The following is a 72,089-nucleotide window of genomic DNA, read 5'->3' on the forward strand; positions in this document are numbered from 1 at the left end:
GAATGGCTAATTTAGATCTAGGGGCTTGAGCCATAGGACCCTTTAAATCGGAAATCCAAACCCTCTGCCTAGAATCTCATAGAAACCATTCGTCAAGAAAGTTCGAAGATCTATGCATCTCTAATACATATCCCAAAATGTTTTTATGTTACAATATAAGTAGTAGGTTATAGGTGCTAGTAATAGTAATAATGTATACATGTTATTTATTTTATTTTTAATTGCATATAATTTATAACATTATTTACATATTTCGGTAAAAATAATAACCGAAGTAAAAAGTAAAAAGTAAAAAGTAAAAAGTAAAAAAATAAAAAAATAAAAAGTAAGAAAAGAATACTTACTAGTATTAATTCTTCAAAGAGAGAATGAGAGAAATTTTGGTGTGAGTTTGAATGAGAAATGAGGGGTATTTATACTTGAAAAAATTAGGTAAAAAGAATAAAATAATTAAAAAAAAGAAATATTTAATTCTTAATGGGATTTTAAAATTAAAAAGTATTAAATGTTAGGTCATGGGATAATGCACAAAATAAAATAATAAAAGTAGTTTTTCCATTAAAATTTTTAATTAAAAAGTAATTTATTTATTTATTTATTTATTTATTTATTATTTATTTTAAGGATTTTTTTTATGTAAATAAACAAATTTTTTTAATGTTTTTCCAAGAATATTTGGCAATAATATTTTATTTTATTTTTATTTATTTTATTTTATTTAATTAATAAATACAAATTTTGCATAAAAATAATAAATAATTCAGTATTTTGTATTTTTAATAATAATTATGATTTTAATTATTAAACTATAGCTTTAGTAAGTTTGTAAATATTATTACATTTATATATAATTGGATTTATTATATAGTTAAATATATAATACATTAACTAAATAATAAAAGTGATACAAAGTTTATATACTTAGTTAAATTATTTCAAATTATATAAATTAATAATATATTATTTATTTAAGCGTACATTATTGACTAAAAATTACTATTCGGTCAATATTTAATTGTATATAACAACCCTTAATACATATAGTCAGACATATAACCCTAGGGTTAATTAAGTAATTTAGAAGTCGAAAAGTGAGGGTTGTTACAGTACCTCCCCGTTAATAAAAACTTCATCCCAAAGTTTTAGGTAGACTTCTCGGATGCATCAGCGGTTGAGAAGAGATGAGGATATTTCTGTTTCATTTGGTCTTCACGTTCCCAGGTATACTCGGGGCCACGTCGTGAATTCCAACGGATCTTAACAATAGGTATGGAGCTTTGTTTTAAGCGTTTAGCAGATCGGTCCATGACTTCTACGGGTTCCTCTATGAAGTGCATTTTATCATCAATGCGAATGTCATCAGCGAGACACTTTTTAAGATTCGAGACATGAAATACGTTGTGTACACTGCTAAGTTCAGCAGGTAATTCTAATCGATAAGCCACGGGTCCGATCCTTTCAGTAATCTTGAAGGGTCCAACAAAACACGGACTTAGTTTGCTTCGTTTACCAAAACAAATGACGCCTTTCCAAGGGGATACTTTTAACATGACTTTGTCAGCAACTTGGAATTCCAAATCTTTCCGACCTTTATTAGCATAGCTCTTCTGTCGGCTGCGGGTAGTTTCTATTCGTTTCTTAATCTGAACTATCTTTTCGGTTGTCTCGTGTATGATTTCAGGACCAGTTAACTGTCTGTCCTCTAATTCATCCCAGCACAGTGGGGATCTACATTTTCGTCCGTATAAGGCCTCAAAAGGTGCAGCCTTAATACTTGAGTGGTAACTATTATTGTAAGAGAATTCAACTAAAGGCAAATGTCTATCCCAGCCTTTGCCGAAGTCGATAACACAAGCACGAAGCATATCTTCCAATGTTTGAATGGTTCGTTCACTTTAACCATCGGTTTGCGGATGATAAGAAGTACTCATGTCGAGTTGAGTTCCAAGAGCAGATTGTAAGGATTTCCAGAATCTGGAAGTGAATCTACTGTCGCGATCGGATATTATTGATATAGGAACACCATGACGAGAGACAATTTCTTTGATATACAGTTGTGACAATCTCTCCATCTTGTCGGTCTCCTTGATCGGTAAGAAATGAGCATATTTAGTAAGACGATCTACTATGACCCATATAGTATCATTGCCACTAGAAGTCTTGGGTAATTTAGTAATATAGTCCATAGCGATACATTCCTACTTCCACTGCGGAATATCGGGTTGTGTCAACAGACCAGAAGGCTTTTGATGTTCAGCCTTGACTTTCAAACAAGTGAGACACTTACTAACATAAGTAGCAATGTCGGCTTTCATATTAGGCCACCAGTAGAATTCCTTCACATCGTGGTACATCTTACTGGAACCCGGATGAATAGAATACCTAGTCTTATGCACTTCATCCAAGACTAGTTCACGGAGATTACCGAAGCGAAAAACCCAAAATCTGTTGCCAAAGTACCGTATACCATTAGCTTTCACTTGGAGTTGGTTCTAGAAACCGATAGGTCCTTCACCTTCGATAAGTGTTGGTTTAATAGCTTCCAGTTGAGCTTCGCAGATTCGTGATATAAGATTTGATTTGATTTTCAGGTTTAAGGCACGAACACGTTTAACATCGTCTTTTCGAGTAAGGGCATCAGCAACTACATTTGCCTTGCCAGGATGATATTCCATCTTACAGTCATAATCGTTCAATAACTCGAGCCATCGGCTTTGCCTCATATTCAGCTGTTTTTGATCAAAGATGTGTCAAAGACTTTTATGGTCAGTGTACACCGTAAACTGGGTACCATATAGATAATGTCTCCATATCTTTAATGCAAATACCACGGCACCTAACTCAAGGTCGTGTGTGGTATAGTTCTCCTCATGTTTCTTCAACTGTCTAGATGCGTAGGCAATAACCTTTTCATGTTGCATTAAAACACAACCAAAGCCTTGCTTTGAGACATCGCATTAAACAACAAAATCGTCAGTACCTTCAGGTAAAGATAGAATCGGGGATGTGGTCAACTTCTCTTTCAGAATCTTGAAAGCAGATTCCTGTTCTTCGGACCATTCAAACTTTTTCCCTTTTTGAGTTAGCTTCGTAAGAGGTTTGGAAAGAAGGGAAAAATCCTTTATGAATCTCCGATAATAACCGGCAAGTCCCAAAAATTGACGAATATGCTTCGCAGTCTTTGGTATCTCCCAGTTCTGGATAGCGGTAATCTTAGCTGGATCGACATGTATTCCATTACTATCAACAACGTGTCCGAGGAATTGTACGGTTTTGAGCCAAAACTCGCACTTAGAAAACTTAGCGTAGAGTTGTTCCTTTCGTAAGAGTTCAAGAATCACACGCAGATGTTGCTCATGTTCCTTCTCACTCTTGGAGTAGATCAAAATGTCATCAATGAAAACAATGACAAATTTATCGAGATAAGGTTTGCAGACACGGTTTATGAGATCCATGAAAACAGCAGGAGCATTGGTCAAACCAAAAGGCATGACACAGAATTCATAGTGCCCATAATGAGTGCGAAAAGCAGTCTTAGGAATATCAGATTCCTTGACTCAAAGTTGGTGATATCCGGACCTCAAATCAATCTTTGAATACACAATTGACCCTTGAAGTTGGTCGAATAGATCATCAATACGTGGCAACGGATAACGGTTCTTGATAGTAAGCTTGTTAAGTTCGCGGTAATCAATGCACATCCTTAACGTACCATCCTTCTTTTTAACAAATAGAATAGGAGCTCCCCATGGGGACGAGCTTGGACGAATGAAACCTTTATCCAATAGTTCTTGGAGCTGGTTGGAAAGTTCCTTCATTTCGGAAGGTGCTAAACGGTATGGTGCTTTAGCAATAGGAGCAGCACCGGGAGCTAAATCAATTTGAAATTCAACTTGTCGAGGAGGTGGAAGACCTGGAAGATCTTCGGGAAACACATCGGGAAAGTCTTTAACCACTGGTACATCTTTAATACACTTCTCTTTCGATTCGATCATCTTAATGTGGGCTAGAATAGCTGGATAACCTTTCATAAGATGTTTGCGGGTTTTAATACAGGAGATAATATTGAGATTGGAACCACTCTTTTCACCTTGGATGATAAGAGTCTCTCCATTTCCCAATGAAACATGAATGGTTTTATCGTAACACATGATGGCAGCTTTCAATGGACATAACCAGTCCATTCCAACTATGACGTCAAAACTTCCGAGCTCGACCGGCAAAAGGTCTATCTTAAATTCTTTATCGGCTAAGATTAGGTTGCAGTTTTTATAGACTTTATCGACTTGCATGACCTTTCCATTGGCTACTTCTACTAATCTTTTAGTTTCTAAGGGTTGAGGCTTTTCAACAAATAGGGTACAAAAATCACTAGACACGTAACTTCTGTCGGCACCAGTATCGAATAAAATAGTTGCATAGAAATTATTGACAAGATACGTACCCGTGATAACTTCATCTTCATCTCGGGCTTCAGCAGCAGTAATAACAAACGCACGACCCTTCGCAGCAGTAGCATTAGCTCCAGTAGCGGGATTATCTTTCTTCTTAGGACAATTCGGACTAATGTGTCCCTTCTCTCCACAAGTATAGCATGTAGGAGGAGCTTTGGCTGGAACAATAGCCTTATCCTTCGGAGGAGTCTTACACGTCTTAGAAACGTGTCCCACTTTCTTACACAACGCACAAACCGCAGTACACTTCCCCGGGTGATACCTTTCACAACGAATACAGAAAGGATAAGTACCCTTAGAATTCGACCTTGAACCATCCGCATGCTTCTTATTATAATTCTGAGCCGAACCTTGAGATGGCTCAAACTTCCTCTTACCATCATTACCCTTAGTTTCAACTTTCTTAATGGTCGACGCCCTTCTTCTCTTGGCCAACATGAGATTTTGTGCCATGAGAATCACAGCATCTAAAGTAACCTTCTCAGCAGCAATAACATTCCCTTGAACATCCTCGGGAAGACCTTCAATATACCGCTCAATTCTTCTAGATTCAGTAGGAAACATTTCAGGACATAGAGTAGATAGCTCCAGATAACGATTGGTATAGTTCTCAATGTCAGTACCCTTGACCTTGAGTTCCCAGAACTCAGCTTCAAGTTTCTGAACTTGACTTCGAGGACAGAATTTGTTGACCATCATGCTTTTGAGTTCATCCCATGGAATTGCATTAGCATTATCAATTCCTATGGACTTGGCATGAGCAGTCCACCAAGTTAAAGCATTGCCACCTAATGAGCTAGTGGCATACTTTACTCGATCGTTATCACCACAGTTGCAAATATGAAAAATAGATTCCATCTTCTCGAACCAACGGACTAGTTCGACAGCTTTTTCAGTCCCCTTAAATGCAGAAGGATGACATTTTGAAAAATCCTTGTAGGAACAAGGTTTTGGTTGAGTATTAGCATGATTAGCTTGGGCGTTGCCTTGGGCGGCAGCGAGTAACTGTTGGAATTGTTCAGTAGTTAACACAACGTTGTTAACGGTAGGTGCAGCTGAACGAACCATGATGTCACTACATAAAAGTGAACATATGTTTGATAAGTTTAACAAGTTATAAGTTTGAGCAATCACAAGTATGAATAAAATAAAGTATTGATATCGCATGATATTAATAAAACACTTTATATTATTAGAACGAGGCATTAAATAAGCCTTTATTACACGATTCGAAAATAGAAATAGTTTAAGGCATAGCCTTTACATAGACAAGGAATTGGAAAAATAATCTAGGAAATATTAAGATTGAAGTAATCTTCATATTTCTTCTTCTCATCCTCCACCTTCTTCATAAACTCATCAACTTTCTCGTTCCTTGCCTTTTGTTTCTCATGCAGGAACTAGAGATTATCATAAAGGTTAGAAACTTCATTGCTGATTACATGGTACTTGTGGTCCCTTATAGAAAGTTGATTATTCACGCGATTTTCCTCCATCTTCAATCTAAGGTCAACATCTTCTCTTAGGCAAGAGAGAGATTACTTCCCCCATCGGGTATTTCTATCACCTTCATACTTCACCAACTTTATCTCTTTCTTTAGTTCAGCATTTTCCTCCATGAGCTTATTGATCGCTAGGTCTTTTTCCTTCATTTGAAAATCGATCCTTGCAATATGGCGAATTAGGTCATCGGTAGTTTTTCGCAGATTCATGAGCTCGTACTTGGCATCAACTTCATCGTAGAAAGGAGATCGGGATCTTTTCTTTGACGGCCCAGTTTCTTCAAAACATTTCCTCTTGTCTTTATTCCTCGGGTTGGATAGTATTCAGGAGACCCATGTAACTTTAGAGTAGTATTTGGGCTATAATTTGGTGAGGCAGGACCACCAAAGCCATAAGGTGGACTTTGGACTGGTCTTTCTGTGGAAGACCTTTCGGTAAGGATATTTTGATTAGAATCTTTACGTCAAGTTTATTAAAGCATAATCGTTAAGATTATGGGTCAATCCTAAGTACTTTAATTCTAAGGCAGGAAAGGTTATAGTTTCCTAGATTGCTAAGGCACCCTAGCTAACAAGTAAGGCACACATAAAAATGCAATCCTGGTTCTCTATAACAGCCTGGTTATGCTCTGATACCAATCTGTAACATCCTCCCAATAGGGTCTGGAAGGAATGTTACTATTATCAAAACATACCAACATATTATAATAAACGAGAACAATACTAAATGATGAATTTAACTTTAATGAGTACGCAGCGGAAAATGAAATGTCATTACAATGACAGGAATAACAATATCGTAAATGTTCACATGCAGAAGTAATAAATGCGATATCTCTTGATCCTATGTCCAAGTAGCATCACATAAGCAGTAAGTATAAGAGCTTGAATCAAACAGCACCTAAGACAAAACATGCTAAAGTGTCAACCAAAAAGGTTGAGTGAAGTTCATAGGTTTAATAAAAAGTTTGTCGTTGTTTTAGACCACAAGATTTAGTTTGTAAAGTTGATCTCCCGCAGGATCAAAAAGTTATGCCAATGCGTGATATTTAGACTAAACGTTCAAGTTTGCCCCATGACAAGTTGTTTCTGTCCTTGTCGGTTTAATTTCATTATTAAGTAATACAATGACTTGGTCAAATGTATCGGGGACGTTACTCCCGATAGGCCTACCCCCAATAATTAAGCATGCCGCAGCAATTAAAAATATCACTGTAGGGACTTAGTCGGACATAGCCGGGTATAGCATAGTTTAACAGTTTGGTACTTGTGTCTAAAGTGTAAAATTAAAAACAGCATGTGTCTCACCCCAAGTAAAAGTAAGTAAGTTTGCTAGCAATTAAAGAGGGGCTATGAATTCACCTTAGTAAGTAGAGAGAGAGTTATTCCTCGGAATAAAGAGTTGAACGAGTGAGCAGGAAAGTCAACCTATTGACATTTAAGAGTAGTTAAGTGTTTTGCCCATGTTTAAGTTTAAGTATAGTTTGTTTTACTAAGTTTCTATTACTAGTAAGTTACTATTTTTATAAAGTTTCCATTTTTAGAAAGTTTCTTATTTTACTAAGTTCCTATGACTAGAGAGTTTCTACTTTTATCAGTGTTTTCCATTTTAGGATACTTGCCGTATTAGATAAGCTTCCAATCACCCATTTCCCTTCGAATGGCTAATTTAGATCTAGGGGCTTGAGCCATAGGACCCTTTAAATCGGAAATCCAAACCCTCTGCCTAGAATCTCATAGAAACCATTCATCAAGAAAGTTTGAAGATCTATACATCTCTAATACATATCCCAAAATGTTTTTATGTTACAATATAAGTAGTAGGTTATAGGTGCTAGTAATAGGAATAATGTATACATGTTATTTATTTTATTTTTAATTGCATATAATTTATAACATTATTTACATATTTCGGTAAAAATAATAACCGAAGTAAAAAGTAAAAAGTAAAAAGTAAAAAGTAAAAAGTAAAAAAAATAAAAAGTAAGAAAAGAATACTTACTAGTATTAATTCTTCAAAGAGAGAATGAGAGAAATTTTAGTGTGAGTTTGAATGAGAAATGAGGGGTATTTATACTTGAAAAAATTAGGTAAAAAGAATAAAATAATTAAAAAAAAGAAATATTTAATTCTTAATGGGATTTTAAAATTAAAAAGTATTAAATGTTAGGTCATGGGATAATGTACAAAATAAAATAATAAAAGTAGTTTTTCCATTAAAATTTTTAATTAAAAAGTAATTTATTTATTTATTTATTATTTATTTTAAGGTTTTTTTTTATGTAAATAAACAAATTTATTTAATGTTTTTTCAAGAATATTTGTCAATAATATTTTATTTTATTTTTATTTTATTTTTTTATTTAATTAAAATTCGGTATTTTGTATTTTTAATAATAATTATGATTTTAATTATTAAACTATAGCTTTAGTAAATTTGTAAATATTATTACATTTATATATAATTGGATTTATTATATAGTTAAATATATAATACATTAACTAAATAATAAAAGTGATACAAAGTTTATATACTTAGTTAAATTATTTAAAATTATATAAATTAATAATATATTATTTATTTAAGCGTACATTGTTGACTAAAAATTACAATTCGGTCAATATTTAATTGTATATAACAACCCTTAATACATATAGTCAGACATATAACTCTAGGGTTAATTCAGTAATTTAGAAGTCGAAAAGTGAGGGTTGTTACAGAATACATGCAATTTTATAAATGTTTTACGAAAAAGACACAAGTAAATGAAACTACATTATATGGGTGAATGATCGAAGCAGAATATGCCCCTTTTGCTTGGTAGCCTAAGAATTAGTAAACCGATCTACTAATTGACGCGAATCCTAAAGATAGATCTATTAGACCTAACGAACCCCATCCAAAGTACCGGATGCTTTAGTACTTCAAATTCGTTTTTATCATGTCCGAAGGATTTATCGGAATGATAGGGGATATTCTTATATGCATGTTGTTAATGTTGGTTACCAGGTGTTCACCATATGAATGTTTTTTATCTCTATGTATGGGATGTATATTGAAATATGAAATCTTGTGGTCTATTATTATGATTTGATAATATATAGGTTAAACCTATAACTCACCAACATTTTTGTTGACGTTTTAAGCATGTTTATTCTCAGGTAATTATTAAGAGCTTCCGATGTTGCATACAAAAATAAGGACAAGATTTGGAGTCCATGCATGTATGATATTATGTAAAAACTGCATTCAAGAAACTTATTTTTGATATAATATATTCTTATTGTAAACCATTATGTAATGGTCGTGTGTAAATGGTATATTTTAGATTATCATTATTTGATAATCTACGTAATGCTTTTTAAACCTTTATAGATTAAATAAAGGTTATGGTTGTTTTAAAAATGAATGCAGTCTTTGAAAAATGTCTCAAATAGAGGTCAAAACCTCGCAACAAAATCAATTAATATGGAACGTTTATAATCAATATGAACAAGACATTTCAGTTGGTATCCGAGTGTTGGTCTTAGAGAACCAGACATTTGCATTAGTGTGTCTTATCGAGTTTGTTAGGATACATTAGTGAGTCTGGACTTCGACCGTGTTTTCTTTAAAAATGATTGCTTAACACTTTTGTTGGAAACTATGTATTATTAACATGTAAATATTATGTGATATATTAACCTCTTAATGTGTTTGATATTGTGTGATAGATGTCTACCTCTAGTACAAATCCCATTGATTCACCTAATAATAATGAAGAGTCGAATATATTTTGGGAAGATTCACAAATTCCCGAAGAGGAACCGGAAGAGGAGGAACCGGAAGAGGAGGAATCGGAAGAAGAGGAACCAGAAGAGGAGGAATCGGAAGAGGATGAACCAGAAGAAGAGGTTCCGGAGGAAGAAATATTGATACCTATAGTAAATCGATTAAATAAAAGAAAATCCTCTGCCGAGGAAGCAAAATATTGGGAAGATTACCAATTTTCCGATGAATCGGATCCCGATGAGGATTCCGATGATGTTATAGAAATTACCTCGACCCAATTTAATAAAGTGAAAGAAAATAATAAGGGAAACCGATTCCAACCCCGATGAACTTTATATGTATCGGCAACATCCGTATTTCCTAAAATGTAACAATGACCCGAGAACCTCTAAACCAACAGGTTTCTCTAAACCATTGTGGAAAACGACGGCTCGTATTAGAGGAACACCATATATTCCTAGAAAATTAGGAAAACGAACCAAATCCAAAGAAGAAGAAACTAGTGATTCAGATTAGAGGGTTGTAATCATGTTGTGTATTATATGTATTGTAGTGTGCTTGCACTTTTATGTTCTATGTAAAAATTGCTTGTATTGTTTGTTAATTATCTTTTACGAATCTCATCCTTGTCTATTTTACAGTATAAAAACAAAATGGACGTTAAGGGTAGACAACCGAATATTTTAGAAGACCTACCAGAGGATATGATTGAGAAAATCTTGTCTAGAGTCGGTCAGAATTCATCAGCACATTTAGTTATGGCAAAATTAACTTGTCAAACATTTGAAAGACTTTCCAGAAATGCCTTAGTTTATAAAAGGCTTTCATTTGATAGGTGGGGTATATCACATTGGGGAGACCATAAGTTATGCCGTGTTTTCTTTAAAGCATTAAATGCGGGGAAGCCAAATGCAATTTTACGCTACAGGTTAAGAACCTATTTTGACTCAACATATCCCAACATACGATTTCGTGAATTAGAAAGAGCTTCTAACATGCAACATAAAGAAGCATGTTATGCTTACGGGTTAGTAATGTTCGCTTCTTACTAAAGTGAGAAACAGAACATAGGATTGCAGCTTTTAAATAAGACCTTCCCACAAGTGACGGATTCAGTAGTTAGGGTGAGAAACAAGATTTTTAGATTATTACGGGGCTGTTGGACATTACGAAACCCTCGTCCTTTTGACGATATTACAACATGCTGCCTAGCTAATGGTCATAATGGTTATTTTACACAAGACCAAGGATGGGAAGTCGTCTTAGTAAAACCAGAATGCATGACTTGTTTCTAGACTTATGAATTACGTGTCTTTATTTCCTTTGCTGAACAACTTGCGTATTAACTAGATTTATCTTCAAAACTGTCCTGTATCATAGTGTACGATATTTCATGTTATATGTAATATAGCGAAGTTGTAAGTTTGAAGAATATTTGTATGTGATATATTATTATAATCAGTTTTTCATATGGATTTGTAGTAGTTGAATTGTATATTAGCTACTAAGTATGAACTTAACGGGTAGGTAGTACCCAAATTTAAACTTATAAAACGCTAATATGAAGAAAAAGCTTTTATAAATGAGTTCATATTATGCTACGAAATACTATTGACTACTCTTAATATTCTGTATGATTAACTCGATTCAGTTGGCTATTTTGAAGGAAATGGCACCGACTACTCGACACACCATGAATATGAGTGAAGAGGAATTTCGTACCTTTCTTGCTGCAAACATAGCCGCAGTACAGGCTGCGCTACATACCAACAATAACTCTGAATCTAGCAATGCAGCTAACGGCGCAAGAAATCGTGTAGGATGCTCCTACAAAGAATTCACTGCCTGCAAACCTTTGGAATTTGATGGAACCGAAGGACCAATTGGATTGAAACGGTGGACCGAGAAATTCGAATCGGTGTTTGCCATAAGTAAGTGTACTGAAGAAGATAAAGTTAAGTACGCTACGCATACCTTCACAGGTACTGCGTTAACGTGGTGGAACACCTATCTTGAACAGGTAGGACAAAATGATACTTACGCACTATCGTGGTCGGCATTCAAGCAATTGATGAACGAGCAGTACCGTCCTAGAAACGAAGTCAATAAACTCAAGGCAGAACTTAGACAGTTACGAACACAAGGCTTCGACATTACCACATATGAACGGCGATTCACAGAGTTGTGCCTATTATGTTCGGGAGCATTCGAAGATGGAGAAGAGAAGATCAACGCGTTTGTAAAAGGGTTACCAGTAAGGATTTAAGAAGATGTGAGTTCACATGATCCCACTTCTATACAGAAGGCAAGTCGAATGGCTCATAAACTCATAAATTAGATTGAGGGAAGAATTAAAGAGCAGGCAGTCGAAGAAGCCAACATGAAACAACTCAAGAGGAAGTGGGAGGAAAACGGTGACAAGAGTCACCAGTACAACGACAACAACAACAACAATTACAACCACAATCGCAACAACTATCCCAACAACCGCAACAACAATCGCAACAATAACCGCAATCCTAACAATAACTACAAAAAATGTCCCAACAACAACAACAACTACAACAACCGTTTCAACAACAATAACAATCCCAACAACAACCTCAATAACAACAATGGCAACAAAAACCAAAAACAACCATGTCATAGGTGTGAAGAAAATCATCAGGGGTTTTGCACGATATTTTGAAACAGGTGTAAAAGAAATGGTCATAGCGCGACAAAGTGTGAGATCTACGGACCAAAATTTAACAGAACTAATGGAACAAATAATGTCAGAACAAGTAATGCCGAAACGAATAGTGTCGGAGCAAGTAATACCAACGCTATTTGTTATAAATGTGGAAAACCGGGCCACATTATAAGAAATTGCCCAAATCATGGGAATACTAATGGGCAGGGCTGTGGAAGATTTTTCAATATTAATGCAGCAGAAGCACAGGAAGACCCGGAGCTTGTTACGGGTACGTTTCTTATTGAAGATAAATCTGCTTATGTTTTATTTGATTCGGGTGCAGATAGAAGCTATATGAGTAGAGAATTTTGTGCTAAATTAAGTTGCCCATTGACGCCTTTGGATAGTAAATTTTTACTCGAATTAGCAAACGGTAAATTAATTTCAACAGATAATATATGTCGGGAGAGAGAAATTAAACCGGGGGATGAAATGTTTAAAATTGATTTAATACCAGTCGAGTTAGGGAGTTTTGATGTAATAATTGGCATGGACTGGTTCAAAAAGGTGAGAGCATATGTCGTTTGTTACAAAAATGCGATTCGCATTATCCGTGAAAAAGGAAAACCTTTAATGGTGTACGGAGAAAAGAACAACGTGAAATTAAATCTTATTAGTAGTTTGAAGGCGCAAAAACTAATAAGAAAAGGTTCTTACGTCATTCTAGCACACATCGAGGAAGTTAAACCTGAAGAAAAGAACATCAGTGATGTTCCCGTCGCAAAAGAATTTCCTGATGTATTTTCGAAAGAATTACCGGGATTACCCCCACATCGATCTGTTGAATTTCAAATAGACCTTGTACCAGGAGCTACACCAATAGCTCGTGCTTCATACAGACTCGCACCCAGCGAAATGAAAAAATTACAAAGTCAGTTACAGGAACTTTTAGAGCGTGGTTTCATTCGACCAAGTACATCACCATGAAGATCTCCTGTTTTGTTTGTCAAGAAGAAATATGGTACATTCAGGTTGTGTATCGACTACCGAGAGTTGAACAAACTTACCATCAAGAACCGCTACCCACTACCGAGAATCGACGACTTATTTGATCAACTACAAGGCTCGTCTATTTATTCGAAGATCGATTTACGTTCTGGATATCATCAAATGCGGGTGAAGGAGGATGATATTCCAAAGACTGCTTTTAGGACGCGTTACGGTCATTACGAGTTTATGGTTATGCCTATTTGTAACGACCCGGAAATTTCCGACCAAATTTAAACCTTAACCTTTATATGTTTCCGACACGATAAGCAAAATCTGTAATTTTGAGTCTAGAAAGTTCGAAATTCTATATTTGGATAATTAGTTACCCTCTGACTAGGCTCGACGATTCACGAACCATTTAATCGTAAATAGAAATGTATAATGTTATACTTTGGGTTTAATTGTTTTAACTACTACATTCATTTATGTAATAAGACTGGATATGTAAAATATAATTACATATAGTAATTAGAACATGTTTATGATGTATAAACATAAATATTATTACATGTATATCGATAAAATGTATAAATACTAAATATATGTTATTATATAAGTATTAAATAATGCATAATATGTAATAGTAATATATCAGAATATAAATGTTACACTAATACTATTATTATTACTACTTTCACTATTATCATTATTAATATCTGTATTATTAATATTATTAATTATAGTATAAAAATATAGATATGAAATTTGATACAAATAACATGATATATCTTAACTATTATTTATATAATTATCAGATATTATCATTACCTTTATCATTAATGTTAATATTATCATTTTTTTTTTGTTATTAATAGTATTATCATTTATTATTATCAGTATTATTTTATTTGTTTGTATTTTTATATCATTATTATTAATATTATTAATATTAATATTTCTATTACTATTATTATTATTAGTAAAAATAATCACAGAATATATTATTAACATAATTAAATCTATAAATTAGTATTGCTAATCACTAAATCAGATATATATATATATATATATATATATATATATATATATATATATATATATATATATATATATATATATATATATATATATATATATATATATATATATATATATATATATATATATATATACTTATGCAAAATACAGTTATGTATCTAATGAATACATATACATGTATATTTATATAAAAATAGTATATACTTATATAAATGCAGTAGGATACGTATTCTGGTTAACATCCACATCAATCTCTATTTCCTTTTGTATATATCTGTTTAATTGTTTCCTTTAAATCGAATTTTTCCAAATTCTGTAATAGATAATAGCGACGTTTATTTTTTTTATTTGTCCTGGTTGTCTACTTAAGTTGAAAAATTCGGATACCAGTGCAACACAAACTAAATGTAATTCTCTGTTAAACCATTCAAATTCGTTTTCACTATCAGTATCAAATTATAACTATCTGTGATGGATTTTATCCATTATTTTTTTTTAACAGATTCGATACCCCTGTTCTGGATTTATATTATCAAAACTCGATTTCGACTCATATTCCAAAAAGTAAAAATGCAATTCTATTAGGAATATAATACCTAATCTTTCTGCAAAGGTTGAAGATTCAATTCGTAGTATTGAATCTCAATTTTTGAATTAAAGTTGTTTGAAACCAAAGTCAAAACTGTCTGTTTTTGTTAAATTCGAAAAGCCTGTTGCGTTTTAAGTTTAATTAACGAATCAGATAGTTGTTAGGAAAGATTTAAAAACCATTTCATGTTATAAATTTTACCTGAAACGAATTAGAATTCAAAAGTTGAATTTGAGTTCTTATTTTAATTTTTTTTTTCGAACAGAAACTGTTTTTTTTATATAACTTTTATATAAATTTTTTTCGTGTATGATGAATTAAGGATTTCCATTTACTAGTCGTTTTCTGTTTCAAAATTAGAATTCAGTCGATTGCTTTGTTGATTGATTAATTATGAGGACCGATTGATTTATATCATGAAGAAGAAGAAGAAAGGTCACAAAGACGGGTTAAAAGCATTTAGGATAGTATAAATCAAGAAAAACAAGGAACAGTCGAGTGGTGTGGGTGTTAGGGTGTGAACGAGAGGTCACGGGTTCGAGTCTCGTCATGGGCAAATTATTCCTTTTAATGTTTTTTTTAAGGTATTAATTAAAATTTTAATTATTATTATTATTATTATTATTATTATTATTATTATTATTATTATTATTATTAATGTTATTATTAAAAGTATAACTATTATTGTTAACAAAGGTATTTTTATTAATGTTATTATTAATAAAATTGATATAATAGTTTTTAAAAATCAAAAGTTAATATTTTCAGAATCATTATTATTAAATTAGTTTCTTAATAACAACTATTGAATTATAAATTTAATTCTAATTATATTAACATTTTTAACAAAATAGGTGTTTTAATATATATATTGCTTTAGTTATATAAATATTAATCATTTTAAATAAATACATAAATTATATATATAAATACATAATTTAAGATATTATATGTAAATCTGTTCGAATTCGATTATATGTGTTAATATATATACAAATGATATAGGTTCGTGAATCCGAGGCCAACCTTATATGTGATTAATGGTGTTATATGTATTTTTACTACAAAATACATTAGGTGAGTATATAGTCCCTTTTAAACTTTAAATATTTTGGGCTGAGAATACATGCGCTGCTTTTATAAATGATTTACGTTATGGACACAAGTGATTAAAAATGATATTCTGCGGATTGATGTGCTAGTGGGCGGATGTTTAGTACTTCGAGGATTATCCATCTTTGCGAAGATGACTAATTATATTATTGTTAAGGTTGGTTACTGAGGCCTCAACATAAGCAGAATGATTTTATACACTTGCGAGTGTATTATATTTTTATATATGAAATCTTGTGGTCCATAGTTATAACGCTGCTAGCATCAAACCTATATATCTCACCAACATTATGTTGACTTTTTAAAGCATGTTATTCTCAGGTATGAATTAAGTCTTCCGCTGTGCATTAACTCATACTAAAGACATTACTTGGAGTGGATCATCGCAATGGGACCAACTGTTGAGGATTTCGTCCGGGAGGATTAGTTTGCGATCCTTTCAGTTGGTATCAGAGCGTTGGTCTCAGTGAACCAGGCCTTGCATTAGTGTGTCTGACTAGTGGTTATTAGGATACATTAGTGAGTCTGGACTTTGACCGTGTCTACATGTCAAAAAGTTTTGCTTATCATTTCTAGTCGGAAACCATCTGCTTATCATCCTTAGGGAATTGCCTACTTATCATTCATAAGTCTAGACACGTCTTACTGCATTTAGTACATCGATAGTGTATAGACAAAAATTCATATCCTAGCGCATTTGTAGACTTGCCTGACATATGCCGTAAATTCCTCTGTAGTTTACAAAATCTTTGGTATTATACATAGATATTCTATATAGCTAGAATATCATTCGACGTCCGAAAAATCATTTCACATCGAAGATCTCTTCTCATTCACCAAATTGCCCTCTTGGCGATGAACCTGAAAACACTTACCGGCGAACATGTTCGAGAAACCATTTACCCTCTCATTTTTAGAATATCCCGTCACGATTATATAATATCCTATATTTCGAATCTTACTCACCCGCTTGTTTCAAACGTCAATCATCCCGAAATATAAGAAGTTAACGAACTACATGCTCGAGTAATGGCTTTGGAGAATCTGGTGCAGAGGTTATAAAAACCAGCAGCAGCACCAGCAGCATAATCCGTACCACCATCATCAACGTCGATAATACTCATATCACCCCAACCACAACCACGTCGTAAATCTCAACATCACAATCTGTACCTCAGATACCAGCATCACACACCTCAATATCACCATCTGTACTTCGAGTATGAACTTCGTTCTACACATCGATCTACATCGGCTATCTTCGCTTTACGTATCATTCTACCTCATTTTTCCTCGTTCGACATGGTGAATATATAATTTCTAAAGTTTTAAAGATTATGTAATCTAGTATTAACGGTAAATCAGATGAGTTTTTGACTCATTAAATCCATGATTACATCCGATGAAAATATATATGCAAGTATATTTTCATAAAGATTGTAATTAAAAATTTCTTTTGTACAAACTATTAATGATGAAAATATTTTAACGGGTGGGTAGTACCCGAGGAATATTTAGAATTCACATTAATAAGTTACACTGTACATTCTTCGAATCTGATTCAACGATCATTTACTATCCTACTTACAACTACCGATATACGTATCCGTTCACCACAGAATAACCATTTCTATTCAAATTTCATATTTGGATTTTGACCTATCAGAATCCAACAAGTGGCATAACGAAGAAAACATTGGACAAAAATAAAAAGTGTTAGAAACAAACGAATTAATTAATTGGAATTGTGATAGGATTTCACGCTAACTGTTCCGGCTAACTTTCCCAGCTAACTGATTAACATTTAATTTATCGCAATTTACATTCTCGCAATTTTATTTATCGTCATTTAAGTTCTGTTATTTATTTTTACGCACTTTAAATGACGGGACACGTATGCAAGGTTTCGACTTATCATATCGACCCATCTATATATATATTTCGGAACAACCGTAGACACTCTATATGTGAAGGTGGGAGTTAGCTATACAGGGTCGGAGTTGATTCCAAAATATATATATACTTTGAGTTGTGATCGACACCGAGACCGGTACACGGGTCACGATACGTATTATTTAATTCGAATATTATATATTAAATTATATATGAATCATTGAACCATCGGACTATTGGACTGCTAACTTTGGACAATTAAAATGAATTAAATTAAAATATTGATTATAACATATGAAACTAAATAATTCTTCAAGCTTGCCACTTGATTTCATCTTAAATCTCATTTGTATCTCGACAATTACAATGCGTGTTCAAATCTTTCATGATTCTTGAAAACCCCTCAATCGAGAGGATGAACCAACCGCGTTTCATCTACGGAAGAAAAGACTTATGCTCCTGTAAGACTCTCGGAGACTGAGTCAACGTTTAACACGCAGCAGTGTTAATTTCTTTAGTGTTATTATTACCCAAAATAACTTTTCAAACCCTTTTCAAATTAGCCAATTTTGTCACAGCTCCAGCAAGTTAACCTCGACTTCTCAGAAAGGTTAGTTTCGATATATATACACGTTATTCTTTCGCTGTCGTTACCGGAGAATCTTTTATATTCCATCATCAGCGTTTAACCATCTAAAAACACAATTCTCCTGAAACCACCTCAGTTTGATAACCGTTGACCCAGATCCGTTAACTTTGAGAATGCTGACGAAGCAGCATGTTGTAGATGATCTTAATAGCCAAAAGTTGATGATAAAGAACGGAGTATTGGAAACATTCAATAGAAAATTTAGTACCAAAAAGCGGATTATGCGAAACTATGAAGTAAGCCGTGGACAAATCACAAAGAATAAGTTTGACTTCAAAGAATTTAAAAGATTCAGTGCCTGCTTAAATCCTTAGTACATACCCTACTCCTTACTCTAAAACCTTTGCTGACACTATTCTTCATTATCATCCTACGGCATTAGAAGTTCCAAGATATTATCATATCTTTCATTATAAATATCCTCAATGTTTCTGAAGATATTTTTATAACTATTCTTATCGGAAATCATCTATCTTCTCGCGCTATCTGCATCACATCATAAAAGAAACTGTGTTAGTTTCTAAATTCTGAAACCTCCAAATTTAAAATATGAATGTTTTGAAGTAGTGTTAGGAACTGATGCATGAATTAGTATAATATAATGAAACTTGATCAACTTCATTATATTACAGTAAGTCATGTTAAGTTTCTAATGGAATATGATGATTCACAGTACCATCATCATGTGCCATGTTACACGGCTCTTACATTCTATCCAATCCCCAAATGTATTAGGAACATATCATCTTGATAGTTCTATCTTTTTCAGGGTATTCTAGTAATTTAACAAATCAAAATCGTGCCAATACCCTTTCTTTCTTAGAGCATTAGCTATGTTCATTCCGAATTTCATACCTACGAATTCCGGACCAATACTCGCTTGACTCGAAGTAAGGAAGGGAAGGAGGTGGATTTATAGTGAAATATCCGACAGAGAAATCGAAACTGATTGCTGCATTAAATCAAAGAAGATCCTGATCGCCGAAAAACCAAATCTTATTACAAAGATTTTCTCTAAATCCCATGAATTCCGGAAATCAATCATAACCACGTCATCGGTTAAAACGATTCCCTATTTACTCACTTCACTCTTTTGCGATAGCTTCAATTATATTCTTCGTGTAATCGAATCGTTTTATCTATATTACCCAATGATGATAAAACTCTATTATCACCTCATATTCGTCATGAAAACATTCTTATTGTTAGCCAGGACGACCTCACTCAAATTTCGGGGACGAAATTTCTTTAACGGGTGGGTACTGTAACGACCCGGAAATTTTCGACCAAATTTAAACCTTAACCTTTATATGTTTCCGACACGATAAGCAAAATCTGTAATTTTGAGTCTAGAAAGTTCGAAATTCTATATTTGGATAATTAGTTACCCTCTGACTAGGCTCGACGATTCACGAACCATTTAATCGAAAATAGAAATGTATAATGTTATACTTTGGGTTTAATTATTTTAACTACTACATTCATTTATGTAATAAGACTGGATATGTAAAATATAATTACATATAGTAATTAGAACATGTTTATGATGTATAAACATAAATATTATTACATGTATATCGATAAAATGTATAAATACTAAATATATGTTATTATATAAGTATTAAATAATGCATAATATGTAATAGTAATATATCAGAATATAAATGTTACACTAATACTATTATTATTACTACTTTCACTATTATCATTATTAATATCTGTATTATTAATATTATTAATTATAGTATAAAAATATAGATATGAAATTTGATACAAATAACATGATATATCTTAACTATTATTTATATAATTATCAGATATTATCATTACCTTTATCATTAATGTTAATATTATCATTTTTTTTTGTTATTAATAGTATTATCATTTATTATTATTAGTATTATTTTATTTGTTTGTATTTTTATATCATTATTATTAATATTATTAATATTAATATTTCTATTACTATTATTATTATTAGTAAAAATAATCACAGAATATATTATTAACATAATTAAATCTATAAATTAGTATTGCTAATCACTAAATCAGATATATATATATATATATATATATATATATATATATATATATATATATATATATATATATATATATATACTTATGCAAAATACAGTTATGTATCTAATGAATACATATACATGTATATTTATATAAAAATAGTATATACTTATATAAATGCAGTAGGATACGTATTCTGGTTAACATCCACATCAATCTCTATTTCCTTTTGTATATATCTGTTTAATTGTTTCCTTTAAATCGAATTTTTCCAAATTCTGTAATAGATAATAGCGACGTTTATTTTTTTTATTTGTCCTGGTTGTCTACTTAAGTTGAAAAATTCGGATACCAGTGCAACACAAACTAAATGTAATTCTCTGTTAAACCATTCAAATTCGTTTTCACTATCAGTATCAAATTATAACTATCTGTGATGGATTTTATCCATTATTTTTTTTTAACAGATTCGATACCCCTGTTCTGGATTTATATTATCAAAACTCGATTTCGACTCATATTCCAAAAAGTAAAAATGCAATTCTATTAGGAATATAATACCTAATCTTTCTGCAAAGGTTGAAGATTCAATTCGTAGTATTGAATCTCAATTTTTGAATTAAAGTTGTTTGAAACCAAAGTCAAAACTGTCTGTTTTTGTTAAATTCGAAAAGCCTGTTGCGTTTTAAGTTTAATTAACGAATCAGATAGTTGTTAGGAAAGATTTAAAAACCATTTCATGTTATAAATTTTACCTGAAACGAATTAGAATTCAAAAGTTGAATTTGAGTTCTTATTTTAATTTTTTTTTTCGAACAGAAACTGTTTTTTTTATATAACTTTTATATAAATTTTTTTCGTGTATGATGAATTAAGGATTTCCATTTACTAGTCGTTTTCTGTTTCAAAATTAGAATTCAGTCGATTGCTTTGTTGATTGATTAATTATGAGGACCGATTGATTTATATCATGAAGAAGAAGAAGAAAGGTCACAAAGACGGGTTAAAAGCATTTAGGATAGTATAAATCAAGAAAAACAAGGAACAGTCGAGTGGTGTGGGTGTTAGGGTGTGAACGAGAGGTCACGGGTTCGAGTCCCGTCATGGGCAAATTATTCCTTTTAATGTTTTTTTTTAAGGTATTAATTAAAATTTTAATTATTATTATTATTATTATTATTATTATTATTATTATTATTATTAATATTAATGTTATTATTAAAAGTATAACTATTATTGTTAACAAAGGTATTTTTATTAATGTTATTATTAATAAAATTGATATAATAGTTTTTAAAAATCAAAAGTTAATATTTTCAGAATCATTATTATTAAATTAGTTTCTTAATAACAACTATTGAATTATAAATTTAATTCTAATTATATTAACATTTTTAACAAAATAGGTGTTTTAATATATATATTGCTTTAGTTATATAAATATTAATCATTTTAAATAAATACATAAATTATATATATAAATACATAATTTAAGATATTATATGTAAATCTGTTCGAATTCGATTATATGTGTTAATATATATACAAATGATATAGGTTCGTGAATCCGAGGCCAACCTTATATGTGATTAATGGTGTTATATGTATTTTTACTACAAAATACATTAGGTGAGTATATAGTCCCTTTTAAACTTTAAATATTTTGGGCTGAGAATACATGCGCTGCTTTTATAAATGATTTACGTTATGGACACAAGTGATTAAAAATGATATTCTGCGGATTGATGTGCTAGGTAATTTAGTTATATGTTATAATAGCATGTAAGCGCGAATCCTAAAGATAGATCTATCGGGTTTAACACCCCCATCCAGTAGGCTGCACTAGACATAAGAACTAGTGGGCGGATGTTTAGTACTTCGAGGATTATCCATCTTTGCGAAGATGACTTATTATATTATTGTTAAGGTTGGTTACTGAGGCCTCAACATAAGCAGAATGATTTTATACACTTGCGAGTGTATTATATTTTTATATATGAAATCTTGTGGTCCATAGTTATAACGCTGCTAGCATCAAACCTATATATCTCACCAACATTATGTTGACTTTTTAAAGCATGTTATTCTCAGGTATGAATTAAGTCTTCCGCTGTGCATTAACTCATACTAAAGACATTACTTGGAGTGGATCATCGCAATGGGACCAACTGTTGAGGATTTCGTCCGGGAGGATTAGTTTGCGATCCTTTGACTATTGGATTGACTAACACACCAGTTGTGTTCATGGACCTCATGAACCGAGTGTGTGTGCCATATCTTGACAAGTTTATCATTGTTTTCATCGATGACATACTTATTTACTCGAAGAATAATCAAGAGCACCAAGAACATTTGAGAAAAGTGCTAGAGTTGCTGAGAAAAGAAAAACTGTACGCTAAGTTTTCAAAGTGTGCATTTTGGTTGGAAGAAGTTCAATTCCTCAGTCATATAGTGAACAAAGAAGGTATTCAAGTGGATCCAGCAAAGATTGAAACCGTTGAAAAGTGGGAAACCCCGAAAACTCCAAAACACATACGCCAGTTTTTAGGACTAGCTGGTTACTACAGAAGGTTCATCCAAGACTTTTCCAGAATAGCAAACCCTTGACTGCATTAACGCATAAAGGGAATAAATTTGAATGGAAGGATGAACAAGAGAAAGCATTTTAGTTATTGAAGAAAAAGTTAACTACGGCACCTATATTGTCATTACCTGAAGGGAATGATGATTTTGTGATATATTGTGACGCCTCAAAGAAAGGTCTCGGTTGTGTATTAATGCAACGAACGAAAGTAATTGCTTATGCGTCTAGACAATTGAAGATTCACGAACAGAATTATATGATGCATGATTTGGAATTAGGAGCGGTTGTTTTTGCATTAAAGACTTGGAGGCACTACTTATATGCGGTCAAAAGTATTATATATACCGACCACAAAAGTCTTCAACACATATTTAATCAGAAACAACTGAATATGAGGAAACGTAGGTGGATTGAATTGTTAAATGATTACGACTTTGAGATTCGTTACCACCCGGGGAAGGCAAATGTGGTAGCCGATGCCTTGAGCAGAAAGGACAGAGAACCCATTCGAGTAAAAGCTATGAATATAATGATTCACACTAACCTTACTACTCAAATAAAGGAGGCGCAACAAGGAGTTTTAAAAGATGGAAATTTAAAGGATGAAATACCCAAAGGATCGGAGAAGCATCTTAATATTCAGAAAGACGGAACCCGGTATAGGGCTGAAAGAATTTGGGTACCAAAATTTGGAGATATGAGAGAAATGGTACTTAGAGAAGCTCATAAAACGAGATACTCAATACATCCTGGAATGGGGAAGATGTACAAGGATCTCAAGAAACATTTTTGGTGGCCAGGTATGAAAGCCGATGATGCTAAATACGTAGTGGAATGTTTGACGTGTTCTAAGGTCAAAGCGGAGCATCAGAAACCATCAGGTCTACTTCAACAACCCGAAATCCCAAAATGGAAATGGGAAAACATTACCATGGATTTCATCACTAGATTGCTAAGGACTGCAAGTGGTTTTGATACTATTTGGGTAATAGTTGATCGTCTCACCAAATCAGCACACTTCCTGCCAATAAGAGAAGACGACAAGATGGAGAAGTTAGTACGACTGTATTTGAAGGAAGTCGTCTCCAGACATGGAATACCAATCTCTATTATCTCTGATAGGGATGGCAGATTTATTTCAAGATTCTGGCAGACATTACAGCAAGCATTAGGAACTCGTCTAGACATGAGTACTGCCTATCATCCACAAACTGATGGGCAGAGTGAAAGGACGATACAAACACTTGAAGACATGCTACGAGCATGTGTTATTGATTTTGGAAATAGTTGGGATCGACATCTACCGTTAGCAGAATTTTCCTACAACAACAGCTACCATTCAAGCATTGAGATGGTGTCGTTTGAAGCACTTTATGATAGAAAGTGTAGGTCTCCGATTTTTTGGAGTGAAGTGGGGGATAGACAGATTACGGGTCCGGAGATAATAAAAGAAACTACCGAGAAGATCATCCAAATTCAACAACGATTGAAAACCGCCCAAAGTCGACAAAAGAGCTACGCTGACATTAAAAGAAAATATATAGAATTTGAAATTGGCGAGATGGTCGTGCTTAAAGTTTCACCTTGGAAAGGCGTTGTTCGATTTGGTAAACGAGGGAAACTAAATCCAAGGTATATTGGACCATTCAAGATTATTGAACGTGTCGGACCAGTAGCTTACCGACTTGAGTTACCCCAACAACTTGCAGATGTACATAACACTTTTCACGTCTCGAATTTGAAGAAATGTTTTGCTAAAGAAGATCTCACTATTCCGTTAAATGAAATTCAAATCAACGAAAAACTTCAATTCATTGAAGAACCCGTCGAAATAATGGATCGTGAGGTTAAAAGACTTAAGCAAAACAAGATACCAATTGTTAAGGTTCAATGGAATTCTCGTAGAGGATCCAAGTTCACCTGGGAGCTTGAAGATTAGATGAAGAAGAAATACCCGCACCTATTTCCAGAAGATTCGTCAACACCTTCTACAACTTAAAATTTCGGGACGAAATTTATTTAATGGGTAGGTACTGTAGTGACCCGAATTTTTCCATGATTATATATTAAATTAAAACTATATTTTCATGATTAAATGTTTCCAACATGTTAAGCAATCAAACTTGTTAAGACTTGATTAATTGAAATAGGTTTTATATAGACAATTGACCACCCAAGTTGACCGGTGATTCACGAACGTTAAAACTTGTAAAAACTTTATGATGATATATATATGGATATATATAGTTAACTTGATATTATGATAAGTAAGTATCTCATTAGGTATTTTAACAATGAGTTATATACATAAAATTGAGTTTATTGAATTAAGAAACTCGAAATGATATATATATAATGATTATCGTTATAACAACGTCTTACTAAATACATATGAATCATATTAAGATATTGATACACTATGTTTAATCATGATAAATGATAATTGAACATGTCATTAAGTGTATTAACAATGAACTACATATGTAATAACAAGACTACTAACTTAATGATTTTGAAACGAGACATATATGTAACGATTATCGTTGTAACAACATTTAACTGTATATATATCATACTAAGATATATTAATATATCATAATATCATGATAATGTAATAATTTAACATCTCTTTAGATATAATAAACAGGGTTAACAACATTTAACAAGATCGTTAACCTAAAGGTTTCAAAACAACATTTACATGTAACGACTAACGAGGACTTAACGACTCAGTTAAAATGTATATACATGTAGTGTTTTAATATGTATTCATACACTTTTGAAAGACTTCAAGACACTTATCAAAATACTTCTACTTGAAAAAAATGCTTACAATTACATCCTCGTTCAGTTTCATCAACAATTCTACTCGTATGCACCCGTATTCGTACTCGTACAATACACAGCTTTTAGATGTATGTACTATTAGTATATACACTCCAATGATCAGCTCTTAGCAGACCATGTGAGTCACCTAACACATGTGGGAACCATTATTTGGAAACTAGCATGAAATATCTCATAAAATTACAAAAATATTAGTAATCATTCATGACTTATTTACATGTAAACAAAATTACACATCCTTTATATCTAATCCATATACCAATGACCAAAAACACCTACAAACACTTTCATTCTTCAATTTTCTTCATCTAATTGATCTCTCTCAAGTTCAATCTTCAAGTTCTAAGTGTTCTTCATAAATTCTATAAGTTCTAGTTTCATAAAATCAAGAATACTTCCAAGTTTGCTAGCTTACTTCCAATCTTGTAAAGTGATCTTCCAACCTCAAGAAATCTTTCTTATTTACTGTAAGATATCTTTCTAATTCAAGGTAATACTCATATTCAAACTTTGGTTCAATTTCTATAACTATAACTATCTTATATCGAGTGATGATCTTACTTGAACTTGTTTTCGTGTCATGATTCTGCTTCAAGAACTTTCAAGCCATCCAAGGATCCTTTGAAGCTAGATCCATTTGTCTCTTTTCCAGTAGGTTTATCCACAAAACTTGAGGTAGTAATGATGTTCATAACATCATTCGATTCATACATATAAAGCTATCTTATTCGAAGGTTTAAACTTGAAATCACTAGAACATAGTTTAGTTAATTCTAAAGTTGTTCGAATAAACAAAAGTTAATCCTTCTAACTTGACTATTAAAATCAACTAAACACATGTCCTATATCTATATGATATGCTAACTTAATGATCTAAAACCTGGAAACACGAAAAATACCGTAAAACCGGACATACGCCGTCGTAGTAACACTGCGGGCTGTTTTGGGTTTGATAATTAAAAACTATGATAAACTTTGATTTAAAAGTTTTTCTTCTGGGAAAATGATTTTTCTTATGATCATGAAACTATATCCAAAAATCATGGTTAAATTCAAAGTGAAAGTATGTTTTTCAAAATGGTCATCAGGACGTCGTTCTTTCGACTGAAATGACTACCTCTTACAAAAATAACTTGTAACTTACATTTTCGACTATAAACCTATACTTTTTCTGTTTAGATTCATAAAATAGAGTTCAATATGAAACCATAGCAATTTGATTCACTCAAAAGGGATTTAAAACGAAGAAGTTATGGGTAAAATAAGATTGAATATTTTTTGATTGTTGTAGCTACGGGAAATGTTGTAACAATTCTATACAAATCATATCCTAGCTAACTTATATTGTATTATATATATATATTCTAATATATTATGTAATCTTGGGATACCATAGACACGTATACAAATGTTTTGACATATCATATCGACCCATGTATATATATTATTTGGAACAACCATAGACACTATATATGCAGTAATGTTGGAGTTAGCTATACAGGGTTGAGGTTGATTCCAAAAATATATATACTTTGAGTTGTGATCTAGCCTGAGACGTGTATACACTGGGTCGTGGATTGATTCAAGATAATATATATCGATTTATTTCTGTACATCTAATTGTGGACAACTAGTTATAGGTTACTAACGAGGACAGCTGACTTAATAAACTTAAAACATTAAAACGTATTAAAAATATTGTAAATATATTTTGAACATACTTTGATATATATGTACATATTTGTTATAGTTTCGTGAATCGACCAGTGGCCAAGTCTTACTTCCCGACGAAGTAAAAATCTGTGAAATGGAGTTATAGTCCCACTTTTAAAATCTAATATTTTGGGATGAGAATACATGCAGTTTTATAAATGTTTTACGAAATAGACACAAGAAAATGAAACTACATTATATAGGTGAATAATCGAAGCCGAATATGCCCCTTTTGCTTGGTAGCCTAAGAATTAGTAAATCGATCTACTAATTGACGTGAATCCTAAAGATAGATCTATTGGGCCTAACGAACCCCATCCAAAGTACCGGATGCTTTAGTACTTCGAATTCATTTTTATCATGTCCGAAGGTTTTCCCGGAATGATAGGGGATATTCTTATATGCATCTTGTTAATGTCGGTTACCAGGTGTTCACCATATGAATAATTTTTATCTCTATGTATGGGATGTATATTGAAATATGAAATCTTGTGGTCTATTATTATGATTTGATAATATATAGGTTAAACCTATAACTCACCAACATTTTTGTTGATGTTTTAAGCATATTTATTCTCAGGTGATTATTAAAAGCTTCCGCTGTTGCATACTAAAATAAGGACAAGATTTGGAGTCCATGCTTGTATGATATTATGTAAAAACTGCATTCAAGAAACTTATTTTTGATCTAATATATTCTTATTGTAAACCATTATTTAATGGTCATGTGTAAAGGGTATATTTTAGATTATCATTATTTGATAATCTACGTAATGCTTTTTAAACCTTTATAGATTAAATAAAGGTTATGGTTGTTTTAAAAATGAATGCAGTCTTTGAAAAAGGTCTCATATAGAGGTCAAAACCTCGCAACGAAATCAATTTATATGGAACGTTTATAATCAATATGAACGGGACATTTTAGATTGATAAAATTGTTAGTTTGGACCTTGCATGTGTTGGTTAAACCTTAGAACACTTGTGTTGACTTGATTTTTGGGTGTAAACCCTAATTTAGGTCAAAATGGGTCAAATGGGTATTTTAGGACAAGTAAGCTTGATTTGGTATCAAATTAAGTTTTAAGTCAAGTTTTGGTAAATCAAGTAGGTAAATACTTGATTTAGGTGTTAGTGGTTGTCTTGGAAACATAATCACTAGTCGTTAGTGATTTTGGGCGTTTTGGGACTTATGTCAAAATGGGTTGACTTTGATTGGGTCGAATTTGGTAATGACACTAGTTTTGGTTAAATGGATGTTAAACACTTTTGTTAAATGTTAAACGGAGTTTTTGAATGAATATAATCGTGGGAAGTGATTCTGGGTTAAAATGGTATTTTAACATAAGTCAAACGTGGTCAAATGCAATATGGGTCAATATTGCACGTGTTGGGGTTTTGGTGTAAATGACGTTTGAAATGATTACTACCTAAGTAGTAATTTAGTGTTAAGACCTAGGTTTGATCTAATTGGTATGATTTGGATAATATTGTACTTTGTTGTGTTGGTTTGAATTACCACCCGAAGTAGTAAATGGTTTGTGTCCATTAGGTGTTAAATGGGTGGGGTTTGGCGAGCAAGGTGTGATCCCTCAGCTAAGGGATAGTTGTGTCGGATTCTCTTTTAGATAATGTATATTTATGTGTATATTGTGCCTATGTGCGATAACTGTAACTATTTGCTCAGATATGAGGACGGAGATCATAATACACTACTCGTGCGGATATTCCAAGGTGAGTGGAATAATTATATGTGTATGTATATGATGTATTTATTTGTGTAGCATGAAATGTGAAGTGTCGAGGTGCTAAGACACCACGTTTCACGTGACGAGTGAAGTGTTGAAGTGTTAAGACACCACTCTGGGAAGTTTGACGGGTGAAGCATCGAGGTGTTAAGATGCCACTCGGGGTGAAGCATCGAGGTGTTAAGATGCCACCTAGGAGTGAAGTGTCGAGGTGTTAAGGCACCACTCCGTAAAATAAAGGGTGAAGCATCGAGGTGTTAAGATGCCACTCGGGGTGAAGTATCGAGGTGCTAAGATGCCACCCAAGGTTTTAGTGATATGAGGTGTTAAGTACACTAACAGATGTTATGAACACCGATGGCCTTTCGCGAGCGTCATTCCCTTATACGATTGGTTAACCATGGTTATGTGTTGTAGTTTTAGCATATTAAATTGTGAACTATATGCTTTTGGCGATGCTAGCTTATTGTGAATTGCAGATATTTAGTATGCATTTTGATTACATGTTTGTTGAGTTGCTAGCTCGTATGCGGTACTTGTGTAAGTGCTTGCAAGTAAGTAGATTATATATGTATATGTATAATTATCATTCACTAAGCTTTCATAGCTTACCCTCTCGTTGTTTACATTTTTATAGATTCGAGGTGCTGGCTCGGGTAAGCGTGAGAACTAATGGATTGTGTAAGTTGCTTTAGAAGACGTGCTTTTGGATTGATTAGGATTGGGTAGCGTATCCCCAATCACCATGCTCGGTCTAAGTTTTATATTAAACTAAAATGGGTCGAAATGGTCACTTTGTTGTAAATTGGGTCGATGTGGGCCCGGTGTTGTAAAACTTGTTTTATTATGAAAACGTGTTAGTTTTACTTACTTTATTGCGTTGTGAAAACCATTTCGTCTAAAAATACCGGGAAGTGGATGATCTTTTTGTCAAAAAAAGGAAAGAGTGGACAGACCACTTTGGAGCACCGCTCCACAGTGGGGCGTGCCGCGCCGAATGCTGAACTGGACAGTTTTGATAAAAAAAAATAAATTAATCGTGTTTCGGTTGGATAACAGGTTGGGTTGTTACAAGTGGTATTAGAGCATGGTCTAAGGGAATTATGTGACCTTGGTATAGGTGCCTAGTCTTAGACTTATTGGCGGTTATACATTATTTGCGGGACTTGTAGGAATACGGGTCAGATTGAGAATTGTTAGTGCCTTAGAGTAGGTGACTAACTAGGACTTGTGTTTGTCGAATGTGGGATTTTGGTGGGCCTTATTTCGTGTGTTAATTAGTGCCTTAGATTGCTAGTGCCTAATGTAAGTAAGCGAACTTGGACGTTGTTTTAGTGATAGTCACCTAGGTTGTAGGTTGACTTGTTGTTGTGGTGTACTTGTGTACGTTTATTATTATTGTATATTGGTGTATATATACAGGTATCTTTTGGTGCAGTGTCCTAGGGACGAATCTATTGGAGAGATTCGCATGTTTGGCGGTTTGAGTGATCAAGTTCACGGTAAGGACTTGGGTCATTCGGGTACTAGGAGTTATCGCGTGTTATTTTGGGTGAATGTTGCGTCAGTCCGGGTAAAGTACTTTGCATGACCATGTGGAAATAGTAAGGTACGCATTTGTAATAGTGACTGATCACCATTATTATGAAAGTGTATCTTGACATCGAGCATGACATGACGGGTACCGAGCAGAGGAAACGTGGCATGGTTGGGGTAGATTCGGGATGAATGAGGAATCTTTTAATGGTTCCTAGGTTATAGTTGTCTCGGGTGATGTGCTTGTTATCACATAGAGTTCATTGCGAGTTGGAAAGTGTTACGGTAGATTCAGTTAGTTAAGTGAGTGAGCCAACTCACGAGTCCGGTGCGTACTTAGTCACCCTACGTTGTGGGTGCGTTATTGGGAATGTCATTGGTTGTAGTTACTCACCGTGACTAGGAGGACCAATTAGTGAGTGTGTACGACGAAGACTTGATCCCGCGATGGGATGTAGCAAGTCTAGTGATTTTAGAATTGGGTTACACTCAGTAGAGTGTGTGGTTAGAGAACCGTGTGAGGATTCTAGTTGTGAGTCGCCTTGGAATTGGCGAATCGAGGAGTCTTCGGGTCGTTAAACTCATGGGAGTGAGACCCGTATGATGGTGATTGCGTAGCGTGTTAGCGTGTTGTGGATATTAGGGTAACATTCCTAACGGAATACCCCTTGATGACGTGGTTGTGTCGATGTGCGAAAGTGTGTAAGACTTGGTGTTTCCAAGCATCTCTTTAGTGTTAGATGAAGGGTTTCGTGAGGCTATATCGTTTGGCCTTGTGGACAATTGCGGGTAGCATGTGATTGCTAGGAACTTTTGATAAGACGAGAAACCGTAAGGTTTGCGGGGTAGGTATGACTGCGGGTCATTATTATAGAGAGATGGGTGACATCGGGCGTATGGAACCTAAAGATCGAGTTTCTAAAATTCGGTTGATTGTGGTGGGAGTCTGCATGACACGGCGTCAGGTACCTTCTTATACCTGCTAGTGTAATTTTCAACTCCGGTGATGGTGTGATCACTTTGTGCTTAGGGTGCCCATGAGATACTCTTGGAAGCATCGAAGATTTTAAATAGTGATCGACGGGTGATAGTAATTCGACGGAGGCGAAAGTCGAAGTTTAAGAGCATTGCAGTAAAAACTTATTATGAAGTGGTGGATGAGTGAATCTTGTTGCTCGTATGTGATAGACGAGTAAGGATGACTGGTGAGCCGGTGATGGACTTCATGGTTGATTAGGTCGAAGGTTAAGATGAAGCGTTGATATTGTGGTCGATGCAATTATTGTGTCGAATTGGTCACTCTTCTCCATGAGAGTGAGCAATTGTTGATAAAGATTCGTTGCGTAGAAGGTCGGGTGATCTCTACTGTGATGCACGACTGATTAAGCAGAGTGGCATATACCTAGTCATAGAGGCGTATGTGGGACTTTGGTGGAGTTCGCTTTGCGAACGATGAAGAACTATTGATTGTGATTTGTGGTATGAAGATGTGAAGTCGTCGCATGTATGACGTCTCAAGTGATTGTGCATGTCGGCTCTGAGAGTGGTCAGGTGTGACGTGGAATTACAATTCCGCAAGATGTTATCATCTTGGCGGTGAGGATGGGGAGATAAATCCTAAGTGGGGGAGTTTTTATTGCCGCCCGAGGAAAACTCCATTGGTGTTACTTATAGTGAAATGCCGAAGCGTACCGTGCTAAGCCTCAATAGGTATTCGGAGTTCCTAACGAGGAAGAGTGACGGGTTGCTAATGTCGACTCGAGATCGTGCTTTACGATTGTGAGTTACAATTCCGGAATTTTATGCGTGAAGATTGTGATGGTGGGATCGAAGGGAGTGTAAGTCTTCTTATGTAAAGTGGACGTGTAGTACCAATGTGCGGTATGAGACCAAATATGAAGTTTGAGATCCCGGAGTAGATGAAACTGTCGTTCGGGTGCTCTCGTGATGTAAAATTGGGTTGGTGCGAAACCCGGATAGTACTGTTGAGTAGGTACGAGTTCGATTTCGGTATGGAGACTGTATTTTCCCGTTCGGGAAACGTGATTGTGGAAATTGTCAGTAGATTATTCCACTTTATGGATGATTGTGAGGCGGGGAGTTCTGATTCCAATTGTCTCACATAGAAACACGCGGGTTTTATTTGTTTGCAACGGTGTATTCCCTAGTGATGTGACCCGTTGGTTGCATTGAAATGTCGAAACCATCCTTAACGGACGGTCTAGGTTGGAGGATTCACCTGACATTGGTGAATATTTTTGAAGGTCGCGTGACGAATTGTGAATTGTTGGGATGATAATTCCCTGTTGACTGGATTCTAGTACACGAATAGTTTCCATGCTAGTGCTAGGAAGCCGTATTGTATGGATGTGTTGCAGGGTTTAAGAAAAAAACCCTGTGTTGAGTGTTGATGTCCGTCTACCTCGTTGTGTATTATCGTCATCATGGATTAATCCAGAGACTGGTGGTCGTGTGCGGATCGATTGATGGGAAAGTTTGTGTTCTTAGGGTGATTATTTGGCGTTACCAAAATTTCTTCGTCGAAGAAATGACCCGGCGGTGGAGACGGCAGAAGTTGGTACTTGATTCATAGAACAATCCTGATTGGTTGGTTTACCAGTCGTTAAAGTCCGGAGGTTTGACGAGACATAAATCCTTCTCGGTTTGGATTAATGCAAGACTTGGTTCACAGCGTAATGGACCTAGTAGATCGCGTTGGGTGATATAGTTAAGGATGTAGCTTGTTGCGAGTTGTAGCCGGGAGAACTTGAAGGGATGCTAAGTGGTAAGTGTTATCCGTAAGGATTCACTTTTACTTGGTCTTCGTCATCTTGGATGTTGACCTTATTGTGGGACGTGGTTAATTTTAGCAGTGTACTTGTTAAAGGTACACTAAAGGGGTGATATCTCGGTACGACATTGGTTGAGTTCTTCCCGATATGTGGGATTGAGCAAGTTTTTAGTGTTCAGATTCGTGGATTTGGTAAATCGTGGATGACGGTTTAAATTAGAAAGGTGACTCATTGAGAATGGTCGCCTAGAAGTGTGGTGTAATATTTCGGATTACAGAAATCGTTGTCAACTTTAAGTGTGGAAGCAAATCAAAGGACCGTGGAGTGTAGATCCAGATTAGTTAAGTGACTAGGATCACGAGGACGTGATCGAAATAAGTGGGGGAGAGTTGTAAGACCCGTTTATTCGTACGATGTATATATGAAGAACAAGTACGACGTACAAAGAAAATATATATGTAAAGAATGTATATATATGTATCGAGTATGTATATATGTTGTGTATATATATAGTGTACAAGGGTTGAATGAAGGGTTGTATAATGGTATACAGATGATTGTACGATGCGTGTATGAAGTGTACCAAGCATGTGCGTGTTGCTTGTTCGAATGTCAAAGAAAACTGGAAGTTGTTTGAGTCATAAGGTGTGTACGTACCTTTTCAACCCCAAATAAAGTTTGAGTTGATGTTTCAAAACCTTACCATTAGAAAGAAAATCTTATTACGTTTCCAACGATATTTGATTCATCAAAAACGGAGCTACGGTCAAAAAGTTATGGCCAAAACAAGTTACTGAAAACTTTTTTTCTCGGTTACCAGCACCTGAAGGTTGGAGCGGTGCTCCACCCTATTGAGCGGCACTCTGATTGCGTCTGATGTGTTTTTCAGCATTTTTAAAGGGTTTAAATGAGGGGTATTATGGTCCTTTTTCATATGGACGGTTTGGGGACCTAAAACTGATCCAAACTCATTCTTATCTTCATTTCACCATCTCAAACACTCTCATCCATTTCTAGAGAGAGAGGGCCCATTTTAAAGAGAGAGAGAGAGAGAGAGAGAGAGAGAGAGAGCTTGGTTTGAGAAAGAAGAAGGGTGAATCGGGTCGAGTCGCGAGTGTTAATGTTGTTCACCTCGTTCACGGCTACGTTGTGGTAGTGTTGGTAAGTTCTAAATCCGAATTTCATTGTTAAGATTATTGTTTAAGTTAGAGTTTGTGCTAGTTAGAGTTATAATCCACTTATGGTGAAATTTGGGGGTTTTTGGGTAAGATTCATGTAAGTAAACCCAAATTGGTGACTTAGGGTTTTGATTGATGAAATTGTTAGTTTGGACCTTGCATGTGTTGGTTAAACCTTAGAACACTTGTGTTGACTTGATTTTTGGGTGTAAACCCTAATTTAGGTCAAAATGGGTCAAATGGATATTTTGGGACAAGTAAGCTTGATTCGGCATCAAATTAAGTTTTAAGTCAAGTTTTGGTAAATCAAGTAGGTAAATACTTGATTTAGGTGTTAGTGGTTGTCTTGAAAATATAATCACTAGTCGTTAGTGATTTTGGGCGTTTTGGGACTTATGTCAAAATGGGTTGACTTTGATTGGGTCGAATTTGGTAATGACACTAGTTTTGGTTAAATGGATGTTAAACACTTTTGTTAAGTGTTAAACGGAGTTTTTGAATGAATGTAATCGTGGGAAGTGATTCTGGGTTTAAATGGTATTTTAACATAAGTTAAACGTGGTCAAATGCAATATGAGTCAATATAACACGTGTTGGGGTTTTGGTTTAAATGACGTTTGAAATGATTACTACCTAAGTAGTAATTTAGCGTTAAGACCTAGGTTTGGTCTAATTGGCGTAAAGTATGATTTGGATTAAATTGTACTTTTTTGTGTTGGTTTGAATTACCACCCGAAGTGGTAAATGGTTTATCACATCCCCAGTTAGGGCCTGGGTGAAATGTGACTTAATATCAAATGAACCAACATATTATAATAAACGAGAACAATACTAAATGATAAAATAAACTTTATTGAGTACGCATCGGAAAAATGAAATGTCGTTACAATGATAGAAATTCCAATAAAGTAAATGTTCAAACGCAAGTATAGTAAATGCGATATCTCTTGATCCTATGTCCAAGTAGAATCACATAAGCAGTAGATAGGTAACTTGATCAAACAGCACCTGAGACAAAACATGCTAAAGTGTCAACCAAAAAAGTTGAGTTAAGTTCATAGGTTTAACAAATAAGTTTGACCGTTTTTTTAGACCACAAGATTTAGTTTATAAAGTTGATCTCGCAGGGATCAAAAAGTTATGCTAATTCATGATATTTAGACTAAACGTTCAAGTTTGCCCCAAAGACAAGTTGTGTATATACTTGTCGGTTTAATTTCATTATTAAGTAATACAAAGACTTAGTCAAATGTATCGGGGACGTTACTCTCGATAGGCTTACCCCCAATAATTAAGCATGCATCTAACGAGCAATTAAAAATATCACTGTAGGGACTTAGTCGGAAATAGCCGGGTATAGCATAGTTTTAACAGTTGGCACTTGTGTCTAAATTGTAAATAGTAAAAGTAGCATGTGTCTCACCCCAAGTAAGGTTAAAATAATTTGCGCAATAGTAAGTGGGGCTATGAATTCACTTTAGTAAGTAGAGAGATGGTTATTCCTCAGAATAGAAAGTTTGGATGAATGAGCAGAAAGTCAACCTATTGACATTTAAGAGTAGTAAGTGTTTTGCCCAAGTTTAAGTTTAAGTATGCAAGTGTAGTTGGTTTTACTAAGTTTCCATTCCTAGTAAGTTTCCACTTTTAGAAAGTTTCCATTTTTAGTAAGTTTCTATTTTTAGAAAGTTTCCATTTTTAGTAAGTTTCTATTTTTAGAAAGTTTCCATTTTTAGTAAGTTTCTATTTTTAGAAAGTTTCTATTCTAAAAGTGTTTCCATTTTAGGATATTCACCATATTAGATATACTTCCAATCACCCCTTTCCCTTCGAATAGCCATTTCAGGTCTAGGGGCTTGAGCTACATGATCCTTTAAATCGAAAAATCCAAACCCTTCTGCCTAGAGTTTCGTAGAAATCATTCGTCAAGAAAGTTCGAAGATCTATATATATCTAATATATATCCAAAATGTTTTTATGTGTTATAATATAAGTAGTAGGTTATAAGTGTTAGTAATAGTAATAGTGTATAAATGTTAAATAATAATATAAGTAATATTAGGGCTTCATTAATTAACTAGGTCTAATTAATTAAAGTAGTATTTAATGATTAGGGTTTGTAATAATGTTTAGGGTTTAATTAATTAATTAGAGTTATATATATATATATATATATATATATATATATATATATATATATATATATATATATATATATATATATATATATATATATATATATATATATATATATATAACATATATATATATATATATATATATATATATAACTCGTGTATATGTATATATATAGTATTTTTATTTTTTTTAATATATAATCCGTATATATATGTATGTATATATAAATTTTTTTACATGTATATATATGTATCGATTTATGTATATGTATATATATATTTATTTTGTTTCATTAATTAACACAAACAAATCTTTTATTTAATCACTTAGGTTTTAAAGATCAACACCCCTATCTTTCTTTCTTTTTTTCGGTCGACGTATATACATACATATTTATATTTTTTTTTTCTTCATGTATATATATAATATATCTATGTGTGTTCATGTATATGCTTATGAATTAACAAGTTTATAACATGAATGTGAATTTAACAAAGATCAAAGATTATGTAAATAAGTTTAGGGTTTATGTTATACCTTTGAAGATTCGAAGATGATTAACAAAGAAAAGATGAACACTTGAAGATTGAAGATCAAAACCTTGAAGATTTGAAGAACACCTTGAAGATTCTTGAAGAACTTTGAGGAACGCGAAGAACAATTTGAAGATCACTTGGAAAACCCTTGAAGGTGGTGGTGGATTTCGATGGTGATGGTGGTGGCTTCGGCTTTGTGACGCCCCGTACAAAACCATCGTGTATGATTCGTCAACAACAAGATCTTTACACGGTCAAATACTATATGCGGTTTGAAAACCAGTTTGCATTCATAAAAAGACATAGCGTTTACAAAAGATAATGTGACACAAAGGTCGTTACAAAGTCATTTTTTTTGAAAATAACATAAATTACGAATGCAAAAGAAAAGTTCCATAATTGAGACATCTCTAAGTAATGCAGCGGAATTCTAGCACAGCAGGTCCTTAACAGCAAGTCTAAACACCAAGACAGCAAGTCTAAACACCAAGACAGCAAGTCTAAACAGCGAAAGCAAGATACCTCTAAGCACCTGAGAAAACATGCTTAAAAACATCAACAATAATGTTGGTGAGCTATAGTTTAAATTGTATCAGTAATATAAGATTGACCACGAGATTTCAATGTTTCAAAACCGTATGAAAAGTATATGTATAACCGTGGGCACATGGTAACTAGACTTAACGTAAATATAAATATCACTCCCTAAAAGTACACCTGGCGAGTGCGTATGTCCTCGAAGTATTAAACACCCGTTAAATGCTAGCGCGACTAGCCCGAGTGGGGATGTCAAACCCTATGGATCCATATCTAAGATTCGCATCTACCGGTTCAAAAACCAATAGTTAAACGTTACCGTGCTAACGGGAAAGTTTATGCTGTTATATAACCCACACATATGTAAAGTTTAAGTACTCGTGTCAAATAATTAAAACATAAAAAGCGCATGTATTATCAGTCCCAAAAATAGTAAAGTAAATAAGGGAAGCTATAACTCACAGTGAATAAGCAGTAAAAGTCGTCACGAAAGTGTGCAAGTAGTAAGTCGGTCCGAAAGGTCGTCAACCTAAGTCAAAGGTTACTAGGTTAGTAGGTTGTCCTCATAAGTTCTAATAGTGCATAAAATAAGTTTAAGTGTCATCATCATCATCATTCATCATCGCAAAAGCTAAGTAAGTTTAACAAGTATAGAGGTCGAAACAATAGGCGGACTTTGATAAGCTGCTACGGCTTCTGCGTAAATCAAAAAGATGCGAAATCAGTTTAAGTTCCAAAACCAAACTCGTCTTCGTTTGACCGTGGCGACAGTTTAAGTTCGAGTAGGTCAGAAATTTCAGCACAACGTTACAACGGCGTAGTGACTTTCGGAGGGCTATAAATCCTAAACCGTATGTAGGATTAAGTCGAGGCCTAAACAGAAAATCATCTACTCGAACCGAACTAATTGAGAATTAACTTTACAGTAGCCCAAGTTACTGATAAGATCTCGAAAAATAGTAAACAAGTGCTCCGGTGGGGTTCTTGGTGCTTGATGCTCATCACGGTTCTCATCCTTGATGCTTGTAGCTTCAAGTGTACAACTCGTTGATGGTTTAGCATCACTTTTGACCAAGATTCTACCATAAATACACAATATGTTAAGACCAAGTAATAGCACAACTCATTTAAGAGTCTTAGATGGATGATGAACCAATGTTACATCATATCCTTAGTCTTAACACAATTACAAGTTACATTTACAACTAAAGCTACAAACTTTACTTCAATCAAGTAAGTATGAACATAATCTAAGTCAAATGAAGTGATGGAACCCTAAGCTAGAGAGCTTGGATCCCTTTCACACAAGTTATAATGTTACAAAGCTAGAAAGCTTGAACCTTTAGTGTTCGTGAAGATCTTGAAGCATAAAGCTTGGATCTTTAAGTTACATGAAGACCATAAACACAAGTTTTGATCTTCATAATAAAATAATGAGATCATAATTTAGGAAACTTAGATCCAACAAAAGATATGAAGATCCAAGCTAGAAAGCTTGCATCTTGATTTTTCTTGAAGATCTTGAAGCGTAAAGCTTGGATCTTTAAGTTACATGAAGATTACAAACACAAGTTTGAATCTTTATAACAAAATAACAAGATTAATGTTAAAAAAAAAATATAGATCTACAAAGTGGCTGAAGATTCAAAGCTAGAAATCTTGAATCTTCCATGTTCTTGAAAGATTCAAATCCATGTTTGAATCTACAAGATGTAATCAAAATCAAAAGCTAAAAAGCTAGACCCATGATGATGATGATGATGATGATGGATTCATGGTGATGAGAAGGAGAAGTAGAAGAGAAATTCAAAATACTTACACTTTTAGAGAGAGAAAGAACTAGAGAGAATTAGAGAGTGTGTGTGTAAATTACAAATGAAAGCAAGTGTAAAATGGATGTAATAAGGCTTGTATTTATAGGTGGTGAGGAGGTAGGAGGGTGATGGTGGACGTTGGATATGGTGGGGGACAAGGGGGACAACTTTTTGCTTTTTGGTTAATGGTTATCTAAAGTTGGTGCTTATATTAGGATCCCATGTAACATTAAGGATAATACTTGACATCAATGCTAGTATGTTCCCTCTAATAAATGGGAATTTGTCTTACATATTAATGGGTCACTAGCTAATAATAATTGGGCTAATTAAATAGTCCACTAACTAGTGTAGGGTGGGCTAAGGCCCAACAAGGTAGAAAGTCCAACATGACTAACTAGTAAGCATAAGTAAATTACTACGCATAATTAAGCATCCATAAACCCAAGTAATTATTATTATTATGAAATAATAATTAAGATTTCGTAGTCATAATATTCCGATTACGACAAAAGTTAAGCGTGCACGCAGTACGCAGTTTGTTCGTAACGTCAAGTGACACTAACGGTCATAAAGGCATCCGGTGATCAAGTTAAGTATCCTACGTACTTAAAGGCACGTTTTAACATATAAATGAAAGTAATCCACGTGTAGTAAGATTCTAGAGTATAAAATAGCACAGTACGCAAAAATACGCAGTTTCGCGAAGGCACAAAGTACAAAAGCAAGTCGGAAAAGCCGGGTCGTTACATTACCCACCTGTTAAAAAAAATTTCGTCCCGAAATTTTGAGGAGTGACCAACAATGGTACCGTTTTTAAATAAGAAGTAGCTTATCAAAGTTTTGAAAGATTCGTGGGCTCAAAAGTGAGCTATTTACCTTGGAAGGTACTCGGGCGTATAAAAGTAAGAATAGGTATATGCCATTTATTAAGTCTCTTGTCCTAAGAGATCAGCAGTTTGGTTTCGTTTATGTCATCCGAATATATACCCACAAAGGAAAGATGATCTTTTTAGCCTTACAGGCATCTTCAATAAGCTGTATGCATGGAATGCATTATGAATGTTACCAAACTCATCTAAAACATTGGGCGCTTATGTCTCAATACATGGCTGACAGGTAGAATGGAAAACATGGTGATCATAACCATACGATTTGATGTCTTGATAGTGTTATCCACGGATTTTGTACTAATCCCTTAATTTCGGAAGGAGACCATAGGTATGAAGAACCCGATATTTAAGAACGTTTCATTTGACTAAATGAACTGAAATTTTAGCTGAAAGTGACTAATCGGACTTATATGCAATGCAAGCCATATTTATAGTGTCTTCAGGACGGTCTGAACGAACAATGAAGGATATCGCCCAGTTTACCATACTGTAGGTGCACTTGTCCTTAGATGGAATGAAAGCATAGTTCCATAATGTAACGATGGAATGAAAGCACAGTTCCATAATGTAACTTTATCCTTTCAGTTACATGTTGAGGTTAGGGTTAACATTAACTAGAACAACATATAGTTGCAACCAACGAGGGAAGGAATGTGTAGAGTAACCATATCCGTGTTACAGACGTTTTAAGCAGTCCCTTCCAAGAGGATAACAAGATTCATAGATTCTTAAAGCATTTTATACTACATTTCCGAAAGAAAATCGCACGAAAGGTGTAATCTTGGAACAAGAGTGAACTCTTCGAGCGGATTGATCCGAATTTATCCTTATACTTATGGGGATGCACGGATGAGAAGATATGTGAACCCTTGGTCATAAAGAACGGATTACTCTAAGTAAAAAGAATCTCAAAAATGATTCCTTGTACCTCAACCTACTGATTCATCAGCCCACATTTTTGCCATGTCTAACCTTAAAAGGAACATTTTTCGAGTACAAAGACTTCCTAACAAATTTTTATAAATCCGCCACCCAAAGTGGCTCAAGCATTTTTAACAAAGATTTTAATAGTAAGCTTCATCCCTAATGGAGGGAGAGAAGAAGTGTGATCCCTACATGGTGTAGTCTAATACGAAAACCTTTAATAAAATCAACCGAGAAAGTTTTGAAAAACCTTTAAACGTTTGATGTGACAACATAAACGGAACGAAGTTCCTAGTAAATTTAGAAGTATGTACGACGCGTACCATTTTGCACAAAACTATTTGACTTAAGTTAAACAACTCAATAAAGGATTGGTTTTTAAATAATGTGAAGGTATAACTTAGTATGTACTAACCAAAATAGGTAAGGGTAAACTTATTAACTTCATTATATATGTACATATATGATTTTATAAATCGCATAAGTGATAGAAAAATTTTATTACTTTCATTTGTCCATAAATCTCGTGAGGACCTTACAATAAACAATGTGTAAAAATTTTGATAAACATAGTTTTTCGTATTTCAGAGGTTACGAGTTGAAAAAAGGTCGAGTGAAAAATCTTTGAATCATCGGTTGACATGTTACTAGGTAATGAAAACTAATTAATTAAATATAGTTTTGATGATTATCAGGGATTTAAGTCTTTGGCCCAAGAATGTTCACGTGCGAAGCCGTTGCTAAAAAGTGAGATATGAAGGATAGAGCATGAGGATGAGAAGTTAATCGCTTCTTGATTTTGCAAAATGCCAAACAGGTTATGGCCAATATTAAAGTCGGAGTACTGATGATGTTAACATCGCTAGATGAGAATCCCTTGGAATAAGTCAGAACTTAGAATTATGTAAGAAAGATCATCGCTCTGACAGGTGTGGCAAATAAGATCCCTGGGGTAACGAAAAAATTTTGAATGGCTTAAGTGTTAGTGGATGCCCGAAGGCTCTGCATGACGTGGTAGTAAGTGCCTTCATCACATACACACACACACACACACATGAATCTCTAGATTTCGACGGTTGTAAAGTCTTCATGATGACTTGGATACGAATAAGCAACGAAAATTTTATATGACAAGCAACGAAAATTTTATAGAAATCGTTTAAGGTGACAATGTAAGAAAAGAAACGAAGTTCTTAGTAATCTAGGGTTACGTACAACCCGTACCATTCAAAGTAAATATCTTTTAAATAAAAGATTTGGTTTGTAAAAGTGAAAGTAAAATTTCATATGTATTTGTCAAAAGTAAGTAATCATTTACTTTATTTTATATAACATATACGATTTCAAAAGTTTGCACGAATGGCAAATATAATAAATTTACTTTTATAAAACTTTGAGAGGATCGTACCATAAAATAGTGTGTGAAAAATTTTTGGCAAACAAAATTATCATATTTCGGAGGTTACAAGTTGGAAAAAAAAGATTGATGAGGTTTAAGTAAAAGAATTTAGAAAATTTCGGGTGATATTTGGGGTAATAAAAACTATTGAATTTAAATGTGGTTGATGACTATTAGCAGGCCATAAGTCCGTCGACCAAAAATGCTTAAGTGTGAAGTCGTTGCTTATAAGTGAGATATGAATGGGAGAGTGTGAGGATGGGAATTTAACTACCCATTGATTTTGGAAATTTCGAACTGGTATTACTAATATCGAGGTAAGAAGGATGATGGTGTGATTACCATTGAATAAGAAATCTCTCGGAATAAGTAGTGAGTTTTGAATAAGATTCATGGCTAGTCCTTAACATAGAATCTGAATTGCTGAAGTGACGGGATACAATTTTCTTTATGTATCGTTATGCAAGTTTGTCCATTGTATGGATTTCTTTCATGGCTAGAAAGTGAGCATACTTGGTGAGGCGGTCAACAATAACCTAGATGGTGTCATAACTGCCTATTGTTTTCGGTAGTTTCAGGATGAAATCCATCGTCATCCCTTCCCATTTCTATTGTGGGATCTCGGGTTGTTGAAGTAACCCAGATGGCTTTTGGCTCACCATTCTCGCGAGGTATACGAATAATCTTCTTACTATAAATAACTTTCGCTTTCATCCTTGAAAGCCAGTATGTTCCAACTATTTCATCAAGCTTCCTAACTTGATGAGTATTAGGTTAATCCTGAAGTCCATTCCAGTCATTAGATCAAGCTTCCTAACTTGATGGGTGTTAGGTTAATCTTAAGGTTCATTTCAACCAAATCTTATTATATTATCGTGAAAAATTCTATCAACCTCTCAAATAACATCTGCTTGTGCATAGGTAACTAATCCTTTCCAACTACTACATTAAAACCTCCAAGTTTAGCTGACATGAGGTCATCTCCAAATGACCACCTGTTAATTTTTAAGGTACTACCTTAAATTATTCCTCTCTCTCTGCCAACTTACCATTAGCTTGTCCTATAGAATATTTAACCCTCATGGTTGTTAATGGCTTATTAGTCATAACACTAAGGCTCTTAGATATAAGGTTTCTATCGCTCTAGTATTAAACAATTCCGAGACAATAAAACGTTGTGATGAAACGTACCCTAACTAAAATCAGTATCCATGTGAGTTTCCATAGTTGAGATAATGATTGCTCTACCGCAAGTAAGTCCAAAGTTTTTCCTATTTGAGAAATCTTTCCTTAAGTATCCAGGGTGTCTATATCTATAACAAATTTTTGGGTTATCAATTCTGCAATAAAGGCCCTCCTTGTACAGTATCTGGGCTAAGTGGTTATTCTTTCCCTACCTCTAGCAGACCGTAATGCGTATACTCAAGTAGTTCCTACCAAAATTTTCTTTGAATCACTTCATATTCCTTATATAGTAGCATTGGGACTTCTGCATGATTTACTTCAATATAATCACGCTGGCCTGGCGTCATTATACTGTACTAAATCGTACGTTCATTCCAATATCACTCCATATGGTCAATGTAACGTGATCACTTCAAGTTCTACTCAATTTCATCTAACGGTGCTTTATCTATGCTATCTCAAAACAAAATCTACATAATTAATCTCACGGTTTCTCGGTGTGGGTGCGTAGGTTCTGTAGGTCATGCACCAATGCCTAAATGTCCCGAAATTTCTTCAAAATGTTCGGGTTCAGGTAACGTCGTTAGATTCCTTTCTAGAAATTCAATTTGGGTCTCACGTTGAGTTTTACATGTAGCATGTAGTAATACGATATGTTTTGAGGAGACTCCCAAGTCTTTGGGTATGGCTGAGCATCAGTGGAAGACACTATGATCTTGTGAAAGGAGATGCCTTCCCGACTTCTCCAATTCCTAAGAGTGTTAGGGACCTAAGTCCAGAAGTGTCGTTAGATCGTCGAGTAGTGGTGTAGAATGAAGGAGATAAGTGACGGTCATGAAAGCGCACGGGATACGAATCAACTTGCGGAAACTGAACAACCTTCTGATGTTCATACATTGTACGTAGCTAATTAGAGTGAGCTCGGGGTGCGGTTACTCCAACAAGTCCTCACATATCTCCTCCTCCGAGGATCAATTTTAGCGGGTGTGTAATCCGAGGGGTACTCTTCCTAGATTGCGTGAAGTAACATTTCAATCTCCAGAACGGTGGAACAGTAGTAACAAGTGGATTACATTGTTGGTTCTTAGGGTTAGACGAGTGGGAAAGTAGTTCAGAAAAATATCTGAACTGGGAAGGATAAGTTCTCTAAGTCAGTACAGTGAAAAGCAGACGGGTAGCAAGCATGTAATCAGGCATAACAACTATAGAACCCTAGTGCGTCTACAGCAGTACATAGCATGACAGTAATAGCAGTACTAAGCAGAAGTAACATGCAGTCGAAAGCAGATAGTAGCATGCAGTAACGAGGATAAGCAATATCATACAGCGAGTTCACATAGCAGTAAGAGTGAGCAGTAGCATGCATCAAGATCATACAGCAGTAAAAGTAGACAATAGCATGCAGTAAGTTCCGCAGAAACAAGTAAACAAGCAAGTTGTAGATTAGTCCTATTAGTGAATCCTACTCGGCCTGGTCTAGACTCACTAATTCAACCTAATTCCCTACAACCAATGCTCTGATAGCAAATGTGACGCCCCGTACAAAACCATCGTGTACGATTCGTCAACAACAGGATCTTTACACGGTCAAATACTATATGCTATTTGAAAACCATTTTGCATTCATAAAAAGACATAGCGTTTACAAAAGATAATGTGACACAAAGGTCGTTACAAAGTCATTTTTTTTGAAAATAACATAAATTACGAATGCAAAAGAAAAGTTCCATAATTGAGACATCTCTAAGTAATGCAGCGGAATTCTAGCACAGCTGGTCCTTAACAGCAAGTCTAAACTCCAAGACAGCAAGTCTAAACGCCAAGACAACAAGTCTAAACAGGGAAAGCAAGATACCTCTAAGCACCTGAGAAAACATGCTTAAAAACGTCAACAATAATGTTGGTGAGCTATAGTTTAAATTGTATCAGTAATATAAGATTGACCACGAGATTTCAATGTTTAAAAACCGTATGAAAAGTATATGTATAACCGTGGGCACATGGTAACTAGACTTAACGTAAATATAAATATCACCCCCTAAAAGTACACCTGGCGAGTGCGTATGTCCTCGAAGTATTAAACACCTGTTAAATGCTAGCGTGACTAGCCCGAGTGGGGATGTCAAACCCTATGGATCCATATCTAAGATTCGCGTCTACCGGTTCAAAAACCAATAGTTAAACGTTACCGTGCTAAGGGGAAAGTTTATGCCGTTATATAACCCACACATATGTAAAGTTTAAGTACTCGTGTCAAATAAGTAAAATATAAAAAGCGCATATATTCTCAGTCCCAAAAATAGTAAAGTAAAAAGGGAAGCTATAACTCACAGTGAATAAGCAGTAAAAGTCGTCACGAAAGTGTGCAAGTAGTAAGTCGGTCCGAAAGGTCGTCAACCTAAGTCAAAGGTTACTAGGTCAGTAGGTTGTCCTCATAAGTTCTAATAGTGCATAAAATAAGTTTAAGTGTCATCATCATCATCATCATCATTCATCATCATAAAAGCTAAGTAAGTTTAACAAGTATAGAGGTCGAAACAATAGGCTGACTTTGATCAGCTGCTACGGCCTCTACGTAAATCGAAAAGATGAGAAATCAGTGGCTATGGCTCCGTATGGGAGTCCTCTAGTCTCTAACCAATTTCCAGAACGAAACTCTTCTTCGGTTGACCATGGTGACAGTTTAAGTGCGAGTAGGTCAGAAATTTCAGCACAACGTTACAACGGCGTAGTGAATTTTGGAGGGTTATAAATCCTAAACCGTATGTCGGATTAAGTCGAGGCCTAAATGGAAAATCATCTACTCGAACCGAACTAACTGAAAATCAGCTTTACAGTAGCCCAGGTTACTTATTAGATACCTCAAAACAGTAAACAAATGCTCCGGTGGGGTTCTTGGTGCTTGATGCTCATCACGGTTCTCATCCTTGATGCTTGTAGCTTCAAGTATACAACTCGTTAATGGTTTAGCATCACTTTTGACCAAGATTCTACCATCAATACACAATATGTTAAGACCAAGTAATAACACAACTCATTTAAGAGTCTTAGATGGATGATGAACCAAGGTTACATCATATCCTTAGACTTAACACAATTACAAGTTACATTTACAACTAAAGCTACAAACTTTACTTCAATCAAGCAAGTATGAACATAATATAAGTCAAATGAAGTGATGAAACCCTAAGCTAGAGAGCTTGGATCCCTTTCACACAAGTTATAAGGTTACAAAGCTAGAAAGCTTGCACCTTTAGTAATCTTGAAGATCTTGAAGCATAAAGCTTGGATCTTTAAGTTACATGAAGACCATAAACACAAGTTTTGATCTTTATAAAAAAATAATGAGATTATAAGTTCAGAAACTTAGATCCAACAAAAGATATGAAGATCCAAGCTACAAAGCTTGCATCTTGATTTTTCTTGAAGATCTTGAAGCGTAAAGCTTGGATTTTTAAGTTACATGAATATTACAAACACAAGTTTGAATCTTTATAACAAAATAACAAGATTAACGTTAAAAAAATATAGATCTACAAAGTGGGTGAAGATTCAAAGCTAGAAAGCTTGAATCTTCCATGTTCTTGAAAGATTCAAATCCATGTTTGAATCTACAAGATGTAATCAAGATCAAAAGCTAAAAAGCTAGACCCATGATGATGATGATGAATTCATGGTGATGAGAAGGAGAAGAAGAAGAGAAATTCAAAATACTTACACTTTTAGAGAGAGAAAGAATTAGAGAGAATTAGAGAGTGTGTGTGTAAATTACAAATGAAAGCAATTGTAAAATGAATGGAATAAGGCTTGTATTTATAGGTGGTGAGGAGGTGGGAGGGTGATGGTTGACGTTGGATATGGTGGGGGACAAGGAGGATAACTTTTTGCTTTTTGGTTAATTGTTGTCTAAAGTTGGTGCTTATGTTAGGATCCCATGTAACATTAAGGAAAATACTTGACATAAATGCTAGTATGTTCCCTCTAATAAATGGACATTTGTCTTACATATTAATGGGTCACTAGCTAATAATAATTGGGCTAATTAAATAGTCCACTAACTAGTGTAGGGTGGGCAAAGGCCCAACAAGGTAGAAAGTCCAACAAGACTAACTAGTAAGCATAAGTAAATTACTACGCATAATTAAGCATCCATAAACCCAAGTAATTATTATTGTGAAATAATAATTAAGATTTCGTAGTCATAATAATTATTGTGAAACATATAAATGAAAGTAATCCACGTGTAGTAAGATTCCAGAGTATAAAATAGCATAGTATGCACAAATACGCAGTTTCGCGAAAGCACAAAGCACAAAAGCAAGTCGAAAAAGTCGGGTCGTTACAGGCTTCTTTGGCCAAAACTAGGGAGAGAGAGGGGAGAGATTTGAGAGAGAGATTTATGATTTGATTTGGTATAAAGAAAAGGTTTAGCTTAGGTCTCTATTTATAGGAGTGTTAGGAAAATTCTAGAATTAAGGTTAGGGTTAGGTTTACTTAGGGAACAAGTTGAACTTAGAGAGGGGGTTAAGGGTGTTGCTTAGGGCCAAATTTTAGAGGGGCATTTTAGGCATTTCATATAATTTTTTTTATTTCCGGGTAGGGAATTTTTAAGGAGGGTTTTGGGATTTTTCACTTTAAACCTTGGACTTTAATTTAGCTTAAATAATCCCTAAACTTGTTTAAGATTAATTAGTTAATTACATTAAGTTCTAGTTTATTACATCTTGTTCACAAAAGTTTATTAGATTATTATTTTTATTAACTTGTCAATTAATGTACAAAGTTAATTATTATATTTTATAATTCTTAACGCTTAACAATTATCGATTAAAGTTTAATTATATTGTTGGGCATTTAATAATGGAAAAATATAGAATGGAAAAATGAGGGTCATTATAGTACCTCCCCGTTTTGAAAACTTCGTCCCGAAGTTTTAGGTAGATTCCCCGTTTGCATCAGCAGTTGAGAAGAGATGGGGATAGTTCCGTATCATGTGGTCTTTGCGTTTCGAGGTATATTTGGGGCCTCTACGCGAATTCCAACAGACTTTAATGATAGGTATGTTGCTTTTACGCGTTTGTTTGACCTCTCCTTCCATGATTTCTATAGGTTCTTCAACGAAGTGAATTTGTTCATCAATGCGGACATCATCCAAAGGAATAACCAGTGTGTCATCAGCAAGACACCGTTTAAGATTCGAGACATGAAACACATCATGTACTTAACTGAGTTCAGTTGGCAGTTCTAATCGGTATGCCACGGGACCGACTCTTTGAGTAACTGTGAAAGGTCCAACATATCATGGACTGAGTTTACTTCGTTTACCGAAGCGGACAACACCTTTCCAAGGGGATACTTTCAACATGACCTTATCTCCAATTTGGTATTCGATGTCTTTTCGTTTTCTATCGGCATAGCTCTTTTGTCGGCTACGGGCAGTTTCTAATCGTTGCTTAATCTTGTGATAACCCGAACTAATCCTCCCGGACGAGGTCTTCAACAGTTGGTCCCATTGCGATGATCGATTCCAAGAAAGGTCCTTAATATGAGCTATTGCACAGCGGAAGACTTAATTCGTACCTGAGAATAACATGCTTTAAAAGGTCAACATAAAGTTGGTGAGATATATAGGTTTGATGCTAGCAGCGTTATAACAATGGACCACAAGATTTTAAGTTCATAAACATAATACACTCGCAAGTGTATGAAAAGCATTCCAAGCAGTGGGCACCCGGTAACTAGCCTTAACAAGAGTGTGTACCCCTGAGTTATAATAATATGTGCACCGAATCAAGTGCGTTCCGTTAACCTCGAAGTACTAAACACCCGTTCTTCTAGTTTTGACTAGAACAACATCTGGGTGGGGGTGTAAAACCCGATAGATCTATCTTTAGGATTCGCGCCTACCAGTTCATAAACCAATAGTTAAAGTTACCAAGCTAGGGGATTTTTGATTCAAACCCATGTAGAACGTAATTTTAGTCACTTGTGTCCATAACGTAAATCATTTATAAAAACAGCGCATGTATTCTCAGCCCAAAAATATTTAAAGTTTAAAAGGGATCTATATACTCACCATACTGTATTTTGTAGTAAAAATACATTTAACACCATTGGTTACTTATAGGTTGGTCTTCGATTCACGAACCTATATCATTTGGATTCTTATTAATACACATAATCGTATTCGAATAAATATACTTATTATTATAAATAATACTTTTGTTAAATCATTTGTTATATAGATATAGATATATTTACTTTATACATTTTATCTAACTATTTTTATCTTTCAATATAACATATTAATAATAATAATTTATATTAGAGTTTATATACGATAAAAATATATATTTTCGTATATTATTTGACATCTTTTAGTTATTATCTTTTAATAATAAATGTAGCGTAATGTATTTGTTTATAAATATATGTATTTATAATAATATTGATAGTTTAGTGATACAAAATAATACTTTTTACAAGAATGATAATAATGATAATAATAAGTTTAGTAATAATAATACTAATGATCATATTAATAATAATAATGATAATATTTATAATACTACTTATAAAAATATTCTTATTTATAACATTAACTAATATTTACATGTCAAAATTAATAATAATAATTACAAAAATATTAAGTTTACAACTAATAACAATAAATGATAATAATAATAAATAATGATAATAATAATAATAACAATAAAAATAGAATAAAAGTTATACCTCACAAAAATAGGTTTTAAACAAAAAGATGTCTTGAGCCGGGTTCAAACCCGAGACCCCTCGCTAGCTAACACACATCTCAACCATCTGGGCTATGCCCATTTATCTGTTTTAAAACCCCTTCATTTATTTATAACCGGTATACCATTATCCCATCATCTTCATCGAGTTACACATACAACCAGGGATCGATTTCAATCATCAAACCAATCTATGTGATATATTTAAAACACTAAACCGAACAGAATCATTTGCTTATGTTTGTAATTAATTAAAACAACTAAGCATAAAAAAATTGCTGTATCTGAAGTTCCAACTCGACATCAGACCCAAACATTGATTTCGATTTTCAGTTTGTTCTAGACATTGATTTGCATATGAATTATGTAGAAAAACATTCCTCAAACCTTCTGAGATCATTAATTATAACAGAAACAGACTATAATCCTTCAATTCGATTCTTGAACACTCGTTTCACTTTTTAACTTTAAACTTTGATTTCAAAATTGAAACTTGTTGGAAGGAATTGGGACATGTGATTTTCCAGATAAATTGTTCGAAATCTCCTTAACAACTCAGTATTCTTAGTTTTTGAAATAGATTTTGAAATCGAGTTTTTCAAACCGTGAAGCAGGAACAGAGGTCCATCGGTTTTTTTTTTTTTTTTTTTTTTTTTTCTGTTGAATTCGATCAGATAGAGACTGGACCGAATAACTCTCTCTTTTGTTATGAATAATTGGTTTGTCTTATAACACTTAGTCGCCCCCAGTTATGCAAGAGGTACTGAATTATATAAAAGAAAAATCTAAAAGCAGATTAGATGTTTAACCAATTTTGGACGTAAATGAGTCTAATTTCCACATTTAGTTACAGTATTTATCAATCAACAACAGTTTCGAAAGGGATTTTTAATTTGATATGTTTCCTTATGAGCATATAAAATCGTATTTATAAGTATATCTATAATTGTATATATATAATTTATGTATATTTATATATATCAATTTATCTAAAAATTTTATACATATCAATATATATTTGTTTTACATTTTAAAGAAATTTAAAATTATAAATAATACAAACATTAATATTTAACATAAATATTAATTTTAATAATAAAACTAGTAATAAATATAATAGTATTAATAGTAAGAATAATGAATTTAAAGATTTTCAAATGATGATTTAGTAATCAAGTTAATAATAACAGTAATCCTTAATTACGGTTTTTCATGAGTAATATTAGTAAATACTCAATTAATATTTAATAATTATAAAAATATCAACAATAAAAATTAATATTAATAATAATACATAATGATAATAATAATAACATGTTGATATTTTTAATAACAAATTTTAAATTTCAATAAATTTTTATAATCAACAATATTAATAAGACTACTAATATTATTAATTATAATTATCAATAAAACGTTATAACAATTCTTGCATAACAATTTTCATATTTATATAAAATTATTAATACAGGTAGTACTATTATATTTTTATATATATAAATATAAATACACACACACACAATTGTTCGTGAATCGCCAGGCTTGGTTAAAGGGTAACTAATTATACAAATAGAGATTTCAAACTTTCTAGACTCAACACAAGGGTTTTTGCTTATCGTGTCGGAAACATATAAAGATTAGGGTTTAAATTTGGTCGGAAATTTCCGGGTCGTTACAGTACCCACCCGTTAAATAAATTTCGTCCCCGAAATTTGATAGAGATTGTCATAAATAACAATAGGAATGTTTTCATGTCAAATATGAGGTAATAATAGAGTTTTATCATTTTCGGAAGATATGGATAAAACGATTCAATCATGTGAAGCGCACGAGTGAAGCTATCACAAAAGAATGAAATGAGTGAATATCGAATTGTTTTAACCGATGACGTGATTAGGTTTGATTTCCAGAATTTAAGGGATTTAAAGAAAATCTTATGTAATAAGATTTGGTTCTTCGACGATTTAGGAAACAGGATCTCCTTTGACTTAATGCGGTAATCTGTTTCGATTTCTTTGTCGGATGTTTCACTATAAATCCACCTCCTTCTCTTCGTCGAGTCAAGCGAGTAGGGTCCGGAATTCGTAGGTATGAAATTTTGAAATAAGCATAGCTAATGCTATTAGAAAGAAATGGTAATGACACGATTTTAATTTGTCAAATTACCAGAATATCCAGAAAGATAGAATTATCAAGATGATATGTTCTTGATATATTTAGAGATTGGATAGAATGTAAGAGCCGTGTAACATGGCACATGATGACGGCACTGTAAATCATCACATTCCATTAGAAACTTAACATGACTTACTGTAATATAATGAAGTTGATCAAGTTTCATTATATTATACTAATTCATGTATCAGTTCCCAACACTACTTTAATGCATTCATATTTTAAACTCGAAGGGTTCAGAATTTAGAAACTGACACAGTTTCTTTTATGTTGTAACGCAGATATCACGGAGAGATTCATGATCTCAGATTGGAATGATTCTAGAAATATGGAGAATATGTATAACGGAAGATATGAAGATATCTTTATAATATCTAAGATAAGATGATGATGAAGAATATCGTCTTGAAAAGTTTAGAATAAGGAGTAGAGTTCTTACTAACGGTTTCAGCAGGCACTGGATTATTTGGATCCTTTGAAGACAGGTTCTGTTTTCACGATTTGTTCACAGCCTCCTTCATACTTTGCTCAAACCTTTTTCCAGTCCTCAACCTTCTTTTTCGGAGCTTTACCAATACACTGTACTTTATCATCAAACTTTTGACCGTTAAAGTCGTTTACAGTTTTTTTTTTTTTTTTTTTTTTTTTTTTTTTTTTTTTTTTTTTTTTTTTTTTTGCTGCTTCATCAGCATTTCAAGAACTACTTCATAGTCTAGGGTGTTTTTCAGAAACTTCACGTTCAAAATATGTATCTCTTAGGGATAGACGTTTTTGGTATAACTGGGAGAATTTCTACGAGATTTTCAAAATACTGATTGTGAATTTCGCCAAAGAAATAATAAGTTGCTGGTACATCTGCTGATGATATTGTGATATATAAAAGGCTCTTTGGTAATGACAGCGAAAGGACAAGGTATAAATATCGAGTTTATAATAGGAGTAGTCTCACTGCGAAGTCGAAGTGAAGCTGTGACAAAATTAGCTTCTTGAAAAAGAATTGTGAGGTTGTTTTTGCTAATAAATGATAAGGAATTCGAAGCGGATACGTTTTAACTAAAATTTTGGTTTCGAAAGATTTTCTGGTGTATAATGTATGCATAAATCTTTCTTCCGTAGACGAGATGCGGCTGGTTCAACTTCTCGATCGAAGTGTTTTCAAGAATCATGAAAAGATTTGAATGCGAATTGTAACCGTCAAGATACGAATGAGGTTTGAGATAAAATCAAGTGGCAAACTTGAAGAACAGTTTAGTTTCATATGTTATAATCAATATTTTAATTTAATTCATTTTAATTGTCCAAAGTTATCAGTCCAATAGTCCGATGGTTCAATGATTCATATATAATTTAATATATAATATTCGAATTAAATAATACGTATCGTGACCCGTGTACCGGTCTCAGTATAGATCACAACTCAAACCATATATATATTTTGGAATCCACCTCAACCCTGTATAGCTAACTATAGAGTGTCTATGGTCGTTCCGAAATTTATATATAGATGGGTCGATATGATAAGTCGAAACCTTGTATACGTGTTCCGTTATTTAAAATGCGTAAAAAAAAAAAATAAATAACAGAAATTAAATGACGATAAATAAAATTGCGAGAATGTAAATTGCGATAATGTAAACTGCGATAAATTAAATGTTAATCAGTTAGCTGGGAACAGTTAGCCGGAACAGTTAGCGTGGATTCCTATCACAATTTCAATTAATTAATTCGTTTGTTTCTAACAAATTTTATTTGTACAATGTTTTTCTTCATTATGCCACTTGTTGGATTCTGATAGGTTAAAATCCAATTATGAAATTTGAATGGAAATGATTATTTGATGGTGAACGGTTACAAATATTTGTGGTTGTAATTAGGATAATAGATGACCGTTGAATCAGATTCGAAGAATGTACATTGTAACTTATTAATGTGAATTCTAAATATTCCTCGGGTACTACCCACCCGTTAAAATATTTTCATCATTAACAGTTTGTACGAAAGAATTTTTAATTACGATCTTTATGAAAATATACTTGCATATATATTTTCTTCAGATGTAATTATGGATTTAATGAGTCAATAAGATATTAAACTCATTTGATTTATTGTTAATACTGAATTACATGATCTCTAAAACATTAGAGATTTCATAATCACCATATCGAACAAAGATATATGAGGTAGAACAATACGTAGAACGAAATTAATCGATGTAGAACGATATGTAGAACGAAGATCATACTCTAAATACAGGTGGTAATATTGAGGCGTGTGATGTTGATATGCGAGGTACAGATTATGACGTTGAGAGTTACGGCGCGGTTATGGTTTAGGGATGATAAGGGTACTGTCGACGTCGATGATGGTAGTACTGATTATGCTGTTGGTGCTGCTGCTGATGTTTGTAACCTTCGCACCGTGTTCTCCAAAGTCGTCACACGAGCGCGTAGTTCGTTAACTTCTTCTGGCACTACGGAATGATTGACGGTTGAAGCAAGTGAATGAATAAGATTCGAACTATGGGATAGTATGTAATCGTGATGGGATACTCGGAAAAAGGAAAGAGAAAATGGTTTCTCGAACAGGTTCGCCAGTAAGCGCTTCAGGTTAAAAAGGGCAATTTAGTGGATGGAAGAGATCTTCGACGTGAAATGATTTTCGGATATCGGATGATATTATAACTATATAGAATATCTATATGTATTTCGTATACTACATAGGAATTTACGGCATATAACAGGCAAGTCTACAGATATGCTAAGATATGAATTTTGTCTATACACTATCGATGCACTAAATGCAGTAAGACGTGTCTAGACTTATGGATGATAAGCAGGCAATTTCCTAAGGATAATAAGCAGATGATTTCCGACTAGAATGATAAGCAAAACTTTTTGACAGGTAGACATGGTCAAAGTCCAGACTCACTAATGTATCCTAACAACTACTAGTCAGACACACTAATGCAAGGCCTGGTTCACTAAGACCAACGCTCTGATACCAACTGTGATAACCCGAACTAATCCTCCCGGACGAGGTCTTCAACAGTTGGTCCCATTGCGATGATCGATTCCAAGAAAGGTCCTTAATATGAGCTATTGCACAGCGGAAGACTTAATTCGTACCTGAGAATAACATGCTTTAAAAGGTCAACATAAAGTTGGTGAGATATATAGGTTTGATGCTAGCAGCGTTATAACAATGGACCACAAGATTTTAAGTTCATAAACATAATACACTCGCAAGTGTATGAAAAGCATTCCAAGCAGTGGGCACCCGGTAACTAGCCTTAACAAGAGTGTGTACCCCTGAGTTATAATAATATGTGCACCGAATCAAGTGCGTTCTGTTAACCTCGAAGTACTAAACACCCGTTCTTCTAGTTTTGACTAGAACAACATCTGGGTGGGGGTGTAAAACCCGATAGATCTATCTTTAGGATTCGCGCCTACCAGTTCATAAACCAATAGTTAAAGTTACCAAGCTAGGGGATTTTTGATTCAAACCCATGTAGAACGTAATTTTAGTCACTTGTGTCCATAACGTAAATCATTTATAAAAACAGCGCATGTATTCTCAGCCCAAAAATATTTAAAGTTTAAAAGGGATCTATATACTCACCATACTGTATTTTGTAGTAAAAATACATTTAACACCATTGGTTACTTATAGGTTGGTCTTCGATTCACGAACCTATATCATTTGGATTCTTATTAATACACATAATCGTATTCGAATAAATATACTTATTATTATAAATAATACTTTTGTTAAATCATTTGTTATATAGATATAGATATATTTACTTTATACATTTTATCTAACTATTTTTATCTTTCAATATAACATATTAATAATAATAATTTATATTAGAGTTTATATACGATAAAAATATATATTTTCGTATATTATTTGACATCTTTTAGTTATTATCTTTTAATAATAAATGTAGCGTAATGTATTTGTTTATAAATATATGTATTTATAATAATATTGATAGTTTAGTGATACAAAATAATACTTTTTACAAGAATGATAATAATGATAATAATAAGTTTAGTAATAATAATACTAATGATCATATTAATAATAATAATGATAATATTTATAATACTACTTATAAAAATATTCTTATTTATAACATTAACTAATATTTACATGTCAAAATTAATAATAATAATTACAAAAATATTAAGTTTACAACTAATAACAATAAATGATAATAATAATAAATAATGATAATAATAATAATAACAATAAAAATAGAATAAAAGTTATACCTCACAAAAATAGGTTTTAAACAAAAAGATGTCTTGAGCCGGGTTCAAACCCGAGACCCCTCGCTAGCTAACACACATCTCAACCATCTGGGCTATGCCCATTTATCTGTTTTAAAACCCCTTCATTTATTTATAACCGGTATACCATTATCCCATCATCTTCATCGAGTTACACATACAACCAGGGATCGATTTCAATCATCAAACCAATCTATGTGATATATTTAAAACACTAAACCGAACAGAATCATTTGCTTATGTTTGTAATTAATTAAAACAACTAAGCATAAAAAAATTGCTGTATCTGAAGTTCCAACTCGACATCAGACCCAAACATTGATTTCGATTTTCAGTTTGTTCTAGACATTGATTTGCATATGAATTATGTAGAAAAACATTCCTCAAACCTTCTGAGATCATTAATTATAACAGAAACAGACTATAATCCTTCAATTCGATTCTTGAACACTCGTTTCACTTTTTAACTTTAAACTTTGATTTCAAAATTGAAACTTGTTGGAAGGAATTGGGACATGTGATTTTCCAGATAAATTGTTCGAAATCTCCTTAACAACTCAGTATTCTTAGTTTTTGAAATAGATTTTGAAATCGAGTTTTTCAAACCGTGAAGCAGGAACAGAGGTCCATCGGTTTTTTTTTTTTTTTTTTTTTTTTTCTGTTGAATTCGATCAGATAGAGACTGGACCGAATAACTCTCTCTTTTGTTATGAATAATTGGTTTGTCTTATAACACTTAGTCGCCCCCAGTTATGCAAGAGGTACTGAATTATATAAAAGAAAAATCTAAAAGCAGATTAGATGTTTAACCAATTTTGGACGTAAATGAGTCTAATTTCCACATTTAGTTACAGTATTTATCAATCAACAACAGTTTCGAAAGGGATTTTTAATTTGATATGTTTCCTTATGAGCATATAAAATCGTATTTATAAGTATATCTATAATTGTATATATATAATTTATGTATATTTATATATATCAATTTATCTAAAAATTTTATACATATCAATATATATTTGTTTTACATTTTAAAGAAATTTAAAATTATAAATAATACAAACATTAATATTTAACATAAATATTAATTTTAATAATAAAACTAGTAATAAATATAATAGTATTAATAGTAAGAATAATGAATTTAAAGATTTTCAAATGATGATTTAGTAATCAAGTTAATAATAACAGTAATCCTTAATTACGGTTTTTCATGAGTAATATTAGTAAATACTCAATTAATATTTAATAATTATAAAAATATCAACAATAAAAATTAATATTAATAATAATACATAATGATAATAATAATAACATGTTGATATTTTTAATAACAAATTTTAAATTTCAATAAATTTTTATAATCAACAATATTAATAAGACTACTAATATTATTAATTATAATTATCAATAAAACGTTATAACAATTCTTGCATAACAATTTTCATATTTATATAAAATTATTAATACAGGTAGTACTATTATATTTTTATATATATAAATATAAATACACACACACACAATTGTTCGTGAATCGCCAGGCTTGGTTAAAGGGTAACTAATTATACAAATAGAGATTTCAAACTTTCTAGACTCAACACAAGGGTTTTTGCTTATCGTGTCGGAAACATATAAAGATTAGGGTTTAAATTTGGTCGGAAATTTCCGGGTCGTTACAGGTGGTCAATTGTCTATATGAAACCTATTTCAATTAATCAAGTCTTAACAAGTTTGATTGCTTAACATGTTGGAAACACTGAATCATGTAAATAACAATTTCATTTAATATATATAAACATGGAAAAGTTCGGGTCACTACATACCAAGCCAAGCAATGAATGAAAAGTGAATGTTATGTATCGAGAGAATGATTTTATACACAGGTTATGTGTATGATATTTTTGTACACGAGATATGTGTACGGTTACTAAGATATATGAAAATGGTTTCGTACACGAGATAGGTGTCCTGTATTTGAATCTTGTGGTCTATCAAAATGATGAATTTTATTGTTTTAAGATAAACCTATGAACTCACCAACCTTTTGGTTGACACTTGAAAGCATGTTTATTCTCAGGTATGAAAGAAACCTTCCGCTGTGCATTTGCTCATTTTAAAGACATTATTTGGAGTCGATCATCGCAATAGGACCAGATGTTGGTGACTTCGTCCAGATAGATTAGGACGGGGTACGACAAAAGTCAAGGCTGAACATCAAAAGCCTTCTGGTCTGTTGACACAACCCGATATTCCGCAGTGGAAGTGGGAATGCATCACTATGGACTTCGTTACTAAGTTACCTAAGACGTCGAACTGTAACGATACTATTTGGGTCGTAGTTGATTGTCTTACTAAATCTGCGCATTTCATACCGATCAAGGAAACCGACAAGATGGAGAAATTATCACAGCTTTATATTAACGAAACTGTCTCACGTCAAGGATTTCCTATTTCGATTATTTCTGATCGCGACAGTCAATTTGTTTCCAGATTTTGGAAAACTTTACAATCTGCTCTTGGAACTCAACTCAACATGAGTACAGCTTATCATCCACAAACTGATGGTCAAAGTGAACGAACTATTAAAACTATGGAAGATATGCTACGTGCTTGTGCAATCGATTTCGGCAAAGGATGGGATAGACACCTACCTTTAGTTGAATTTTTCTACAACAACAGTTATCACTCTAGCATCAAAGCTGCACCTTTTGAAGCTTTATACGGACGGAAATGTACATCCCCTTTGTGTTGGGACGAACTTGAGGACAGACACTTAACTGGTCCTGAAATCATTCATGAAACTACCGAAAAGATCGTTCAGATTTGTAACATCCGTGTTACATCCGTCCCACATCGGTTGGAGAGGGGAACGAAGCATGCCTTATAAGGGTGTGGAGACCTTTCCTAGCATGACGCGTTTTGGGACCACAAGCGCAGCAGATCCCATGAGAACTCTGCAGTTAAGCGTGCTCAGGCGAGAGCACTACCAGGATGGGTGACCTCCTGGGAAAGTGCTCGTCGTGTTTGGTCGCCAAGAAAAATCCGTGAGCAACCTACGGGGGAGACAAGGGTACGTCCCTATCTCTGCAAAGCGGACAATATCATGCTACGGGGAACGTTTTACCTGGGGTGTTACAGAATGGTATCAGAGCCAGGCCCCGGACCAAACGTGCACAGCGAGGACGCTGTGTCCCATTAGGGGGGAGGATTGTAACATCCGTGTTACATCCGTCCCACATCGGTTGGAGAGGGGAACGAAGCATGCCTTATAAGGGTGTGGAGACCTTTCCTAGCATGACGCGTTTTGGGACCACAAGCGCAGCAGATCCCATGAGAACTCTGCAGTTAAGCGTGCTCAGGCGAGAGCACTACCAGGATGGGTGACCTCCTGGGAAAGTGCTCGTCGTGTTTGGTCGCCAAGAAAAATCCGTGAGCAACCTACGGGGGAGACAAGGGTACGTCCCTATCTCTGCAAAGCGGACAATATCATGCTACGGGGAACGTTTTACCTGGGGTGTTACACCACCCAAGTTGACCGGTGATTCACGAACGTTAAAACTTGTAAAAACTATATGATGTCATATATATGGATATATATATATAGTTAACATGATATTATGATAAGTAAACATATCATTAAGTATATTAACAATGAACTACATATGTAAAAACAAGACTACTAACTTAAGGATTTCGAAACGAGGTATATATGTAACGATAATCGTCGTAACGACATTTAATTGTATATATATCATATTAAGATATATTAATACATCATAATATTATGATAATGTAACAATTTAACATCTCTTTGATATAATAAACAATGGGTTAACAACATTTAACAAGATCGTTAACCTAAAGGTTTCAAAACAACACTTACATGTAACGACTAACGATGACTTAACGACTCAGTTAAAATGTATATACATGTAGTGTTTTAATATGTATTCATACACTTTTTAAAGACTTCAAGACACTTATCAAAGTACTTCTACTTAACAAAAATGCTTACAATTACATCCTCATTCATTTTCATCAACAATTCTACTCGTATGCACTCGTATTCGTACTCGTACAATACCCATCTTCTAAATGTATTTACTATCGGTATATACACTCCAATGATCAGCTCTTAGTAGCCCTTATGAGTCACCTAACACATGTGGGAACCATCATTTGGCAACTAGCATGAAATATCTTATAAAATTACAAAAATATTAGTAATCATTCATGACTTATTTACAAGTAAACAGAATTACACATCCTTTATATCTAATCCATATACCAACGACCAAAAACACTTACAAACACTTTAATTCTTCAATTTTATTCATCTAATTTATCTCTCTCAAGTTCTATCTTCAAGTTCTAAGTGTTCTTCATAAATTCTATAAGTTCTAGTTTCATAAAATCAAGAATACTTCCAAGTTTGCTAGCTTACTTCCAATCTTGTAAAGTGATCATCCAAATTCAAGAAATCTTTCTTATTTACAGTAATATATCTTTCTAATACAAGGTAATACTCATAATCAAACTTTGATTCAATTTCTATAACTATAACAATCTTCTTTCGAGTGGAAATCTTACTTGAACTTGTCTTCGTGTCATGATTCTGCTTCAAGAACTTTCATGCCATCCAAGGATCCTTTGAAGCTAGATCTATTTTTCTCATTTCCAGTAGGTTTACCTACTAAAATTAAGGTAGTAATGATGTTCATAACATCATTCGATTCATACATATAAAACTATCTTATTCGAAGATTTAAACTTGTAATCACTAGAACATAGTTTAGTTAATTCTAAACTTGTTTGCAAATAAAGTTAATCCTTCTAAATTGACTTTTAAAATCAACTAAAAAATGTTCTATATCTGTATGATATGCTAACTTAATGATTTAAAACCTGGAAACACGAAAAACACCGTAAAACCGGATATACGCCATCGTAGTAACACCGCGGGCTGTTTTGGGTTAGTTAATTAAAAACTATGATAAACTTTGATTTAAAAGTTTTTCTTCTGGGAAAATGATTTTTCTTATGAACATGAAACTATATCCAAAAATCATGGTTAAACTCAAAGTGGAAGTATGTTTTCCAAAATGGTCATCTAGACGACGTTCTTTCGACTGAAATGACTACCTTTACAAAAACAACTTATAACCTGTATTTCTAACTATAAACTTATACTTTTTCTGTTTATATTCATAAACTTAAGTTCAATATGAAACCATAGCAACTTGAAACACTCAAAATGGATTTAAATCGAAGAAGTTATGGGTAAAACAAGATTGGATAATTTTTCTTGTTGTAGCTACATGAAAATTGGTAACAAATCTATATTAATCATATCCTAGCTAACTCATATTGTATTATACATGTATTCTAATATATTATGTAATCTTGGGATACCATAGACACGAATACAATATTTTGACATATCATATCGACCCATCTATATATATATTTCGGAATAACCATAGACACTCTATATGCAGTAATGTTGGAGTTAGCTATACAGGGTTGAGGTTGATTCCAAAATATTATATATACTTTGAGTTGTGATCTAACCTTAGGCTTGTATACACGAGGTCTTGTTAACCTTGTCGATAAAATAAAGGTTATTGTTTGTTTTAAAAACGAATGCAGTCTTTGAAAAACGTCTCATATAGAGGTCAAAATCTCGCAACAAAATCAATTAATATGGAACGTTTATAATCAATATGAACGGGACATTTCAGTTGGTATCCGAGGGTTGGTCTTAGAGAACCAGAATTTTTGCATTAGTATGTCTTACCGAGTTTGTTAGGATGCATTAGTGAGTCTGGACTTCGACCGTGTTTTTCTTCAAAAAAACGATTGCTTAACTTTTTTGTTTGAAACTATATATTATTAACATGTAAATATTATGTGATATATTAATCTCTTAACGTGTTTGATATTGTTTGATAGATGTCTACCTCTAGTACAAATCCCATCGACTCACCTAATAATAATGAAGAGTCGAATATACTTTGGGAAGATTCACAAATTCCCGAAGAGGAACCGGAAGAAGAGGAACTAGAAGAAGAGGAACCAGAAGAGGAGGAACCGGAAGAAGAGGAACCGGAAGAGGAGGAACCGGAAGAGGAAGAACCGGAAGAAGAAGAGGTTCTGGAGGAAGAAATATTGATACTTACAGTAAATCGGTTAAATAAAAGAAAATCCTCAACCAACGGACCAAAGTCAATAATGGAAAAATTACTTCGACCCAATTTAATAAAGCAAAAGAAAATAATAAGGGAAAATGTATAAAAATAGAGAAACCTGATTCCAACCCCGATGAACTTTATATGTATCAGCAACGTCCGTATTTCCTAAAATGTAACAATAACCAGGGAACCTCTAAACCACCAGGTTTTTCTAAACCATTGTGGAAAACGACAGCTCGTATTAGGGGAGCATCATATATCCCTAGGAAATTAGCAAAATGAACCAAGTCTGAAGAAGAAGAAACGAGTGCGTCGGATTAAAGAGTTGTAATCATGTTGTGTAATATATGTAATATAGTATGCTTGTGCTTCTTTGGTAAATGTAAAATTGCTTGTATTGTTTGTTAATTATCTTTTATGAATCTAACCCTCGTCTATTTTTACAGTATAAAAACACAAAATGGACGTTAAGGGTAAACAACCGAATATTTTAGAATACCTACCAGAGGATATGATTGATGAAATCTTGTCTAGAGTCGGTCAGAATTCATCAGTAGAATTAGTTATGGAGAAATTAACTTGTCAAACATTTGAAAGACTTTCCAGAAATGCCTTAGTTTATAAAAGGCTTTCCTTTGATAGGTGGGGTAAATCACATTAGGGAGACCGTAAGTTACGCCGTATTTTCTTTAAAGCGTTAAATGCGGGGAACCTAAATGCAATTTTTCGCTACGGGTTAAGAACCTATTTTGACTCAACATTTCCCAACATAGGATTTCGTGAATTAGAAAGAGCTTCTAACATGCAATATAAAGAAGCATGTTATGCTTACGGGTTAGTGATGTTCGCTTCTCACTAAATTTAGAAAAAGAACATCGGATTACAACTATTAAATGAAACATTCCCATAAGTGACGGACTCAGTAGTTGGGGTAAGAAACAAGGTTTTTAGATTGCTACGAGGCTGTTGGGCATTACGAAACCCGCGTCCTTTTGACAACATTACAACATGCTGCCTAGCCAATGGTCATAACGGTTACTTTCCACAAGATCAAGGATGGGAAGTCGTTTTAGTAAAATCAGAATACATGACCTGTTTTTGGACTTATGAATTACGTGTCTTTATTGCCTTTGCTGAACAACTTGCGTATTAATTAGAATTACCTTTATAGCTACCGTGTAGCAAGTTATTATGTGCTATATTTCATCCTATATGTATAATAGTGGTATTGTATGTTTGTAAAATATTGTATAAAAGTTTGAACGCGAAATATTATTGTAATAAGTTTTTCATATAGAATCGTAGAAGTTGAATTGTATAATAGCTACTAAGTATGAACTTAACGGGTAGGTACTACCCGAATTAAAACTATAAAATGCTAATATGAAGAAAAAGCTTTTAGAAATAAGTTCATATTATGCTACGAAATACTATTGACTACTCTTAAATTCTTTATGATTAACTCAATTCTTTTGGGCTATTTTTTAAGGAAATGGTACCGGCGACTCGTCAGGATTTGAACATGAGTGAGGAAGACCTCCGTGTTTTCCTTGCAGCAAACATAGCCGCAGTACAGGTTGCGATGCAAAATAACAATAACTCTGGATCTAGCAGTGGAACTAATTTCACAAGAAATTGTGTATGATGCTCCAACAAAGAATTCACTGCCTGCAAACCTTTGGAATTTGATGGAACCGAAGGACCAATTGGATTGAAACGGTGGACCGAGAAGGTCAAATCGGTGTTTGCCATAAGTAAGTGTACTGAAGAGGACAAAGTTAAGTACGCTATGCATACCTTCACAGGTACTGCGTTAATGTGGTGGAACACCTATCTTGAATAGGTAGGACAAAATGCAGCTTACGCACTACCGTGGTCGGCATTCAAGCAATTGATGAACGAGCAGTACCGTGCTAGAAACGAAGTCAATAAGCTCAAGGTAGAACTTAGAGAGTTACGAACACAAGGATTCGACATTACCACATATGAACGACGATTCATAGAGTTGTGCCTATTGTGTCCGGGAGCGTTCGAAGATGAAGAAGAGAAGATTGACGCATTTGTAAAAGGGTTACTAGTAAGGGTTCAAGAAGATGTGAGTTCACACGAGCCCGCTTCCATACAGAAGGCAAGTCGAATGGCTCATAAACTCATAAATCAGATTGAGGGGAGAATTAAAGAACAGGCGGTCGAAGAAGCCAACACGAAACAACTCAAGAGAAAGTGGGAGGAAAACGGTGACAAGAGTCACCAGTATAACAACAATAACAATTACAACCACAATCGCAACAACAACCGCAATCCTAACAATAACTACAACAAACGTTCCAATAACAACAACAACTACTACAACAATCGTTTCAACAACAATAATAATCCCAACAACAACCTCAATAACAACAAACAACAGAAACAACCATGCTTCAGGTGTGCAGAGTACCATCCGAATGTGTTTTCCACAACAGTTTGCACCAAGTGTAAGAGAAGTGGTCATGGCATGGCAAAATATGAGATTAACGGACCAAAGAACAACAAAAATAAAGAAACAAATAAGGTCGGAACAAATAATGCAGACGTAGTTTGTTATAAATGTGGAAAACCGGGCCACATTATTAGAACTTACCCAAACCAAGGGAATACTAATGGGCAAGGCTGCGGAAGAGTTTTCAATACTAATGCGGCAGAAGCGCAGGAAGACCCGGAGCTTGTTACAGGTACGTTTCTTATTGACAATACATCTGCTTATGTTTTATTTGATTCGGGTGCGAATAGAAGCTATATGAGTAGAGATTTTTGTGCTAAATTAAATTGCCCATTGACGCCTTTGTATAGTAAATTTTACTCGAATTAGCAAACGGTAAATTAATTTCAGCAGATAATATATGTCGGGATAGAGAAATTAAACTGCGGGATGAAACGTTTAAAATTGATTTAATACTAGTCGAGTTAGGGAGTTTTGATGTAATAATTGGCATGGACTGGTTGAAAAAGGTGAGAGCAGAGGTCGTTTGTTACAAAAATGCGATTCGTATTATGCGTGAAAAGGGAAAACCTTTAATGGTGTACGGAGAAAAGAACAATGTGAAATTAAATCTTATTAGTAGTTTGAAGGCGCAAAAACTAATAAGAAAAGGTTGTTACGTCATTCTAGCACACATCAAAGAAGTTAAATCTGAAGAAAAGAACATCAGTGATGTTCCCGTCGTAAAAGATTTTCCCGATGTATTTCTGAAAGAATTACCTGGATTACCCCACATCGATCCGTTGAATTTCAAATAGATCTTATAGCAGGAGCTGCACCAATAGCTCGTGCTCCATACAGACTTGCACCCAGCAAAATGAAAGAATTACAAAGTCAGTTATAAGAACTTTTAGGGCGTGGTTTCATTCGACCAAGTACATCACCATGGGGAGCTCCTGTTTTGTTTGTGAAGAAGAAGGATGGTACATTTAGGTTGTGTATCGACTACTAAGAGTTGAAAAAACTTACCATCAAGAACCGATACCCACTACCGAGAATCGACGACTTATTTGATCAACTACAAGGCTCGTTGGTTTATTCGAAGATTGATTTACGTTCTGGGTATCATCAAATGCGGACGAAGGAGGATGATATTCCAAAGACTGCTTAGCGTTACGGTCATTACGAGTTTATGGTTATGCCGTTTGGGTTGACCAACGCACCAGCTGTGTTCATGGACCTCATGAACCGAGTGTGCGGACCATACCTTGACAAGTTTGTCATTGTTTTCATCGATGACATACTTATTTACTCAAAGAATGACCAAGAGCATGAAGAACATTTGAGAAAAGTGCTAGAGTTGTTTAGGAAGGAAAAACTGTATGCAAAGTTTTCAAAGTGTGCATTTTGGTTGGAAGAAGTTCAATTTCTCGGTCACATAGTGAACAAAGAAGGTATTCAGGTGGATCCAGCAAAGATTGAAACCTTTGAAAAGTGGAAAACCCTGAAAACTCCGAAGCATATACACCAATTTTTAGGACTGGCTGGTTACTACAGAAGGTTCATCCAAGACTTTTCCAGAATAGCAAAACCCTTGACTGCATTAACGCATAAAGGGAAGAAATTTGAATGGAAAGATGAACAAGAAAAAGCGTTTCAATTGTTAAAGAAAAAGTTAACTACGGCACCTATATTGTCATTACCTGAAGGGAATGATGATTTTGTGATATATTGTAATGCCTCAAAGCAAGGTCTCGGTTGTGTATTAATGCAACGAACGAAAGTAATTGCTTATGTGTCTAGACAATTGAAGATTCATGAGCAGAATTATACGACGTATGATTTGGAATTAGGCGCGGTTGTTTTTGCATTAAAGACTTGGAGGCACTACTTATATGGGGTCAAAAGTATTATATATACCGACCACAAAAGTCTTCAACACATATTTAATCAGAAACAACTGAACATGAGGCAGCGCAGGTGGATTGAATTGTTGAATGATTACGACTTTAAGATTCGTTACCACCCGGGGAAGGCAAATGTGGTAGCCGACACCTTGAGCAGAAAGGACAGAGAACCCATTCGAGTAAAAGCTATGAAAATAATGATTCACAATAACCTTACTACTCAAATAAAGGAGGCGCAACAAGGAGTTTTAAAAGAAGGAAATTTAAAGGATGAAATACCCAAAGGATCAGAGAAGCATCTTAATATGCGGGAAGACAGAACCCGGTATAGGGTTGAAAGAAGTTGGGTACCAAAATTTAGAGATATGAGAGAAATGGTACTTAGAGAAGCTCATAAAACCAGATACTCAATACATCCTGGAACGGGGAAGATGTACAAGGATCTCAAGAAACATTTTTAATGGCCGGGTATGAAAGCCGATGTTGCTAAATATGTAGGAGAATGTTTGACGTATTCTAAGGTCAAAGTTGAGCATCAGAAACCATCAGGTCTACTTCAACAACCCGAAATCCCGGAATGGAAATGGGAAAACATTACCATGGATTTCATCACTAAATTGCCAAGGACTGCAAGTGGTTTTGATACTATTTGGGTAATAGTTGATCGTCTCACCAAATCAGCACACTTCCTGCCAATAAGAGAAGATGACAAGATAGAGAAGTTAGCACGACTGTATTTGAAGGAAGTCGTCTCCAGACATGGAATACCAATCTCTATTATCTCTGATAGGGATGGAAGATTTATTTCAAGATTCTGGCAAACATTACAGCAAGCATTAGGAACACGTCTAGACATGAGTACTGCCTATCATCCACAAACTGATGGGCAGAGCGAAAGGACAATACAAACGTTTGAAGATATGCTACGAGCATATGTTATTGATTTCGGAAACAGTTGGGATCGACAACTACCGTTAGCAGAATTTTCCTACAACAACAGCTACCATTCAAGCATTGAGATGGCACCGTTTGAATAACTTTATGTAAAAAGTGCAGGTCTCTGATTAGTTGGAGTGAAGTGGGGGATAGACAGATTACGGGTCCGAAGATAATACAAGAAACTACCGAGAAGATCATCCAAATTCAACAACGGTTGAAAATCGCCCAAAGTCGACAAAAGAGCTACGCTGACATTAAAAGAAAAGATATAGAATTTGAAACTGGAGAGATGGTCATGCTTAAAGTTGCACCTTGGAAAGGCGTTGTTCGATTTGATAAAAGAGGGAAATTAAATCCAAGGTATATTGGACCATTCAAGATTATTGATCGTATCGGACCAGTAGCTTACCGACTTGAGTTACCTCAATAACTCACGGCTGTACATAACACTTTCCACGTCTCAAATTTGAAGAAATGTTTTGCTAAAGAAGATCTCACTATTCCGTTAGACAAAATCCAAATCAACGAAAAATTTCAATTCATCGAAGAACCCGTCTAAATAATGGACCGTGAGGTTAAAAGACTTAAGCAAAACAAGATACCAATTGTTAAGGTTCGATGGAATGCTCGTAGAGGACCCGAGTTCACCTGGGAACGAGAAAATCAGATGAAGAAGAAATACCCGCACTTATTTCCAGAAGATACGTCAACACCTCCAACTGCTTAAAATTTCGGGACGAAATTTATTTAACGGGTAGGTACTATAGTGACCCGAACTTTTGCATGTTTATATATAATAAATGAAATTGTTATTTACATGATTAAGTGTTTCCAACATGTTAACAATCAAACTTGTTAAGACTTGATTAATTGAAATAGGTTTCATATACACAATTGACCACCCAAGTTGACCGGTGATTCACGAACGTTAAAACTTGTAAAAACTATATGATGTCATATATATATATATATATATATATATATATATATATATATATATATATATATATATATATATATATATATATATATATATATAGTTAACATGGTATTATGATAAGTAAACATATCATTAAGTATATTAACAATGAACTACATATGTAAAAACAAGACTACTAACTTAATGATTTCGAAACGAGGCATATATGTAATGATTATCGTTGTAACGACATTTAATTGTATATATATCATATTAAGACATATTAATACATCATAATATCATGATAATGTAATAATTTAACATATCTTTAGATATAATAAACAATGGGTTAACAACATTTAACAAGATCGTTAACCTAAAGGTTTCAAAACAACACTTACATGTAATGACTAACGATGACTTAACGACTCAGTTAAAATGTATATACATGTAGTGTTTTAATATGTATTCATACACTTTTGAAAGAATTCAAGACACTTATCAAAGTACTTCTACTTAACAAAAATGCTTACAATTACATCCTCATTCATTTTCATCAACAATTCTACTCGTATGCACTCGTATTCGTACTCGTACAATACCCAGCTTCTAAATGTATTTACTATTGTATATACACTCCAATGATCAGATATTAGCAGCCCTTGTAAGCCACCTAACACATGTGAGAACCATCATTTGGCAACTAGCATGAAATATCTCATAAAATTACAAAAATATTAGTAATCATTCATGACTTATTTACAAGTAAACAAAATTACACATCCTTTATATCTAATCCATATACCAACGACCAAAAACACCTACAAACACTTTCATTGTTCAATTTTCTTCATCTAATTGATCTCTTTCAAGTTCTATCTTCAAGTTCTAAGTGTTCTTCATTAATTCTATAAGTTCTAGTTTCATAAAATCAAGAATACTTCCAAGTTTTCTAGCTTACTTCTAATCTTGTAAAGTGATGATCCAACCTCAAGAAATCTTTCTTATTTACAGTAAGATATCTTTCTAATACAAGGTAATATTCATATTCAAACTTTGATTCAATTTCTATAACTATAACAATCTTATTTCGAGTGGAAATCTTATTTCAACTTGTTTTCTTGTCATGATTCTGCTTCAAGAACTTTCAAGCCATCCAAGGATCTTTTGAAGCTAGATCTATTTTTCTCATTTCCATTAGGTTTACCTACTAAAATTAAGGTAGTAATGATGTTCATAACATCATTCAATTCATACATATAAAACTATCTTATTCGAAGATTTAAACTTGTAATCACTAGAACATAGTTTAGTTAATTCTAAACTTGTTCGCAAATAAAGTTAATCCTTCTAACTTAACTTTTAAAATCAACTAAAAATATGTTCTATATCTATATGATATGCTAACTTAATGATTTAAAACCTGGAAACACGAAAAACACCGTAAAACCGGATATACGCCGTTGTAGTAACACCGCGGGCTGTTTTGGGTTAGTTAATTAAAAACTATGATAAACTTTGATTTAAAAGTTTTTCTTCTGGAAAAATGATTTTTCTTATGAACATGAAACTATATCCAAAAATCATGGTTAAACTCAAAGTGGAAGTATGTTTTCCAAAATTGTCATCTAGACGTCGTTCTTTCGACTGAAATGACTACCTTTACAAAAATGACTTGTAACCTGTATTTCTGACTATAAACTTATACTTTTTCTATTTAGATTCATAAACTTAAGTTCAATATGAAACCATAGCAACTTGAAACACTCAAAACGGATTTAAAACGAAGAAGTTATGGGTAAAACAAGATTGGATAATTTTTCTTGTTGTAGCTACGTGAAAATTGGTAACAAATCTATATTAATCATATCCTAGCTAACTCATATTGTATTATACATGTATTCTAATATATTATGTAATCTTGGGATA

The sequence above is a fragment of the Rutidosis leptorrhynchoides genome, chromosome 4, assembly GCF_046630445.1.
Source record: "Rutidosis leptorrhynchoides isolate AG116_Rl617_1_P2 chromosome 4, CSIRO_AGI_Rlap_v1, whole genome shotgun sequence".
Classification (NCBI taxonomy): Eukaryota; Viridiplantae; Streptophyta; class Magnoliopsida; order Asterales; family Asteraceae; genus Rutidosis; species Rutidosis leptorrhynchoides.